Source organism: Borostomias antarcticus, assembly GCF_949987555.1.
Source record: "Borostomias antarcticus genome assembly, chromosome: 10".
NCBI lineage: Eukaryota > Metazoa > Chordata > Actinopteri > Stomiiformes > Stomiidae > Borostomias > Borostomias antarcticus.
Window position 1 is genome coordinate 5,761,312 of NC_140243.1, and position 72,089 is coordinate 5,833,400.

Genomic DNA, 72,089 nt, shown 5'->3' on the forward strand with positions numbered 1-72,089 from the left:
TGCCCACTGATGTCAGGACAGCAGAGTTGCTGCCCATCTTTCGTCGCAGGCTCAAAACTCATCTCTTCAAGAAGTACTACAACAATCCTCCCACCTAAGCACTTATTGTATTATATTATATTGCACTGTACTTTAGATTGCGATTCTTGCACTTTGCCTTCAGCACTAGATTATGCTCTTAGTCATAGTCTTAGAAAGAAGATGCACTTGTGAGTTCTGGCAAGTAGTAGTACATTGGCTCTTCCTACGTTAAATGCAATTATTGTTAGTCGCTTTGGATAAAAGCGTCTGCTAAATGACTGTAATGTACCATATCCTGCAAGATCTTCACATGTCACTTTACCATGTTCTACATTATCCTGAAGCTGTTTACCATGTCAGCTCACACTGTTGGGCCTGATAGCAAGCCTCTCCCTACCAGCAGGGCTGTGATTTAATATACCTCATACTCTTTACTACTGCTCTCTATGTGGATAGAGAACTCACAGTAGAGAGTTGTCTATCACACATACAGTACACTCACAAGATTCAAGATTCTTTTTATTTGTCACATGCAATGTACGGTGTACAGTCACAGTGAAATATTTCACACAGTCACACAAACACATACACAGGCTGACCTAGGTGTGACAGATGGGATCTGCTGGCTATGTGCTCTTTAGTGACATTCATTTGTTGACTAACCTGAAGCTTCGCAAAACCATCGCGGCAACACTCAGTTGGAAGCTGTTTGGAAAAGGGAAGGCACTTTCAAAAATACTTGGCAGGTGATTGGATGAACCATCTGTCTATCACACGCTAACTTCAACCGCTCCTTGCTGTCGTCGCACCTAAACCCTAGCCTGCCTCCTCCAGAGCGATTATGCCAAAATCCAGACCATACCGGACCAATCAGGGACTGCGTTTTAACTGCTGTCCCGCCCCACAGTGGAAAGCAGCCCCTGATTCGTTCGTATCCCTGCCGCTCGCTAAACAAACATGGCGGCTCCCGAAGCAACGAGTGGTAACGTTAAGGTTAGAAGAATAAACACAGCTATAAGTGCAGTTATTGCAGATGACTTAATCACAGAGTACGCACTAGCGGAGTTTCTCGGTGGAAAAGACGTTTTTGCCGTTCTTCCGATTGGATTTGACAAAAGTTTGCTGAATGCTGATTGGCTGAAGGTATTTGTCTGTCAAGGCAAGTCAGAAACGTGGTGGGTTAGGGTACAGAAGTGGCTGATTGGAGCCTTGCCTGTTGCCAGAGGTGTGGACTCGAGTCACATGACTTGGACTCGAGTCATGAATTTGATGACTTTAGACTTGACAACATATCAAAAGACTTGTAACTCGACTTGGACTTTAACACCGATGCCTGGTGACTTCACTTGGACTTGGTTCTTTTAACTTGAAATTACTTGATAGCCTACTTTCCCCCAAACCTAGGGCTGTCCCCGACTCTGAATTTTGTGAGTCGAATCTGAGAGATTTGACGATTCGTTCCTCCTTTTTTGTGATCCCAAAGAGCTGGAAAGATAAATCGTATAATAAATAGTTTTAAACTCTATGATAGTTTATCTTTAGGCACCCTGCTGAAAAAAACAGCTTAGGCTGTTCAAGCTGGTCAACCTCAGGCTGGTGTTAGCTGGTCAGTATGGTCTGATCAAGTTGGTCTTAGCTGGTTAGGATGGTATTAGCTGGTCAGACTGGTCTTAGCTGGTCTGATCCGCAGGTGCGCCTGGCTATTCTTACTGGTCCGTAACCCTAACCTTAACACCTAACCGTAATCGGCTCACTTATGATGCTAACTCACCGTAACATGATACGACCGGTCCTTCATGCTAGCCCTGAGACACCTAACAGCTCCCCCTGCGAATAGCGCCATTTTTCTACATGGCCAGATCTAAAATGATTGTCAGCATGTGGGATGCACTTCTTGTTATTGCTGAAGTATTCTGCCAGTCATGCAATGCATATCGGCATTTTCGTAGGTCTACTGATTTGTAATTTGTAATCTGGTTGTATTGTGTAAAATGTCAGCAAGCTCAAAATGACGTCATGTATGTAGTTCTTTACCACCTCGTTACATTTTTTTTTTTTTAACTATGATCACCAGAATCAATACAGTTTGTCTCCAAGTATATCATATTTAATGTATTCTACTAACTTTTCGATGTAGACCGAGATATAATTTTTCAGAAAATGTGCTATGAGAAATCCCATTCATTCTCTCAGGAACACTATCGCTAGGGGACGATGAGATTAGTTTCCCTCCCTATTGGTTTACTAGTCTGGAATAAAATGCTCAAATCCAGCATTTGAACATGATGTCATCGGGAGCGTATAGTCCTTATAGTACGATCTATTCAAATAGGGCCGGTAGTAGAATATCAATCCTTTTCGACATGTCTCCTTGAGATGACAGGTTGCCAATACATGCTGATATATAGATGTTGTAGAGGTTGTAGGTTAATTAGGCTGAACAAATATCTCAGTACATGTGGTGATGGATTGAGGAAAATCCATCACCACATCAAGCCGACCTGTTTCATTGATTCCTGGGGCGTTGAAATTTCAATCTTCTGTAGGCTATTTATAGCAAACTGTGGCGTACAGTGCAGCACTAAAGTGTAATAGAATTCAGAAACACAGACGCTGGTTCCTATTTTAGTGGAAGACATGTAAAAGTGCAGCAGATCGTTTTTCGATCCATGTTGGATCGAAAACTGTCTGCGGCTTCTATCTGGGTCATTAGGCATTCAACATGGATTCCCTGAGGATTAGGGCTCCTGTGGATTCATTTGAATTGATTGTGAGATATCAGTACTTATTCCGCGTGTCCTTAAACTACAAATGAAGTCTCATTGAAGCTGGCACTGAAGCGACCCTGATGTACTTTAGTTCATATTGGATGTTAAGTCTAGTCCTGTGGCTGACTGAAAGACCTGTGATGTGTGTTAACAGTTTATTTCATCTAACGCCGGGTGTGCTCATCTGAACAGTTCGGAGTTTCCTAGGAGGTCCTACAGCTCTGACTGCTCATTATGGACTGATGAGACGAACTGAAGCTGGTGATTCACAATCTTTCCACGGTCTGTCTCTCTCTTACACCCACTCACTCTCCTCATTCACTGTTCCCACCATCTTTCTCTCCTCTCCCTTCATCCTCCTCTCCCATGCCCTAAAGAGATACGTAGACTATCTGTGATAACATCTGATGCTTATCCACCAGGAGCTGTTCATTGAATTCTACAGCCCTGACTAACAACACGTTGCAGCTGTGGAACCCGGCTGTCTTGGTTTTTCACTGGTACTGTAGTCCAATTAAGCAGTCAACATTAGTCAGGCAAGTGTCTAATGTTAGATCATCCTGCTAATGAAAGCCTGTCCACTTGCAGACATTCTGCTGCATAATCAGGCTGTTTGTTTGCTTTCTGCCGCCGTAGGCGGTTTGAGCAGCTAAACACAGCAACCGAGGCTGCAGTTCTAGAATAATTGTTCTTTGTTTCTAATAGCCATGAGGAGGTTCTATATCAGTTATGGTTCTAATAGCTGACTGTGTTGTGTTGTGATCTCCAAGCTGCTGTAACAGACGTGTTAATTGGGTCGGCGAAAATGGAAAGAACATGCAAATTCCACACAGAAAAGGTCCAACCTTCTTGCTGTGAGGTAGCTGTGCCACCGTGCTGCATGGGAGAATCTGGGGGTTCAGTGTCTTGCTCAATGACACTTTGTCAGACAGCCGGGATCTGGGATCAAACCGGGGACCTTTCGATCCCCAGCTGGCCAGTCTACCTCCCAAGCTATTTTTAATCAGTGCCTTCTGTACGTGATGTGTGTCCGTTGTTATAGATTTATTCTAATAATTAAGAAAAAAGTAGTCGAGAATGCCAAGGTTCATCTTTGAAAGTCCAAGCTGGTTACCTTTATTCCAGATAAGTTACGAGTTTGCAAAGTCGGGCTCAAAGAGAAAGGAACATCCACCAAGAGCTGATTATGAGGAAAGAGATTATCAGGAAAACAGAGCATTATAAACAGTGTGGGTGTGACCATACCTGCATTATGCAAATACCTCACTAGCCAATTATCAATGAGTAGGCTAGGCCAGAGGGTCAACAGCTCAAGTGAACAAAGACAGGGATCAAAGATAGTTGGGAGGAGGGGACCCCTGGTGAGTTCTCCTGCCATAAAGTCAATTCAAAGGCCTGAAGATGAGGGGTCAGGGCAATAAACAGAGGGCAGCTTCTCACTTTACACAATGTCTTGAACAGAGAATATACTCATTTGAATTTATCTATTACACCATTCAAAGCATGAGATTTAGACCAATCAGGAGTCACCAATACCGTTGCACACCAGCACTAGAGGGCAGGCATGAGGAAAACCTGGCTGGCTGAGCTCCATCTCAAGACGTATAAATGTCACAGCTTAGAACCAGATGAACATTTTGAGATATAATATGTCCATGTAGCTCAAAAACTGTAGGAGCAGTGACAAGTTAGAAAACAGGTATGTTTGAAATTTGCAACTAAAAGCGAGAGTGGAGCACCATTTGTTTCAATGGTGAGCATACTGTAGTTGTCAAACAAATGGTCATAATTCGAAAACAAAAAATTGCACAGTTTAGATAATCCCATTGTACAAATCAGTGGAATCATGTGAACATTTAGATGTACATGTTCATGAGCTAAACTCCAGCATGGATGGAGATGAGAAACTGCCGTCAGTTTACAAAATGTGTGGATATTTGTCTGTCTGAAACCTGCCATGCTTTCCTCATATAGAATGAATGGTAGTACTTAGGAGAGAAGGAAATCCATGCTCTTCATTCACAAAAAATAGTGGAATGTTCAAAACACTAGCAACAGTTGGTAAATTCAAATGCATACACCAGCACTAAAGGAAGATTGCTCATAAACCTGCACCGCATACTTCACCACCTGTGTGTGATTTTGTTTGCCTGATAAAGACCTTGTTGGGTTGAAATGTTCACAACCGAATAATATTGGGAGCTTTTAGCCCAGTGTGTGGATATCAATTTCCTCCATCACTGTGAATATCAATTTCCTGCCATCCCGTGATTTCCTGTGATTAAATAAAGAAGATAATTTGATTATTTAAATAACACCGGTCACTGGAGTCCTCATATCCCCCTGTGCCCAAGCTATTGCTGTTGCCCACTTCTTAATAAACACCCTCGTCCCTACACTAGGCACCAGTAGAACGTCCTCTGACAAGGTTCAACTGTGGTTCAAATGTGGTTCAACTGAGGTTCAGCCAAAATCCAACTGTGAAGTTTTGTAGTGTTGGAGTTGAAGCCCAGTGGCCTCCTCTAATCAGGCCCAGGGTCTCGGCCCCCTGTTACCACGGGGAGAGAGGAGAGAGAGGAAAGAGAGAGGAGAGGGGAGGCGAGGACAAGAGAGAGGAGGGGAAAGGAGAGGGGAGGGGAGGAAAAGAGAGAGGGGAGGGGAAGAAGAGGGGAGAGAAGGAGAGAGGAGGGAACAGAAGGGAAGGAGAGGATAGGAGAGAGATGGTGGTGGGGGGTAGAATGGAAGCCAGTCTTTCTCACACAAAATAACCATTATTATTTTTTGGCCCATACATGATTGTGGAGAGAAACAGAATGTGAGCTCACGTGATCTGGATGGTGATGCCAGGCCAGACGGGAAGTGCTGGGGAGTAGAATAGATTGGAAGGGAGCGAACGGGAAAGAAAGAGAGACTCAGACCCCTAACAGGCACACAGCCCCAGACCGCCGCCCCCGTAAACAGAACAGTTGATGTATTGTGTTGATGTTGTAGCTGGGGCTGCAGCAGAACAGGGTCATCAGTCTGGGCTGAGATAGCATCCAAATTCAGTTAGCTATCCTGCTTTCTCTCTCTCTCTGTTTCTCTTGCTCTGTCTCTGCCTCTCTCTCTCTGTCTGTCTCTCTGCCCCCCCCCCCTCCCCCACTCTCTGTCTCTCACCTGGAAGAGACGTTTGAGGGTCACTGAGAACGAAGGCCATGTGACAAGTTGTTGTAGACCTGTAATCTGTCAGACCATAGCCGAGCCCAAAGGCACACGTGTGATCTTCATACTGATCCCTGCATGGGGCTGTAACAGTAGTCCAAGACGGCAGTGCGCGCGCACACACACACACACACACACACACACACACAAACACCCCCCCCCCCCACACACACACACACACACACACAGACACCTACCCCCCCACCCCACTCCACACACACACACACACACATACTGTACTGTATACAGTACTCTCTGTGTGTAGCCCTTCATCCAGATAATAGCCAGGCTGAAGTGAATTAGCCAGCTGAGCTGAAGGCTACTGAGATTTATCAGGTGCAGCGAACAGACAGCCTGCTCTCTGTGAGCGTTAAGTGGGCCTGACTGAACATACACACACGCACGCACACACACACACACACACACAGGAAATGAATTTTAGAGCACCTTGCCGGTGGGGAACATTCATATACACACCCTGTAGATCCATTATAGCTGATAATGAATTAAATTATGAAGGATGAATATTTTGTGTCACCGTGACCAGCTATAAGACTCAGAGCAGGTGCAGGAGAAAGTGAATCACGCCTTGAGGATGTGGAGAGTGTGGGGCAGGGCAGGCCCCGGTAGAGACGGACTGTATGGACTCAGGCCCCAGTAGAGAAGTGGACGGTGTGGACCCAGGCCCAGTCTGTCTGTCAGAGGAGGTTGTGTTGATGAGACACTGCTGCTCCAGCACCTGCTCTGGGGTGGTTCTGCTAGATTCTAGTTCAAATGGCAAAGATACCAGCACCACCTGCCAGTGTCATGTGAACGTTTTAAATTATCCAAAAAGTGGACATTCCCGTGAGAGCTGTTATCTTTTAGCCTGGACAAAAAGGTTTCGCAAAAACTTGTGTTTTTTTTGCGAGGAAGTCTGGCTTCCAGGCTAGGTATCATTGCCACATGAACACAACTTTTCTAGACCATGTACCCGGTAAGAGACTGTGTTTTTAGTTCTTGAGTCGTGCTCACATCCTCTTTGATCTGCTCTAACCTAGCCCTCACACTCACACACACATGCACACACAGGGCCGGACTGGGTGAATATTTCATGCCGAGAAATGTAGCCCCAGTCAGGCCACGAGGCGACGCGGTGAGATGGAATCTCTGCGGGGACGGGGGACGGGGACGGGGGGGGTGCTGCGCGATTTGTTGACGGGGGGGGGGGGGGGTGCGGGGGGGCAGGCCGTTCACCGCGGGCCAGGCCAGTTGGTGCGCCAGGACACCGGGAAAATTCCCGCACACATACACACACACACACACTCGCAGATGGAGAAACAGCCTCTAATAAGGCCACGCACGCTCACTGGCTCGTAGACTGCAGATTCCCCCAGGGATAAAGGCTGACCTACATGATGTACGTCATTACTGGATGATCTCTCTCCTCTCCCCATCTCTCTCGTCTCTCCCTTCACTCTCTGGATGATCTCTCTCCTCTCCCCATCTCTCTCGTCTCTCCCTTCACTCTCTGGATGATCTCTCTCCTCTCCCCATCTCTCTCATCTCTCCGTTCACTCTCTGGATGATCTCTCTCCTCTCCCCATCTCTCTCGTCTCTCCGTTCACTCTCTGGATGATCTCTCTCCTCTCCCCATCTCTCTCGTCTCTCCCTTCACTCTCTGGATGATCTCTCTCCTCTCCCCATCTCTCTCGTCTCTCCGTTCACTCTCTGGATGATCTCTCTCCTCTCCCCATCTCTCTCGTCTCTCCCTTCACTCTCTGGATGATCTCTCTCCTCTCCCCATCTCTCTCGTCTCTCCGTTCACTCTCTGGATGATCTCTCTCCTCTCCCCATCTCTCTCGTCTCTCCCTTCACTCTCTGGATGATCTCTCCCCATCTCTCTCGTCTCTCCCTTCACTCTCTGGATGATCTCTCTCTGTTCTGTCCTCTCTCTGTTCGTTCCTTTCTCTCTCTAAACATTTACAGCCCCGACCCCTGGCCTCCTCCTCTCTACTTCCTGTCCTCTGAGAAGAGTTAACTATTGTGTGTCCTTGAATGATCTGCACCTTGGACACACACACACACACACACACACATGGACGCCTCACACACACACACACACACACACACACACACACACACACACAGACAGACACACACACACACACACACACACACACACACACACACACATTCAATCAATCAATAGCCAGACACAATGATGCCATTGAGTGGATGGAGGGGAGATTCTGATGAGTGGATGTGGATGTCTTGTTGCTGATTTGTGATCTTGGAAGCTCTCTACAGAGCTCAGCAGAGGACGGAGGTCTCTAAGTGGTGCTTAGCAAGGAAATTCAATTGCCCCTCTAACACTCATCTCTACTTCTGACCAAGCCCTTCCAAGCAATGCCGCCTAATGAGATTAACCTAATGTTAATGACATAAAGGTTAAGTGTATGATTGGAGACATTGTCTCCTGCCTCGTTTTCTCTCTGAGTGCAGGTCACATGACTCTCAGTCTCCTCAGGACGGTGTTGGTGTTGAGCTGGCTCATGTGTTCAGCAGCTCTGCCAGGTTAGAAACCAGCAGAGAGACCGGATGAAATGAGAGGTCGGGTGAGTCATCTCCTACATCTTCACTCCAGGTCTGTCTTTCCCTCCATCACTCTCTCTCCCTCTCACCCTCTACAGTATGTTCTCTTATCAGTCAGAACAGAGAGAGAGGGAGAAAGAGAAGAGAGAGAATGGAGAAAGAACACAGACAGGAAAAGGAAAGGCGAGAACAGAGAGGTAGAAGATATAGAGGTATCTATCTGTCAGCTTTGCCTACTGTAGGTGAGGGTTCCTGCCTGATACCTGACTGGTCGAATGCATGTTGCCTTGTTTTGTTAAGTGGATAACAGGGAAATGGAGTGGAGGGGAACGGAGCCTTCAGAAAATCTCATTCTAATTCAGGGTGAGAGGCTGGCAGACAGAGACAAACAGACAAACAGTCAATCAATCAATCAATCAATCAATCAATCAATCAATCAATCAATCAATCAATCAATCAATCAATCAATCAATCAATCAATCAATCAATCAAAGCTTTATTTTTATAGCGCATTTCATACCCAGAGGCAACACAATGCGCTTTACAGAGAACAAGGGAGGCGGGCAGACATCCCACCCCTACATATTCCAGAGGGAAGCAAAAACCAGTATCACCCGGGGGCCAGAAAAGTTAGCTGTAAAAATTATTCCCTGACCCCTCTCAACAAGGCGATCGAGCAAGCTCCTGGAGTATGTTTGTCTAACGGCTAAGAACATTTATAAAGCAATAAATTACATTGAATTACATTGTCAGAGTAAGAGAGGCTAAAAACATCATAGGAGAGACATGGCAAACACTGGTGTATGTCAGTGTGTGCGTGAAAGTGCCTGGGCCCAGATAGAGGCAGGGGTTGGGGCAGGGAGGGGGTAGGAAAAGGATACGGACCCGGGTTAGGGTGAGGGGACAGACAGACAGACAGACAGGCAGGCCGGCAGGCAGACAGACAGACAGACAGAGGTACAGACAGAAAAACAGACACAGACAGAGACAGATAGACACAGACATACAAGCTGGTAGAGATACAGACAGACAGACAGACAAGCTGGTAGAGATACAGACAGACAGACAGGAACAGAAAAGCAGATACCATTATTAAGCCGTCTGTGTGCCCTTGAGAGAGGAGTCTGTGTAATTATCCTGCCAACTCTTTTTCCTGTCGGAGAAGATGGAGTTACCAGTTACCATGGTGACCCAGATTTAGATGTAGGGGCTGTTTAGGTAATGGTAGGCATAAGGCGGTAGAACTGCTTTTTGATTTTGTGCATGGCTGTAAGCCAGCACACCAAAGATAACAAATGTCCGGTTGTAACTTCCTCCCTCCTTCCCTCCCTCCCTTCCTCCGTCGAGTTGTTGACCTGCAGTTCTATGTTGCTACCACAAGAGGCAGTGTTTTTTTTTGCATGGCTGTAAGCCAGCACACCTAGAATAGCGTTTGTCCGGTTATCACTCCCTCCCTCTGGTCAATGTTGACCTGCATTTCTTGGTTGGCACCACAAGAGGCAGTAGTCCCAGCACACCAAAATAAAGAAGGACACCAAAATCAACCTGCTGATCTCCACTGCACAAGTAGAGTAGCGGTGAAAGCATAGGACACCCACCCGGGAGACAGGTGTTCAAGGCCCCAGTGAGGATGACTGTATGGGACTATACCCCAAACGTCCACATGTTCATCCTTTCACTCCAATCTTTTTATCCCTTACCTTTATCCAGAAACAGAAGTTGAACCAATTGCAGCAAAATAGCTAACGTTACAGGAATCATCAGTGTAACTGCTTTAGCCACTGACTGCTACCATTAATGTTATGGAAGCTGCTGCTAGTTGTTGTGAGCTCATGAGCTAACTGACTATCCCGCTCTTATTGTGCTGGATTAGAATTGGAAGCATTGGAACTGATGTGTCCAGGCGACAAGACCTATCTTAATCAGACATTATTTCATGTCATTTAAATTCACAGCTATTTCAGTGTTGGACTAGCTTCTGTTCGACCCGTCCTGAACAGAAACAAGCCAGCCTCGCACATAAGCCAGGCTGGATCTGGCCTGGTTAGAAAGAGTGCACCAGTCTGCTGCTGTTGGCTCTGAGACTCTCATCTCCATCCATGTAACTTTCATCTCCATAAAGAGATGAATAGGATGAAGGACCACCAAGTGTCCAGTTACTACACTGGAACCACTATTATTAGTCATTCAGTGGAGTGTGTTTTGGGTGGCTTCAGGCAAATAGTGTGTGTGTGTATGTGTGTATTATGGCCACACTTCTCTGTTGACTCTACCATAAACATGTGCCAGGTCAATAGAGGTTGCCACAAGGTCAGGCGCTCTGTGTTAGTGTGTGTGATGTGCTTGTATGTAGTGTTTGTTCAGTAGCTTTGTGCAATGAAGGAGTGCTGTTACAACATGCATTCGGAGCCTGCTTATGACTGTGTGTGTGTAGCACAGTAAGTGTGCGTTTGTGTGTCTGTGTGTATATGTGTGTGTGTCTGTATATGTGTGTGTGTGTCTGTGTGCGAGTGTGTGTATGTGTCTGTGCGTCTGTGTGTGTGTGTGTGTATGTATGTGTGTGTGCGTGTGTGTGTGTCCGTGCTCGTGCGCATGCATGTGTTTTACCAGCTCTCTTTGGGCCAGAGTCGTGGAGGTAAACAGGCTCATTAGGAGGTGTGTGATCACAGCTGAGCATGGTGGTGCAGTGGTGTGCAGGACGGCTGCCTGGCCCCATGAGGAGATGAACACCATCTCCCAGGAACCAGTTCTGGGACTCTTCAGCTTGTTACTGTCTCTGCTGCCACACCAGACGCCCATGCATATCCCCAGCCCCTCCTTCCCTCACACACACACACACACACACACACACACACACACACACACACACACACACACACACACACAAGGGTGCGCATGCATGCACACAAACTGTAGTGGCTGGGTGCTCGGTTTGATCTGGGATGTTTGGGCTCAAAACAGACTCTCGTCACACATCAGATTGAATTCACCGATAGCCTACCACAGGGTTCTCAAAGTAGGAGCCAGCACAACCACACAACCTTGTTAAAATGAGGACGAGTGATACAACAGAATAGAATAAAAGAACTTACATTTATTTCAATCGCAGCGAAAGGGACAGTTAAACAGACACGCACAAAGTGTATCTGGATAAGCGCACTCCCCTTTGTCGGGAGAGGATATTTATACTGGCTAAGAATGCTAGGCTTGTTCCACACCTCGTGACTACATATCTGAATACCTGATTGGTTGAAACTACTGTCTATCATGTTGGTCATATGCGCTCATTCCTGTCTAGCCGGGATAGATAAGGATGTTCGGTTAATACATTTTTGCTGCAACAGGGACAGGCTTTCCATTGTTAGTTGGCCTTGGCCGTCAACATTATCTGCTACTAACAGAGATAATAACACTTTTCCTGCATACTGCATTCTGGAAAACTACAGAAGTGCACAGCAGTATGAAGCTTAACTTTTAGGCCTACATACAATCAGGCCTGGCATTTCAACAACCATAATAACACTTTATCAAGAATAGCTTTCACATTCCCCCCTTTGATCCATACAATGGATCATTCTACTGTTAACATTACTGGTGAATGATGCTAAGCTAAGCTATCAGAATGGGGGACAACAGAGTACTTAAAAACATCTGAATAGCCCAGTGACTTTAAAACAGAGTATAAAACATAATAGAACATAGTTACTGTACTGTAACTAGTACAATCTTAAAAACAGTTCAAAATGTCAGTTATGGCATGAGCCTTTAATAGTGAAATTTACAACAGTATTATTGCTTTTTAGGTTGACCCTATTGGTCAGTTTTACTCAGCTTCTTGGTGATTTGGTCTTCAGGACTTCAAAAGTCCTCTCCGGTGCTCAACCTTTAAGTGACTGCCAGCTGGTCTGTCACGGTAGGGAGGTGGTTGTAGCTCTACTAAGCAAGGGCCACGGCTCTCGTGTCTACCCGAGTTAGGAGGTTCCCGTGTGGGGTGTGTTTGTTATCAGTGCCATACTGCATTGAAATTTAGAATTTGAAATTTGGAATTGAATTTTGAAATTTGAAATTTGAAATTTGAAATTGAAATTGAAATTTGAAATTTGAAATTTGAAATTTGAAATTTGAAATTTGAAATTTGAAATTTGAAATTTCGAATTGAAATTTGAAATTTGAAATTGAAATTTTGAATTTTGAAATTTTGAAAGAGGGGGTCTGAGAATGTGTGTAGGTGCTCTGTAGCTCGACTTTAGCTCGGGCCACGGCTCTCGTGTCTACCCGAGCTAGGAGGTTCCTGGGTATGTTTGTTATCAGTGTCTGAGAATGTGTGTAGTATGCTCAGATCTTGCCTGTTTGCTGGTGAATCACTCTGGGGTTAGCCTCATGATATCTCTGGATGTCCCACGCATTCTGCTGTGCTGGAGACAGCGAGGCTTCTTCGTCCTGCAGCAGTACCATTTCGGTGGCGTCTCCTCCCAGGGTGGCTCTGGTTGCTTTGGTGATGAAACACTTGCAGATAGGAATGCCACAGAACACTAGTATTCCAATTAGAAGCAGGAAACTCACGATCATGTAGACTGCTTTCCCCGCCCAGCCAGAGAAGAACTCGGTCAGCCAATGCAGATCTCCTCCGGTGGGGGCAACCTGGCTCAAAACTTGTTCAATCATGGTGGCACTGTGTTTGAGGTAGTTAGTGACATTGTCTTTGGCGTCTGGGATAAAGAAGCAACAACTTATGCCTAACATTTTGCATACTCCACCTTCCTTGGCGGTGATTAGATCGAGGGCTTCACGGTTCTCCAGGAGAGCTTCCCTCATGGCGGATACTTCAGCTGTCAGTTGGGACATGGCTGTATTGATATCTCGGGTGGCATTGGCTAGACACTCGTCATTCCAGGCGAGGCGGTTGATTTTCTCGAGGCTCCAAACGGCCGGGATGGCTGCAGTGAAACCAAATGACGCAGCGACCCCTAGACCCGCCTCTTCGGCTTGAGAGGTCCAGGGATTGCGAAAATTAAGATTGGGGTGTTGAGATTGTGGGCCTACCTCACGTTTGTCTCGGTGTCCGACGGCAGTGGTGGAGAGTTCTGGGCCAGTTGGATTGGCTGGATGGATATTACTTTCGGGCGTCAGGAGTCCTGGGTAGCAGCATCCCCTCCAGGTTCCTGCTGGTCCTAGGGTGTATCTGTGTCTTTCTCCACAAACCCACCCATACGCCAGCATGCTTTTAGGAGTGGATATAAGTCCCCAAGGACAGGTTACATTGTGTGTGACATTTCGATAGGTTACCGTGCAGTTGGGATTGTGGGCGTCCACATGGACGTTTGTGACGCACTGAGACCATCCCAACAGTGGTGCTTTGGGGTCATGTTGGCAGAGACATACTGGTGCGTTTTTCCGGATCACTCGGCGGCGTCTCCGGACGTCGGATGTTGGCTCGTTCTGGTGCTGACAGGTTACTGGGGGCGGGCTGGTTGCGTTGTTCCTGATCATTTGGTCAATTGAGAGAAAACTTAGAATGTCAAATGGTGTAGTGCAATTACCAGTGTTATTGAAGTCCACATCTTTGCTGCTGATGCCCTCGAAGGAGTCCGTCCTGACTCCCTCGTGGCACACCCAACAGGGTCCGTTGTGGACTTGACTGATGAGGACAGCTCGGGCGCAGGCCATGTTTCCTCCGCAGCGGCGAAGGGCGCTCCGGGCCTCTTGTGTGGGTCCGTGATGATCTGTACCTACTAGGGGGTCATGATTACTGGAGAGAAATTCGGCCTCCTCCTCTCCGTTTGTCACCTGTATGTTTATACTGTTTAACCCTGCTTGTGCGGCCTGATTGATTTTACCGATGGCAGTGGTGGGTCGAGGTTTTACTATGAGTTGGAATGGCTCCAAGGGATCTTCTCCCCATACATCCACCCCCGCCTGATAAGCCCCTCCATCGCCCAGTCTTGGGGTCAGGGTCCAGGTAACGCAATTATCCGTCTGGCTGATCTTTCCTCTCGTAGACCCGCTTCGGAATTTTATCTGTGGAGCATTTGCATAATGCATGCCTCTCCGGTAGGATTGGCTACATTGTCGGGTCCCTAATCCGTCGATCGTCCCTGTTGACCGGAACACATCACACTTAAAGTTGCATGGTTCCATACAGAGGTACACGGGGTACGCCTTCCCATAGTACGAGTACCAGTATCCGCAAATGTTCATTTCACACTCCCTCCCCTCCTCACAATGGAATGTTTGTCCGGCCTTAGCACCGGTGTTGCGGAATGACAGAGCGGTAAATAGTATGGCAGTGGCACTGGCCTTAGCACTGGTGTCGATGAATGACAGAGCAGTAAATAGTATGGCGGTGGCAACGATAAGCTTACTTTCGTTCATATTGGGCTAGGTGAGCGGGTGGCTTTCGCGCTCTCTGGGGTCTCCTAGGTGCTGGGGTCGGCTCCTCCTCCTCTTCTGGGATCTCCTGAGGGTCCGCGGGCTTTGCGACTGGTTGTTTTTCCTTGACAGGGGATAGACTGGGAACAGAAGGAATGTCAGTTTGTGGGGGGTCGGTTCCCCCCTGTGTGGGTGACTCTGGCTCACACGATGGGAAGTCTCTGGTGGTTTCCTCTGGGATGTCGTCCCCTCTCCAACGCTTCACATGTGCTGTGTGTACCCAGGTTGGTCTCTCCTTCACTCGGACGGCTGTCGGGGTGGCCAGGATGACCTCGTACGGACCTTTCCACCGTGGGTCGGTCCACTTAGTGCGGCCGAACGCTCGGATGAGCACAAAGGATCCTGGGCTGATGGGGTTGTTTGGTTCTGGTGCTGGGTCGTATGCCTGGGCTGTGAGAGTGGATCTGATGACAGAAAATTGTTTAGACAGACATACAGCGAATTCACATGCATTGGGTGGTGGTACCAGGTCTGCTGGTGGGTCCGCCCCTGTGTATGGGGGACGGCCAAACATGCATTCAAAAGGTGTCAGAGGTGTCCCTGACCTTGGCGTGGTTCTCATGGACAGCAGAGCGAGGGGCAGGCACTTGACCCAATTCTGACCGGTTTCAGACATGAGTTTGGCGAGTCTGCTCTTGAGGGTCCCATTGGATCTTTCTACCTGTCCTGCCGACTGTGGGTGATAGCTACAGTGTGTTTTGAGCTCTATTCCCAACAGTTCTGTGGCGTGTGCCAGTATCTCACTGACGAACGGGCTGCCGTTGTCTGAGGAGATTTTCTTGGGTAAGCCAAATGTGGGGAACCAACCTCTGCACAGTGCCTCAGCCACTCCTCGTGCTGTCTCCCGTTTCATTGGGTAAGCCTCCACCCACTTACTATACATGTCCACGACCACCAACGCCACGTTCTTGCCGGCTGCAGGAGTAAGGTGCACAAAATCAAGCATTAGATGAGCTCCTACACCCTGGGCTAAACCCCCATGGTGTCCTGGTGTGTTTTTGAGGCCCCTGGATACATTGTATCGGGCACATGTGATGCAACATTGACAAATTTTCTCTGCTGTTTGTGTGATGCTTGGGCAATACCATGCTCGGGTAAGGATCTGACTGATCCCCCCTTTGCTCACGTGACCGCGTCCGTGAGCAACGTGACAGTAATATGTGTAATGTTTTCTCGGCATGCATGGTCTACCGTCTGCTGCCCTCCAGATACCGTCTGTTTTGGTGCAGCCCTCCTCCTCCCATAGGGAGGCTTCCACAGGGCCCAGATCAGTCTTATACATTCTCCTAAGCACACTTGCTCCTGCAGCCCCCAAACAGTCCTGTCCCTCAACTGGATCCTCCTCCGTCAGCTCCTCTGGTTCCTGTGAGAGAAAGCAAGTGTCACAATTGGAGAGAGAGTTAGGATTAGCTGTCAGGTGGTAACCAGCCGCTCGCTTGGCCTCCTCATCGGCCCGCTGGTTGCCTTTTGATGCTGTGTCTGTTGCATTGGTGTGTGCTATGACCTTGACTACCGCCAGCTGTGAGGGTAGCAGCATAGCTGCGAGTAGGCCGTCAATCAGTTCCCTATTCTTGATGTTGGTGCCCGCTGATGTTTTGTAACCCCTTCTGGCCCATAGGGCGCCGAAACTGTGACCCACGCCCCACGCATACTTGCTATCAGTAAAAATGGTGACCTTGTTACCACGTGATGCCTCACACGCCTGGGTGAGGGCCCACAACTCTGCCTGTTGTGCCGACCACGTGTCCTGTAGCCTGCCACTGGTCACTACCTCTGTGTCGGAGACAACTGCAAAACCCACATGTTTGTGACCTGTATTGGGATCAATGGAAGCAGAACCATCACAGTAAAGTGCACGTGCGCCCTCCAGGGGCACGTCCTTCAAATCTGCCCTTGGTTTGCACTCCTCGTCGACTCGTTCCACGCAGTCGTGCTCCACCTCCGCCAAGTCGACATCTGGGAGAAGGGTTGCAGGGTTAAGTGTGGTACAGCGGACAACTGACACGTTGGACTGACTCAAGAGAGAACTTTCGTACCGCTGAACACGGGCAGTACTAAGACAGCCTTGCTCTGAAGAGTTGAGGATCGCCGCCACCGCGTGTGAGGCCTGAATGACAACTTTACAGTATCCTACAATCGGAGCACACTTTACCAGAGCGATGTCACACGCCACGACGGCCCGCGTGCACCCAGGGAGCCCCAGCTCGACAGCAGAGAACGCCTGTGAGAAGTAAGCGAGTGGTCGGTGTCTTCCCCCATACCTCTGGGTCAGCACACACCTCACATACTTACCGCTCCCATCAACGAACAGGTCGTACTGTTTCGTGGGGTCCTGGTACCCAAGACACGGTGCGGTGGTGAGCGCGGACCTTAGCTCCTCCCACGCCGACTCCATCTCCGGGCTCCAAATCACCTTTTCTCCTGGTTTAAGGGAGAGAAACGGGGTGCGCAGTGTTTTGTCTAACCTGCTGCATTCAGGAATGAAGGTACGACAATAACCAACCATTCCAAGAAAAGAGAGAATTTCCTTCTTGGTCCCTGGTCTTTTCATGGCCAGGATTGCTGTGACCCGGCTTGGTGTGATGCGTTTACCTTCTGCCGTGAGTGTGTGGCCTAAGAATGTGACCTGTTGTGTCACAAGCTGGGCTTTCTTCCTGGATGCCTTGTGGCCTCCTGCCGCCAGCAGGCGTAGGAGCCTCTCGGTCCCTTCCAGACAGCCTTCTCTGGTGGGACAAGCAAGAAGTATGTCATCAACATACTGAATGAGCACCCCACCAGCCGGTGGGACATACTCACGAAGGTCGTTGGATAGAGCAGCGTTGTAGATTGTAGGCGAATTCGTCCATCCCTGGGGACAGCGTGTCCAGGTGTAGCATCGACCGTCGAAAGTGAATGCGAACCAGTGCTGTGATTTGGGGTCGACGGGTACAGAAAAGAAGGCATTCGCCAGATCAATGACAGTGTACCACGTGCAGTCAGGTGTCAAAGGCTCAAATATTGTGTTAGGGTCTGGTACCAAAGGAGCGAGCTTCAAACATACCTCATTCACGGCCCTGAGATCCTGCACAAACCTCCACTCTGGTGGCTGACCTGCTTCCTGGTGCTTTTTTACTGGGAAGATGGGTGTGTTAACAGGGCTTCCTTGTGGTAGATCTCTAATCACCCCCGCTTTTAACAACTCTTCCAGCACCGGCCTTACCCCCTTTTCTGCCTCCTTTGAGATGGGGTATTGCTTTACCCGCACGTTGGGCGCCTGGGCCCCTCCGTCTCTGTTGGATACCACCACTGGGGTGGCTGACCTGACTTTCCCTACATCATATTTCCCTGATGCCCAGATACAGTGGGGTAACTTAGCTAACATGTCCCCTACATCGGCTGATTCTTCTTCGGTCTTCAGGTACTGTGGATCAAAAATTGCCATTACATCTCGGGTCATTATCAACATCATGGGGTCAAACAGTTTCAATCTATATACAAGTTCACTATACATCAAGAGGGAGGTTACCTCACCGAACTGAGTATAACCCTCCTTCTTGTGTTTACCCCCTCTCCACAGCCAATCACAGGCCCCAGTGAAACCTCCGAGGCTAACCCATGCATCCATCCGCCCTTTGGTGAGAGAAACATGGGGCACCCCCTCCTGGACGGCGGCCACAAAGTCGTGTGCCTCGGCGTCTCCTAGGGTGACTCCTGCTGTGGTGATAGAGTCGCTGAAATAGATGCTGTTAATCCTGCCTGTGCCTAGCTTGGGACCTGCTCCATCTACATCCCTTACCCATTCTTCAACTTCCTCCTTGCTTGCTGTAACCTGCATAGTGACATGTGGTGTTTGCACTGTGCAAATAGGTGTGTCTGTGGTCATGTCCTCCCTAAAATTATTAGCCATAAGTGCCAGTAGGTCCCCATCCTCCTCTGCTAACTCCAGGACAAGGGCAAACCGGTCCTGCTCATCTAACATTAGCCTGAACTCAGTGTCTGTGTCTGGATGTGGTATGTGTGCTTTGACTCCGGCATCTGTAACTACTAAATTTAGGTTGAGTTTGCACATGATGTCCCTGGCCAGCAAATTCATGGGACACCCTTTGCTAAAGATAAATGAATGCTCAAAATCAATTGATGCTGGATCAGTGTGAAACGTGCATTTTATTGGCAGAGTGAGTGGTTCAGTCATGGAGGCCCCAGACGCGTTTCTAGTGGTTCTGGTCTCTCCCGACAGTGTAGGTCTGAAATTACAGTGGTTAGCACATAACACAGACGTGGTAGCACCGGAATCAACAAGAAACATTATGTCCTGATCTTCGATTGTCAAAAGAACAGTGGGCAATCGTCTGTGTGCTCCCTCAATCATAGTGTATACTCCCTCGGTGTGCGTATCAGTGCTAAGTGTACCTTCAGCCTTGTCGGAAAAGGGAGGGACGGTCGAGTCGTGCCAATCATCAAAGACTCCCTCCCTGGCCTCCTCGCCCCGTCATGCGACGTCATTGCGGTTGGCTGGTTTCCAGGTGCCTCCGGATCCTCCGGTTCCTTGGTTCTGCCTTGGACGGTCCTGTTTGTATTGTGAAACATCGTTATGAACCTGGAAGGGCCCTCTCCCTGCTCTACCTGTGTCTCCTTCGCGGTTCTGGTGCCTCCTCCTCCACTCTCTCTGCTGCTCCGTCTCTGGATATGGACAGTCCCGAATCATGTGGCCCTCCTCCTTACAGTTGAAGCACCTCATTGGTCCGTACGGGCCTCTCGGTGGCCCGCTCCTGGTCCGCTCCTTCCCCTGCACCGTTGGCTGCTGGCGTGGCCCCCTGGGCGGGTCGTGGAGCCTGGCGTGAGCATCAGACATAACCATAGTTAGTGCAGTGTTCAGACTTGCCTTGCTTTTGGCCTCCTTCTTTTTCTCCTGCTCGACAGCCTCGGCATCCTTCACGTTCTGCTGCTTCTCGGCGTGTCTGGCGTGGATGATGAGGTCGTGTGCCGTGGGATTGTCATCATAGCCAATCCAGGTCTGGGTCACCCGCTGTGAGAGGGCGGGCTTCATCCCCTTTAGGGCCATGCCCACGAGCGTGGATCCATACCCCTCCATTTGGTCGTTCATACGGAAGTGATCAGCGATACTTTTCTTCAGCCGGTCTATGTAGGTCGTCACCGGCTCCTCTGCTCCCTGTACGCAGTTGGTTACTTTTGTGGGGTCTCGGCTGACGGGCCAGATGAGAACCAGGTTCCGGCGGAGGTCTCTCAGGAACTGCTGCATCTGGTGGTTTGCCAGACTGTCTCCTGGTGCTTCGACCCAATTCGTGCCTGGCGGTACGACCCGGAACACCCGGAGATTCAGCCGGTCCCACAGCGCCCCTGGTCCAGCGGTTTTGTAGATGATACGCACGAGGTCCTGGACAGTGAGGAGGCAATCACTAGAAAGTTTGGTTAATTGTCTAGCGTACCCTTCAGAATCTGTCTTTAGTGGGGGTAGTTGCAATATCATTTCATGAATGTCACTGGGAGACATAGCCCGATGGACTAAACTCATTGTTCCGTTTGCATTAGGGAGCTCAATCATCGGGTACTGCCCCTCCTCTGCCTCCTCCTCCTCCTCAGCTGACACGGATGCTCCGAACCCGGTGTCGGAGTCTTCAGGGCCGCCGCAGGCACCCCCTGAGTGGGGTGTGGACGCGGCCTGTGGAGTCCTTGGGGCGGTTGTCTGTGTTGCTGGAGAGAAGTTATGAGATGTCATTAATTTGTTAAAATTGTCCTCAGATAGTTTACTTTTTTGTATGTAGTTGGTGATGAGTTTTATGGCCGCCTCCGCGGTGGACATTGAGGGTGGCCCTGATTGTAGCGGTTCCCTGGCCTGGTACGACCCCTGCTGGTAGGCGGGTGGAGATGACTGTTGCTGAGCTGCTGGCTGCAGCGGGCCTTGTGCCTGGACAGAGAGAGAGAGATTGGGGTAGAGAGAGGGCACTGGTGCCGGTTGGGCGCTCGCTGGTGGAGGTCGAGGTCGAGCTGCTGGCTGCAGCGGGGCTGGGGTGGCGAACGGACTATATTCATCATCTCTGCGAGCCTGATCAGCTTGAAACGATCCGATCGTGTCTCCCCCCTGACTGGAAAACAATGTAATCTCACATCCCTCCTGACGGTTCTTAGCCTCTTTTTCCCAGAGACCGAGAACCGTACAAACATCACTCTCTAACTTAAACCTTCTCCTTTCCTTCTCTGTCATCTCTTCCACTTTCTCCTTCACACCTTGTATCACACTTATTGCAAACGTACCGTTAGCGGGCCAGCCTATTTTATCGAGGTTGCGGAGGCCGACCACGCTACGGACGCCTTGCGTCTCTTTCATATAATCGTAACATGTACTCTGAGAGCAGAGGTCAGCGAGTGTCTTGCCTGCTTGTGCGCCCATATTTCAAGCACCTCCGGTCTCTTAATGCACACAACACAACAATCGCTTCAATCACACGTCTTAACAAGTGCTAAGTAATAGTAGTCTAACAGTAGTAGTACAATAATGACAGAAGTAACAGAAGTAACAGAATGGTACCTTAGTCAGAACAGGAACGTACTCTATGTGGAACAAGCAACACTGTTTAATATCAGAGTCGTAATGGTTCTATTTCACACCGCTCCGATATTAAACCTTCACACAGTCAATGAAATCGAAAACCCAACCAAAAGAATAATTCTTCAACAACTAAGATGTTAAACACAGGCGCAGCACTTCTCTGTGAGCGTAACCGGTGTTTTGGGTGCGGGAATTCTTGGTCTATGGACGGACAGCACTTCTCTGTGAGCTATATGGTTATAATGTAGCGAGCATTATAACTTCACCGTTTGCAACCAATGTGTATGTGCGGACCTCTTTAATCTCTCTATATTCTATGCTTACGTCATTAAGCGCAGCCCTAGACATATACTCTCATTAAAAAGGAATTTTTAACTCTGTGGACAATAGATGTACGTTTCGGAACTTACTTGAATGACAGAAAAGCAAAAGTCCTCCAGTTATGTTAGTTGGCTCTCCCATCGATGGTTTCCGGGCTTTTCTGGCCGCCTGAGCCACCTGCGTTCGCCGTCAACCTCGTCCGACGACGGCTTGGCTATTAGAGTTGATGCGTGAAGGGTGATCAGTCCAACGAAGGTGCACTCAGACGGACAGATCAGCTGGAATCCACACTTCTGACACCAGTAATGTAGTGGCTGGGTGCTCGGTTTGATCTGGGATGTTTGGGCTCAAAACAGACTCTCGTCACACATCAGATTGAATTCACCGATAGCCTACCACAGGGTTCTCAAAGTAGGAGCCAGCACAACCACACAACCTTGTTAAAATGAGGACGAGTGATACAACAGAATAGAATAAAAGAACTTACATTTATTTCAATCGCAGCGAAAGGGACAGTTAAACAGACACGCACAAAGTGTATCTGGATAAGCGCACTCCCCTTTGTCGGGAGAGGATATTTATACTGGCTAAGAATGCTAGGCTTGTTCCACACCTCGTGACTACATATCTGAATACCTGATTGGTTGAAACTACTGTCTATCATGTTGGTCATATGCGCTCATTCCTGTCTAGCCGGGATAGATAAGGATGTTCGGTTAATACATTTTTGCTGCAACAGGGACAGGCTTTCCATTGTTAGTTGGCCTTGGCCGTCAACATTATCTGCTACTAACAGAGATAATAACACTTTTCCTGCATACTGCATTCTGGAAAACTACAGAAGTGCACAGCAGTATGAAGCTTAACTTTTAGGCCTACATACAATCAGGCCTGGCATTTCAACAACCATAATAACACTTTATCAAGAATAGCTTTCACAAAACGCAGCACACATGCACAGCACGGTGGCGTGATACTTAGGACTGATGCCTAACAGCCAGAAGGTCCAGGGTTGTGTGGTACCCGGGTGGGGTATCTCCTGGGCCTTGATATGTACGAAGTTTGCCTGTTGTTCGCAAGGGTTTCCTCCCAACAAGAACCAAATATGAAAAACAACAGATGTTCCTGATCAGGATGTGGACTGAGCACTTGGACTTAGTCCCTGGGTGCCACTGACAAGTCTTCCCACTGATCCTGGTTGCCCCTGGAGGACAGCTTCAGCTTGGATGGGAAAATCCAGTGGACAAATTCCACTGGCGAACCCTGTGTGTGTGTGTGTGTGTGTGTGTGTGTGTGTGTGTGTGTTTTGTGTCGCTGCTCACGTGTGTGTATTTGTGTGTCACAGAGTAAAATCACCCTTTTTCCAGGTTTCACAATAGGATAAAGGTTTTTTTTCAAATCAGAATCTGTGTTTTAATGAGTCTCTGGAGTCTGCAGTCGTGGTTTGATTGATCAAAATCCACGATTGTAAATCTACGACAGACCATTTCAGTCTATGATTCATTCTCATGTCAGGATTTTCAGTTAATGAATTAGCTAGAAAATTACCGAACAGCGCCATCTACAGTACAGGCGTAATGTCATTTTTAAGGTGGACTGGACAATTCCAATAAGAAACTGCGAGTCCACCTGATAGTATCAGCCGATTTGGCCAACTTTATCGTGCCATATAATCGGACCCTAAATTCAGCTTCGTGTTTGACTGTGGATGTCAACCAAATATCACGAATATATCAAACATCATGCTATTTTAACGCAGTGCCGCGCACTCTGCCAGGAGCACTACAGCCCCGTGCCGACCGCGTCCAGAACTGTGATTTTAATCAGATATGGCAGCTCTCTCTGTTTTAATATGCAACGCGGGTAAGCTGTTGTCTGTGAACAAACGCCGTAGTGGCAACAATGGTTAATTTCAGCTCACCGTCTCACTGTACAAAAGATAGACTAGACCTTTGGAGCAGAGGTTTGTTGGACTGAGGTGAACTTCATAAATCTTGTCACAGCGAAGAAAGAGGAAATCCCCCCATGAGAGCTCAGGGTAGCAGCAGGAACGCTGCTCTCATTCTGCCAATGTCTAAAGTTCTGTCAGTTCCCGGCTGGCTGGTTGGATCAAGGTCAAGGTCAAGGGCAACTTTATTTATAAAGCACGTTTAAAATCAACCGAAGTTGCACCAAAGTGCTGTACAATATATAAAATAAACTAAAACAATAAACAGAATAAAGTGCACATAATCACAGAACAATAAAAGGATAGGACACAAAACAGGACAAAGGATGTAGGCTATCAGGCCCCTGGATGGCTGGCCGAGTCTCTGGCTGGCTAGATGGGTGGCTGGCTGGATTTCCAGGGAGTGTACGGATGCATGTTTGTTTTCCTTCTGGGTTTGGAGAGATGTGCATAAAGGTTGCTGCATGCTGTAACTCCAGCTTTGTAGGCTACATATGAACCATGATCTGCTGAAAATAGACTCAAACGGTGTCAGTGATTCTGAAGGAGGTTTTTACGTCTGAAACGAGCTTCCATCTCGGGCCGAGTTGTCTGGAGCTGAGTATTCCCCGCTAACCCCCCATCAGTCAAGGAGTGTTTGTGAAGTCACAGCGGGGGGAGGAGGGTTACCCTGCTTGTGAGTCTTTATGTGACAGCCGTTATCTATCCATTAACATTAAAGCACATACTTATGAGCACGAAATATTGTTGCAATTCTACTGTAATATGGTTGTAGCTACAATAATCCATACACGATGGCCTTGGAATTACTGACTGTCAAGCTATATTGATGATCAATAATCTGTTAAACCATAACATTCTTTCCATTCCTCTATTAATTTAAGGGAAAGCTGTAGTACTACGATCCTCCACCAGATGTCCCCAGTGTAGTAGAAACGACCCTCTTTGGGTCTATCCAGGACAGCTCATTTGGAGGCCGGAGTATTTTTATACCTCGGTCGGGTTCTGGTCTAACCCCCCCCCCCACCCCACACACACACACACACACAATGTCGAGCTAAAAGCAACACCAGCAGAGACAACAGCCTCCAAAACAAGCTGCAGCTTTAGTCACACACTCACCCCCCTCAGGGAACGAGGAGCAGCCCTTGAAACAATGAGCCAGAAATACTACACATAGGCTACATAACTGCAGCAGGTCTGTAAACTGCATTCATTATAAATACACACACGCGCGCGCACATACACATACACGCGCGCCCACATGCATACACGCCCCTCCAGCAGTCTAGTTAAAGGATATGTACACTGAATTTCATGTTTAGCCCTATTTCTGGCTTCCCTGGCATGTATGACTAGTAGCCTACGGGTTAAAATATTTCTGTTTTGTGCAGTAGCCTACATTGTTCTGTGTCAGTAACGTCGGCGAGCGCACCCTGGCTCGTTGCTCGCTATGGGCACACTCGAAAAACTAATAAGTATGATAAATTCATGAATTACATGGTGCTTACCAAGCTTACCAATTTCATGCTTAGCAAGAAATTCATCCGAATTTCGCGGAGGTTTACAGCGTGAAGGGATGGCTGTTGTATGTTCGGTGAAATTAGTACTGTTTACAAATTACTGTTGTTTCGAAATGCAGAGGCGAAAGGACCTATACAGGACGACTTCAGAGCTTGGTAAGCATAAACCAACCAATTCCTGAACTTGAAATCCACATATATCATAATTTTTAGAGTTTATCGAGTGTGCCCATAGCGAGCAATGAGCCAGGGTGCGTGCGCCGACGTTATTGACACAGAACTCTGTACTGCACAAAACAGAAATATTTTAATCTGTACTAGTCAGATACATGCCAGGGAAGACAGGAATAAACATGAAATTCAGTGTACATATCCTTTAAGCGTCCGTAGCATTCAGGATTCAGCATTCAGCATCAGGCCTTGACACGGATCTGTTTCACATAAATACTGCTACAGGTCCGCACGGACATAGTCATCATAAAACCCTTCAAATGGTGTAGTGGGCACGAACAGGCCAACTTTAATGGCGTCTTAAATCATTTTGTGGCTGATTGATTGGTCATGTCAATACTGTTATGTATCCTTTCATAGCCTCGTAAATACCTGCTGTTTCAACTACCCAGGCACTGTCAGGTAAACCAGACAGTCTTCAGAACCCTGATCTGCTCTTTTGGACAGATGCACAGTATCTGTTTGCTGTGTTATTAAACTGTGACAAATACAGTATGTAGAAAGTGTTAACTGTCTTCTTATGGTCTGTCTTGTGTATCTCGTTTTATTATCACAATTGATGACGATAAGGAGGATGATGATGAAGGTGGTGATGATGATGGTGGTGGTGGTTATGATGATGATGATGATGGTGGTGGTGGTGGTGATGAAACTGAAAAGGGTTGTAGCTAAACAAAAGGAGGACAACATGGAGCTCATGGAGGAATGAGGAGATAAATTAACTTAAAAGAACAGAGTTGCATACACAGAGAAACATAACACTAAGCAGAAGTCTAGTATATCAATGGGACTTGTAATTGGTCACCCCAGTTTCTTCAATCAGTTTGACACAGTTAATTCATGTGCAAAACAGACTGTACATCTCCTTAAAAATAAAGAAATAAACTTGCAGACTTGTTTTACATCACAGTCAGCCCAGTGTCTGGGGCCATGGAACCAGGTGCTCCTAAGCAGTGGGGCTAGGGGTGATTCTGCTAGCCTCTTGCACTGCCTCCAGCCATCCTCCCTGTCTGACTCCCCCTTCAGGTACTTGGTAGCCTCCTGCTGCAGTGCCCCCTCAGTGGTTCCCCTCATGACTGGGTTTTTCCTCATAGCCCCTAAGAGGGATAAAGAAGATATTAGCTCAGAAACACATTTCTGCTTTATTGGCACAGCGACAGTAGAAAAGGACAGGAAAGTTGAGAGAGGAGGGGACTGACACCTTCATGCTCCATGCATTTGTATGAATGGTGCTATATAAATAAAATAACATGATGGTGGTGACGATGATGATGGTGGTGATGATGATGGTGATGATGGTGACGATGATGATGGTGATGGTGATGGTGATGGTGATGATGATGATGATGATAATGATGGTGACGGTGACGACCTAGGGTCTGATATTCTGATATGTGTGCTGTGTTACTTTGTACCCCAGTAAGGTGGAGGTGGCGGCCATCGAGACAGAGCTCCTGAGGGACTACAGGTTTGGCCAGCAGCAGCTCATCGAGATCTGGGGTCATGCCTGCGCCATCGCTATCACTAAGGTCTGTATCCCAGGCCTCTTCTCCTCCCTTAGAAATCCCTCCATCCTTCCATTCATCCCTCTATCCATCCCTCCAACCATCCATTCATCCCTCCATTCATCCCTCCCTCCCTCCATCCATCCATCTGTAAATGGTAAATGGACTGCACTTACTGTATATAGCGATTTTATAGTATAATACATATTATATAGGCCTCTCATTCACCCATTCACACACCAATGGCAGCAGCTGCCATGCAAGGTGCTAGCCTGCTCATCGTGAGCAATTTGGGGTTCAGTGTCTTGCCCAAGGACATTTCGAAATGTGGACAGGAGAAGCCAGGATTCAAACTGCCAACACTATGATCCATCCATCCATCCCTCCCTCCATTCATCCATCCATCCCTCCCTCCATCTATCCATCTATCCATCCATCCATCCATCCAGCCAGCCATCCACCCATCCTGTGCTCCTGTTTTTAGCAGCCTTAACACCACGCCCAGGGACAACATTTGAAAATTAGCTTTAAGCTAATACTGACATATTTATAGTAATGTTTTTAATGTGTGCTGCTGATTAATATGTACTGTCCCTGTACAAATAAAATCGTTAAAAAAACACACATACACAAAAAAAATCCATCCATCCATCCATCCATCCATCCATCCATCCATCCATCCATCCATCCATCCAGCCAGCCATCCATCCATCCATCCATCCATCCATTCAGTATTACACCACTCTATTACACCACTCTAACAGCCCCCTCCCCTCTCCCCCGAAATTTGGTCTATTTAGGTCTACTCATCCATCCACTCGTCTATCCATCTGTCCGTCCATCCATCCATTCGTCCATCCATTCCTCTCTTCTCTCTGATCCTGTTCTAGGGTATATCAAAGCCAGCGTACTGACGCACGGGTCTTAAGCAGAGCCTGATGGAGGCCTGTTCTCCGTGGTTGTGGGTTGTGTTTTGTGTCTGCTGGCTCTTTGTGTACCGTGGTGGGAGACCTGCCCCATGAACCCCCCTGAGACATCTAAACACCCCTCACTACTGAGAGCACTGCTCCACTGGAGGACGCCTAGCTGGCTGGACTAAAAAGCCCTATACATAGTATGTGTGTGTGTGTGCGTATGTGAGTGTAACTGAGTGAAATGTGAGAGTAGCTGGTGAAACTCACTCCTCAATGGAGCACTGACAGTCCCTCCAAGAGGGACATCCCTATTGGCGCAACTGTCAGCACGTCCCGAGACCCTGGTTCTAATCCCACTCTGGGCATGCCGAAACAGATGGGTTATGTGTGTGTGTGTGTGTGTGTGTGTGTGCGCGCGTTTTATTTACATGTATCTTAACGTGTGTTGTCTTAGGGTGGTATGTACTGTGTGTGTATGTATCTGCTCATTATCATTAATGTGTATGTTGGTGTTTGTGTGTGTGTGTGTGTGTGTGTGTGTGTGTGTGTGTGTGTGTGGTAAGCGTTATGCCTTCATCCCAGCCAGACTGCTCTGTGGTCAACTTCCCAGCAGCAGCAGCAGCATCTTCAGTGTCCGGTCTAGCCAGATGTTCTGGTCTGGTCTGGAACGCGTCAGGTCTGTGATGCCGTCGGGAGCAGAGCTGTTAGGAGCACACACTCTTGCTTTGACCGGTCTGTGAGTTGGTTTAACCCTGCGGCGGTTTCTTCATTAGGAACCATTGTGTACTGTAATGAATGTTCCCCGAGCTCCCAGACACGAGAGCATTTCCTGTCAGGAAAGGAGGGAATTAAGAGAGAGGGAGAGAGAGTTGGGGGGGGGGAGACAGAGACAGAAGCTGAAATACAGAGAGAGATGGAAGCTGAAACAGAGGGAGAGAAAGAGAGAGAGGGAAAGAGAGCAGACCGAATGAACAAGAGTGAAAGGGAGGGAGAAAGAGAGGGAAAGAGAGAGAGAGAAAGAGAGTGAGAGTGAGCGAGGGAGGGAGTCAGAGCTCCCCCTCAGCATACCTGGTGACTTCAACCACATCCAGCTAGCCTCTATTATCAGGCATCGCTGGGCCTTCCAGAACCGCAGCCCGCCTACCGCTACTAGACTAACCCCCCCCACCGGGCCGGCCGCCCCTTTGGCCGTGCTACCGCCACCGCCAAACGCCATGACATCACTGTTATTTGAGGAAATTACAGCGGCGGGAGATCATGATTTCACTGCAGCCTCTGTGGTTGGCCAGATCTAGGTTACAGTTTCTCACCAACATTATCTCTCCCCCCTGCCCCGCAAACACCAGCAGCCAAGGGCCACGCAGAGGGGCTCCTATGGTGTAGCTGGGCCCCGGTGTGTGTGTGTGTGTGTGTGTGTGTCCTTCCATAGTTTGGGCAAGCAGACAAAAGCCTCTCAGCTCCTGATGAGGTGATGGATGTTCCAGACGCCTGGATGGACCAGGGAGCTGCCAGGGATGAGCTCAACGTGTTCAGTGTGTGACAACGGGGACACACTAAATGCACTCATTATCCTCATTATGCTGCTCGGCTTTCATTGTGTGTGTGTGTGTGTGTGTGTGTGTGTATGTACGTGTTTGTGTTATATGGTTTGTCATAAAGTGTGTATTTGGATGCCCGCTACTGTGGAGTTTGCATGTTCTCCCCATGTTCGCAAGGGTTTCCTCCCAAAAAGAGCCCAATATGAAAAACATGCAGAAGGACAGATTCTCTTCAGTCCGGTCCCTGACCAAGACCTGGACTGAGCACTTGGACTTGGTCCCCGGGCGCCATGAACGATGGCTGCCCACTGCTCCTGGCTGCTCCTGGAGGAGGACGGCTCGGGATGGGAGAAATGCACAGAACAATTTCCACCGGTGGCCCAGGGAAGTTGCATGTGTGTGCCGATCACTGATCACTGTGTGGCAGAATAAAGACCCCCCGGATCCCCCCGGATCCCTTATTCTGTGCATTTATGTGCCTGTGTGTGTGCTTTTCTGTGTGTGCGCCTGTGTGTGTGTGTGTGTTTGTTTGTGTGTGTGCGCACATATGCCTGTGTTTGTGTACTGTATGTGTGTGTGTGTGTGTGCGCGTGTGCCTGTGTTTGTGTGTGTGTGTCATTACAAAGGCGTCACGGAGGCATCGGCTCAGAGACCTGACTAAATTAATTAAACCATAGCTGCTGGTTGTGTGTGTGTGTGTGTGTGTGAGAGAGAGAGAGAGAGAGAGAGAGAGAGAGAGAGAGAGAGAGAGAGAGAGAGAGACAGCGTGGTGCTAGTTAGCTTCAGCCTCCTGCTCAGGGGTGGTGTGAGTCAGAGCAGGAAGTCACGTCAGCTCAGAATCAGTATGACTCAGATATCACTGTATACTGTAGCTGCAGCCCTAATTACATGTATACCAGGAAGCTGTTCATGTCTCTCTCTCTCTCTGAATTCACTTCACTTTATTGGCATGACAAATTTGTACATCTGTGTTGCCAAAGCTTTTTAGATAGGTTAAAATGTATGTAAATTGGAAAAAAAAACACAATAGAAATAACAATAACAGTTAAGATTTCCACTATAAACTCTCTCTCCTCTCTCCTCTCTCATTACTGTTTTATGGGATCATGTATGTGTCTGGTATTGTGGGATGGGATGCTGTCATCACCACCTCAGCTCCATTCATTGCTCATAATAACCTTGCCTCCCCCCATCCCCCGATGAGTTCTATTTAGGTGGAGGTGAGGGAGATTAGCCACTTAGGTCCACACATTGTCCTCCATGACTTAACCACATGAATACCTGCCTGATGTTAAGAACATGCGAGGGGATTAAGCCAGGAATGCCAGCAGCTGTGAACCAGAGAAAGAGGAGCCGGCGGGGGGAGATATGCTTGTGTCCTGGCGAGGCGGAAAATGGTCCCTGACTGGCTGATGGAAACAGTGTTATTTAAAGGGGAAGCATCCAGTGGCGTGGGCGCTGGTATTTTTTCCGTTCCCGTCAGGGTTATTTTAATGAGTTTGGGTTTTTCTTATAGAGCGGCCTGGCTGCCATTCTCTCCTCAGACTCCCCTGGCACGCCGTCCATCGGGACGCAGGGGCTCCATGCTGGATAGAATGACCCGCCAGGCCTAAATACTGATGTCTCTCTCTCTCTCTCTCTCTCCTCCTCTCCCACTCCGTCTCCCCCTCTCCATTGTTCTCTCCCCTCATCCCCTTCTAAATCCTCCCTCCCTCCCTCTCTCCTTCCCTCCTCCCTCCCTCTCTCCCCCTCTCCTTTCCTCATCCCTCTCCTCCTCCCTCTCTCCTTCCCTCCCTCTCTCCCCCTCTCCTTTCCTCATCCCTCTCCTCTTCCCTCTCTCCTTCCCTCCTCCCTCTCACCCTCTCCTCCGTGCAGGCCTTCCCTCTAAGCTCCCTAGGGAAGAAGCAGCCCACGGTTCTGGTGGTCTGTGGACCGGATCAGAACGGCTCTATTGGACTGGTGTGTGCCCGGCATCTGCGCATATTCGTAAGTATGGAACAGTCGGCTATAGAAAAGCACATTACAAGACGCTACACTACACTTCGCTACGCTAAGCTACGTTACACACCTCACTGCAACTAAATTAAACGTAACTATGCTACACACTACACTATACAATACTATACTACACTCTACCATACCATATACCAAGGTTGAGGTTGCTTTGTAGCTGGTTCCACGTGGAGGGAGCAGCGTAACTGAAGGCCATACGACGCTATGCGTCATATTACTGCACCTATCATACAGACATGTGTTCCCTGTCAGACACTTACACCAGGAACTGTTCCCTGAACTTGACTTGGAACCCAGAATGACAGGGGGGGTTCCCTACACTGGCCGTCTGTGTTTAGGAGAACTCCCCTCCAACTCCTGGTGATTAAGAGATCCTTTAGACTGACATCATCCCATCGTTGCTCTCGTTAAGAGCTGTCTGGGCCTGTGCAGTTGGAAGCGGGGACATTTTCGTCAGGCGGATGATGTCATTACTTTGGCGACACGGCCTCACGCGTCTGGGTGAGCTGCGCAGCGATATCAGAGCGGTACCCTTCCGCCGGACCCCAGGCTTCCTTGAAAGGGTGTAGGGTCTGGATCAGACACATCATAAGGTATCGCTCAGTCAGGCAACCCTTGTAGCTTGATCCTGTCGGAGGGGAGAAGTGTTGACGTGTTTGGGATCTCTGCCTATGATTGGAATGCATCTATATAACTTCACCATATGTGCCCAAGATGCTTCGTGGCGCATGGATATCTTTGATTAAAAACATGTTGATGGCGTCTGGTAAAGATGTAGGATGGCCCATCTGGACGGCTCCTGGGGCAGCAGCTCTCTGGGCCTGAGGTTAGGAACACATATCATTTTACATCGTCATTCCCAGAATGTATAAAGCTGTTCCACGTAACTTTGATCCAGAGAAAACGGATCTCCATCAGATGAATTCCTGACCATGACATTATTCTTCCTGTGCGGGGAGGAGGAGTTAAGGGGCTCTTAAAGGGCCAGAGAGCACCACAGTTGGACAGTGGAATTATAGGCAGAAGTAGGTCTGTACAGGCGTTTTCCGGGCGGTAACTGCAAATGTGATCATTAGTATTACTACAGCCAGATATCCTGTACTCTTGTCATCATGCCAGGCAACATTTTTTGAACAAAACCAGTTCTGAGGTGTTGGTTTTTGCCTTATATGTTTTGACATTACTGTACAGTATATTCTAAAACAGCAGGTGACATCCCTAGCCATCATCCTTAATGTAATGTCATTTAGGTGATGGTTTTTGTTTCAATCCATGCTTTTCTACACTTGATTAAGTCTTTTAGCACAGAAATGGCGAGAGGCCATGTGGAGATTTACCAGAGCGTCTTTGGGCTATCAGACAGGCCTGATTAGCACATCAGTCCTAGCCGTGATCCACGTTAACAGACCTAGCATGTGTGGGAGTACAATATTTGGCATGCGTCTGTGCTTCTTTCCACAGCTAGGCAAATGGAAAAGCTAAACGCTGTGTTTTGGAGCAGACTCACTGTCCCCCTGTCAAAACGAATCGTCTTTGGTATTTGTCTGAATGATGATTCATGGTCCGCGTGTCTTACATGTTCGGGAAGAGGTAGAATGCACTCGCTGTTCTCTCTGATGTCGTTTTTTTTTTCCGCGAACCAAAACAACCCCAGTTACGACGTTCCATAGAATCATGCCGTTAATCACGCCGATTGCCTAGAACCTACTGCACTGAATGCGGCCTTTGAATGCAGAGCCCGTCCTCCCCGGGCCTGGCCCCAGAGGACCCTTTCCTAGAAACACAGGTAGTCCAGGCTGCAGGAAACCCTTGAACATCAGCTGGAAGAGATGTGTGACCGGTCTGTGACCTGCACTCACGGTGCCCAGGGCCACATCTCTTCTCCATCCATGCTGGCTGAGGTTAAAGGAGCTTATTGTTGCCAGCTCTCTCCCCCGAGATGCGTCTCATGTTGATGATGTAACGGGTCACGGGTCAAGGCCCCTCTCAGGGGCCCCAGAGGGACAGGCAGGCCGCTGTCTCTGTTCTGTGGCGGGTGCTATGGAGAAGATGTCCACCCCCCACCCACACACACACACATTCCCTGTTGCTCCCTGATTGGTTGAGAGTCCCTCCAGTAGCCAGTTATAATCAAATCATCAAATCAAACTTTATTTATACAGCACATTTCATACACAGAGGCGACACATTGCGCTTCACAGAAAAGGGGAAATAAAATGCACACTGACCCTGATATTTTCCAGAGGGGAAGCGGAAAAAACAGTGGATCCATTCGAGCCAATAAGGAAACCAATAGCTGGGGTGTCTGGGCGTGACAGGTCACTTCCTGCTGACCGGCGTTGAGGCGCAGGACATCACAGGCCCAAAACACAGCAGCAGCACGCGCCCGCTGGTCGACCGCCACCCGCCTGCCGCCGGCGCTGGAGATATTTATCGCCACGATCGCGCGTCAGCAGTCACAGATCACGGGTGGCCGCTGCTAACAGTTTCCACTCTTCTCCTCCGAGACGTGTAGCTCGGTCATCTCTGGCCCGGAGCTGCAGCGGGAGCCACAGGGGTGGTGTGTGTGTGTGTGTGTGTGTGTGTGTGTGTGCGTGTATGTGCTTGTGTGCACGTGTGTGTGCACGTGTGTGTGCACGTGTGTGTGTCACAGTAGCCACAAAACAAGCTCTCCATCATGACACAACCACTGTTGCTATCTGTCTGTCTTTCTTTTTCTCAGCCATTCCTTTCTCATTAACTGCTGCTTCTTCTGTCTCTCCCTGCCCCCCCCCCCCCCCTCCTCTCTGTCTCACTTCCTGCCCCCCCCCACCCCGTCTACCAGGAGTACGAGCCCACCATCTACTATCCGAAGCGTTCTCAGCACAGCCTGCACCAGGACTTCACCGTGCAGTGTGAGAAGATGGACATCCCTTTCCTCTCCTATCTCCCCACAGAGGTTGGCATCTCCAGCTGGACTCTGAACCCTCCCAGCACACACCGGTGGTCCTGAACCAAGCACACTGGCTCAAAATCATATTAGTCGGGCGAGGTGCAGTCTGGCTCAACGGATGTGGGGTTTTTGAGATGAGCCTCTCATTGGCGCTGCTCAATTCCATTGGAGCCAATCAGATTCAATCATCTGACATTATTTTGAAAGGGCACAATTGAAAAAAAACAAACAAGCTTTGTGCCACCCAAGATGATTGTGATTGGTTTAAGGAAATACTGTGTGTTTTCCCCCCGTATCTCAGAATGACAATCGGGTGTAGCCAGACCCAGATGAAGTGTGGAGAACGGGCTGGCTATGCAGGACTAGGGGAGGTGTTGTTGAAACATAAAGCCAGTACACCTTGGACCTTTAGATAAACCACTTTGTCACTGGTCAGAATTTTCTGTGTGGTTGTTGTGTTGCTGTGGTGTGTTCACACTAAGTCCATGGTATGCTTGTGTGTGTGCAGGTCCAGCTTATCAACGATGCCTACAAACTGGTGATCGATGCCATCCTGGGGCCAGAGACGGACCACGACAACGTCAAGGAGCCCTACGCTGGCATCCTGGTCACCCTCAAGCAGGTGAAGATCCCCATCGCCAGCGTGGACGTGCCCTCAGGTAAGCCTCCAGGCTGCAGAGCTGGCTAACCTTGACCTAAACTAGACCTAAGCTGGACCTAACCTGGACCTAACCTCAGACTGTGGTTCTGCTCAGAAACTCGCCTTGTAGACTCTAGATGCTTGTTCAAATTGGAAGTGATTAGGTTGGTGTCAGCGAAATGGTGGTACAGTAGCTCCTTGTTTCCTTTGAATGGGCTTAGTGGAATTGATCACACCTACTGTATCTACTACAGCAGCTACTGTATGTTTTACTCCATTTTCATTGAGATTTTCCCCATGGTAGGTATCACATCTGACTAATATGGGGAAGAGATTTATGTTTATGTTTTATTTTTTAGATTTATGTATTTGCACCATAAACACTAGACAATAATAAATAAATAAAAAGAACAAAAACAAAACAAAAAAAAGGAAGCGAAGAGAGATTTGAAACCCCAGGGGCTTATAAAAATACTTCACAGAATAGAATGAAGTGTACCACAGAAACTACAATAAACAAGATGTGGGTCCACTTGGCAGTTCGAATTGGGCCAACAAATCCGTAGACAGACCAGTCTTTATCTAGAGCAGTCGACCATGCAGTCGGTGTAATTTGGTGTCTGTGGTGGTCATTTGATCACACTCTCTCCCCATCTCTCTTGTCCCGGAATGCTGTTCCCCAAACAGCAACATTTCATCTGTTAGAGATACAATTATTATAAAAGTTGAAAGGAGAGATATCGAGAGAGTTATATAATACAATGCCCTCCAACACCCAGCAGTAGGTCACATTACAAATAGTTGCCAGACACCTTATCTTGAGATATGGGGGGAAAGAAATAAAAAAAGATTATCTCTCCCCAATTTGCCCCCCCCCCCTCTCTCTCTTTCTCTCTCTTTCCCTCAGGCTGGGATGTGGACCAGGTCACTACAGACGGGATCAACCCAGAAGTGCTCATCTCGCTCACAGCACCAAAGAAGTGTGCCGCCAGTTTCTCAGGGAAGCATTTCTTGGCGGGACGCTTCCTGCCCTATGATATCCAGAAGAAATATGAGCTCAACCTGCCAGAGTACCCAGGCACAGACTGTCTTATAGAATTGTAACCCCATAAGTCCTTGTTTTGCATAAGATATGGATCATATGTTCTAATGTTTTGTATTTTATAGATTATTACCGTGCTTTATTGTCAATGTGCTGTCAAAAGAGCATAAAGGAAGTTCAACCAGAAGTTGCTCTGTTTGCTAAATACAGTACATACTGTAAAAAACATTAGAGCCATTGAGCGGTCTGAGCTGTGTCCTTTTCTCAACGGTTTGAGCAGTTTTGGTGTGAGTCTTGTTGTAACCAGCAACATTATTCTTCCTGTGATTTTTTTTGCAAGTTCAGAAATGTGTCCCCAGTGATGAATGGTGAATGGCAGAAATGTTTTGCACAGTATCATTCAACAAATGTATTGTTGCGTTGACTGTTTTTTTTTTATTTCTTATCCAAGAGTTCTTGGTATTTGGATCAAAGTCGTATGTTCCATAGGCTGTTTGGATTTGTTTTATTTCATTGTTATTTTTCTATATCAATCTTCACTGCCACATTTTATTTACAGAAGTTGACGTATACGTCATGTAGCCGGCCTGTCTGTCTGCAGTAGAGTTAAAGTCTTTGTCCAATAAAAAATGTTTTATGATCTAACAGTTACTTTGATTGCTTGTGATTCTTGGCAGCTTTTTACCCATTCAGTAGAGGAGCAGAGCTGGATCTCCAGGGGTGCCAGGGCTGTTTGTGTATGAGCTAGTGTATTGATATAGAACATCCCCTCTCTGGACATCTCCACGTAGGAAGTCACTGTGTTGGAATGTTGATTCCCCAAACACACACGTGTTAAACCTGTCCGGAGCAAACTGGACAGAGATTTATTACAACACACAGCTGAACATTTACAGTAACCCATTATAACGTTACAACATACAGATGAACATTACAGTAACTCATTATAACGTATTACAACATACAGCTGAACATACAGTAACCCATCATATTCCTTCTCTATGTACACCCCCTTTCTTTCTGTGAAGCGCATTGCATTGCCTCTGTATGAAATGCACTATATAAATAAAGTTTCATTTGATCTTCCTCCCTTTCTTAGGCTATATGGTATTTTCAGTTATTTTATCATCCATCCATCCATTAATTTATTCAGGTATTATTACTATTATTATTATTATTATTATTATGATTATGATTATTATGATGATTTTACTTCTATAGCTAGCGTAAAATCTGATGTTCATCAGTAGTCTTTGGTGGCAGAGGAATACATGCAATAAGCAGATACAGTGAGAGGCCATATGGAGAGATGCCTCCGCCTCAGTCGTCTAAATGAGGCACCAAGCAGCACCGTGCGCGGCCGGGCTGGGACGCTTCAGGGACTTTTACACAACCCTCCTGAAAAGATCATTAGAATTTGCTAATGATGCACTTGCAGCTATATTTCTCTGTTAATTCAAGCCTCACCAGCAGTCCCTGTGTTTTGAAGTGTTTTGTTGAATGGCATGCTATATGAAGTCACTTCCCCTTTCTGGCAGAGCGGCCTTGTGCAATCAGCGGTTGTTAAAAGTTACAAAATCGAACCCGAAGTCTACCATCTGGCTTTGTCAGAGTCCGAGATTACACAAAACGATGCGCAGCTCTGTTCAAGGTCTGAAGCACTGAAAGAGAAAAGGACATGACAGCTTATGGGAGAGCATGCTTTAACTCTGGCATGCTTACAGCTGCCCAGCCAATTTATCAGAGACAAATAGCATACCTTTAGCTCTTATGATGAATGGCATGGCAAAAACATTACCCTTTTTTCAAAGGCCAATTTAACTTCTGTGGATCTGACCCATATAGCTGTTGATGTGTAAACAGGTCTGGGACTTGTTAGGCTGTAGTGTGACTATGTCATAATCACCGAAGTGAGCTAAGCTGTATATCCCTGTTTGACCTTCTGAGGGAGAAAATCTGACTAGGCCGCCTCTGTAATAGGTGTGGATTGAATCCACGATTTCTTTCCTGTTGAGCCAGAGAGTTTCTACCATTGGTCCAAGAAAACGTCATTTCAGATGGTGCCATTTGATGAATGCAACACCCCAAAGATTTCCGTTCCCAAACCACCTCTGCTACATTCTCTCTGATGGTTCCAGTGGCCAACACCTGTGGAGAGGGGATTCAACCTTCAGCACCAGCCAAGAAATATATAACAAAGCAGGAAAAAATTAGCACAGTAATGCAGACACAACAGATGAATCACACTCTGTGGAAAGTTAAAATCCTTTATTTCATAGGTAACCCCCCTCTCCTCCTCCTCCTCCCCCTCCTCCTCTTCTCTCTCCTCTGCCTTTTTTTGGGAGTGATATGGGGACACACATGTAGGAGACCACTAGCCAATGGCGAGCTGAGAGGGGCTGGCTCGGTCTGCTCTCTGGGTGTCTCTTGATTTAAAACTCCCGACCTCCTGTCTGTCTCTCTAACTCACTACCAGCCCTCAGAGACGGGACTGGGCGTCCTCATCCCAGCAACACCTGAGAACACTCAGCAGCCAGGGGCACTCCTGAAGAAGCTAATTACTTTTCCCTGCCTGACATCATCCTCACCTCACCGTGCTACACAGAGACAGACGGAGGAGCAGAGAGTTTGTGACCGGGCGAGAGCGAGAGAGTGGCACCATGTGGGACTTTACTAAGGCGGCGGTCCTGATGTCCTGCCTGACTGCAGTGGCCCTGGCTCAAGGTACAGTATGCTACATCACTGTGTGTGCTGTTTGACTTTATCCTACGCTGCCATGTGACTCACCACTCAGTTTTCAGATGGTTCCCTGTTCAAAATAACAAAAACCGTGCTTGGTTTTGTCAGTGAAATTTGATTTACGCTATGTTGACTTGTTGTACATATACATTTTACAGTATTTAATTTTCCAATATCAATATTGTCAATGATCTAAATGAATAACATATTGTATATGTAATATGACCAGTGTGATTGTGGGTTTGTACTACAAGTGTCATTATTTAAATTATAATTGATGAACTCCAGAGGACTTTAGGCTATTACTCAGCTCCAACTCAGCAGCACTTAAATGTAAAGGCTGTAGCATAATCTACCAGACCATACTGAATACCTCCACACATGCATGACATAACTAACCAGGTGAGAACGGACTGTGATGATATATCTAAACCAGGTGAGAACGGACTGTGATGATGTAACTAACCAGGTGAGAACGGACTGTGATGATGTAACTAAACCAGATGAGAACGGACTGTGATGATGTAACTAACAAGGTGAGAACGGACTGTGATGACGTACTGTAACTAACCAGGTGAGAATGGACTGTGATGATATAACAGTGAAAACAGACTGTGATACAGTAATATAACTTATGAGAACAGACTGTGATAATACTAACTAGGTGAGAACAGACTGATGATGTAGCTAACCAGGTGAGAACGGACTGTGATGATATAACTAACCAGGTGAGAACGGACTGTGATGATGTACCTAACCAGGTGAGGGACTGTGATCATGATAATAGAAGGTCAGATGGCTCAGGATGTAGAGTAGCCTCCTGGGGATCGGTGGGTTCGATTCCAGTGTAGTTGTGTAGGGTGTCTCATTCTCTAACCAGGTGAGAACGGACTGTAATGATATTATCATATCATGTACTGTACGTATGTGTGTGTGAGTGTGCGTGGGTGCGTGTGTGTGTATGCGCCGGACTCAGCACTCTTGAAAAAATGTGTTCCAGAAGGTTCCTTCGGTAGCCCCGGTTGGATCTAAACGGCTTCCTCAGAGGGTTATAGGGTTCTCCAAGTGAAAAACCCTTTTTTGTAGCACTTTTTTTCTCAGAGTGCAGACCACAGCTGGAGGTGTTAATCTCTGTTGTGAGGTCATCTGGCAGACTGAGGGGGAGCAGATGGATATTCGACCCCGAGCGGGAGGTTAAGTGTTTCTTGCTCCAGCTTCACGGCCCTCTTTACAGTAGTCTTCTCCCGTAAGGCGCGTCCTCGCAGAGGTCAGCGGCTTGTCGTCTGCGAGCTGCGCGAGTGCGACCATGGCTTTCACTTTTACGGCTAGTGTGAATAGCTGGATATGTTGCGAGGCTTGTGTATATTGTTTCTAATTGAAGTGTTTCTCTGTGCGTGTACTCGGCAGTCTGGGGTATATTCACCAGGTCGGCGGCGTTTAATAGACTGGGGGAGTGAGAAATAATTGGATCTCATGATGGTGCAGTTCTCTTGCTGGTTCTACTGTGCGGCAGAGGTGAGGGAGAATCTGTCCTCGATTCACCTCAGGACTGTGAGAACGCGTTTCCCCTGAGAGTCTGCAAGTCAGCCGCCAAGGAACCGAGCAGCAACAACAAGACGACTGTCCGAGGCCTCACCTGCTGAGAGAGCTGCGGCGGGCGGCTCTTTGAAAACACTCTCAGCTCTCTTCTTTCTTCAGAGCTGCCAATGTTCACTCTTTCATTTTTTTGTTGTTGTTGCTAATATCTCTCTGGCCCTCTCTACTTTTCCGTTCTTTCTCCCTCCATTTCTCTCTCCCTCACACACACGCACGCACACACACATACACATTTGCGCACGCACACACGCGCGCACACAGACCCTTTGCCTATTTTCTCTGTCTCTACCGCCTTACCTCTCTCTCCATCACTCTCTCCCTCACCTCTCACTCCTCATCCCTCACTCACTCCATCTCTCCATCTGTCACATTTATGATCTGTTTCCCGGTCTGAGGACAGCTGCTGCTGTATTCCCCCTGGGTCCTGAGGTGGAACATAGCTGACTGACGGAAGCAGCCCCTGATGACTCCATGTTTCTGACTGAGGGGTGTTTAAATAGACGCATGCCGGGCAGACAGCCTGTAATGAGCTCCCCTATGCCGAGTGTCTGCGGCCTCGCGGCGGGTGTGTGTGCCAACAAGGCCACATCAAGTCCCTCTGCCTCCCCACCCCTGGAGTCAGTGTTGTCACCTCAAAGGCAACCTGCTCACATCGCTCCCCAGTCAGAGTTAGGCTGAAGAGTGACTGGAGGCCTCGTTCAAAGGACTCGTTCCCCAGATGCTCATCTCACAGAGACAGGACATGATGTAAAGCCCACTGACTTTTCTAAGAGAAACAGGGAAATATGGGATCAAAGTTAAACCCATTCATCACAATGCCAGGGGGTCCTCAAATGAAGTGACCATTTTCTATTTCTGCAACCATCTCCTAATGTCGATGTGTGTTGTGTGTGTGTGTGTGTGTGTGTGTGTGTGTGTGTGTGTGTGTGTGTGTGTGTGTGTGTGCGTGCGTGTGTTTGAGAGAGAGAGTCACCTTTTGCTTCAGTGGTTGCTATTTCTAGAGCTCCTGGGTTATTTACTATTGTGGAATTGCAATTAGTCTCAGTCGTTCTTATGAGCTCGATTGAGGAAATGCAAAACTGTAGAAAGAGTCTATGAAGAACACAACGCCTCTGTTGTGCCTTCATAAATCCCCCCAGATATGTGGTTGTTTTTTCATCATTAGTTAATGTCAGAGGAAAAACTGTATTCTGGATAATGGACCACAGATGCTCTGAGAATAAAACTGTGGCTCTCCATTCAGACTCAAGCTAGAGAGAGGGGGGGGCAGAGAGAGGTGAGAGAGGGAGAGAAAGAGAGAGAGGGAGAGGGAAGGAGAGAAAGCAGGGGAGAGAATGCTGTCTGATTGCACACCTAGGCCAGGAATGGGCTAAACACACAAAACAGCTTCCACATGTCTGCAAGGCCATGTCTCTCTCACACACACACACGCACGCACGCACGCACACACACACACACACACACACACACACACACACACACACACACACACACACACACACACACACACACACACACACACAAACACACACACACAAACACACACACAGGGACATGAGGATTTTTTAACCATCAATTTACCCACTATTAGAGAGCAGAACCCAGTTTTCGGTCCATTGGCTTGCTAGGAATCCTTGTCTGAATAAAATTTCGAACAAATGCCTCCTTATAACCTATAAGCCTTAATAAGGTCAGAGCCTGTGACAGGTTCCAGCTCTTCTCACGCTTAACTGCACACTGCTGTCATTACGCTTAGCTGAGTATGAGGCTGAGCCTGACAGAAATGCTACAATGACGCTCACTCAGTGAATCTAATTTCATCCAACCTGGTACATAGTAATAGTAGTACATAACATAGTAGTACATAACACAGGGGGACAGAGATGTTTTTTTTTTTTACATTCTTTTCTTGTAAGGCTCTGGAATATTTCAAACAGCATCCAGGCCTGCAGAGACCCTCAGTATCTCTGCCAACTCAACTCTGGCACGCCTACCTGTCTAATCTGACTGAAGCCTTTACCCAGCCAAACTTCATAAACTATTGATTTTAATCAACTTTGTATTAGCATCTGGCATGTGCATGCGTGAAGCGCCTTGAAGATGGCGCAAGAGAGAGAGAGAATGCCCCCTGGAAACGCCTTTGCTACATTTGTCCTTGTGTCGCCTGTAACTGAAACACAGCGATGCTTCATTTTAAAATGAGCCCGGTGACGTGAATGATGTGCCAACACCCGAAATAGCCTCTCCGAGAGGTGACGCAGGCTTTGATTCCCCCCTATCAATAACACCAACCTGGCATCCAACCTGGCTTTGTTTGTCTGTATTAAGGATGTGTGAAATAGGCATTCAGGCCTTGTTTTTGATATGCTGATGTGTTGTTTCCCTTGCAGGGTCTATATTTGGCCTCTCTGTAGTTATTGTGTTTTATGAGCACTGGGGGGGGGGGGGGGGGGGGGGACATAAGTTTAAACCCGTTTCCTCTGACTAGGAAAAGCTGTTTTTAAAACACTTAATGAGGTAGAGTCTGTTCAAGTTACTGTTCAAGGCCACTGGTGTGAAGCTAGCAGTTATAAAATCACTGGATTTTTTTAAATGCACATATAAGGTGTTAACAAGACACTTAAAATTAAGGTTTACAGCTTAGGGCAGTGCTGTAGACACCTGCAATCTGAAGTCATTCCTCTGACGCGTCCCACATATTAGATATCATGAAACCCCTATTGTCATTAGTCACTTTGTAAATGATCCTTATTTCATATTTTATATTTTTGGTTTCATTATCATGCATCTTGAAGTGAAAACCACCAGCAAGCTTGCTAGATCAGGATGGTCTCACAAGGCTACCGGCAACCAGCCCCCGCTGAATATCCAAGTGATGTACTGTAGCTCACATAAGATTGTTGTATAACAGAAAAGTACAGAAAACCTTGATGTAGAATAGGCTGACAGCACACAATTAATTATTTTATTTAACAATGCCACTTACAGTGCCCTCCTTGTAGCAAAGGAAACATCCAGTCAGTTTCCTTAGTAATTGCAATCTGCTTGTCATTAAACATTAATCAAATCAGTGTTCATTACACGGCTCTTTCCAAGGTCATATGTAAGTGTGTCCAAACGCAGCATCAAAGTAATTACTCCCCAGTCCTGCTCATCAAAGATTTCTGCTGTGCAGCTGACTGAAGCCCCCGAAACAGAAACTGGCAGGGTGGCTGTTCATCCCATGTTCTCATCATAACAGCTCAGGAAAGATGATACAGAATATGAAAATCTGCAGTACACTGTTTCATTTATGATACCGAGCCATTCTGACTCGCTGACCATGGCTTTAAACAACCACAGATTTACTTAAATTTACATAATGAGAAAGATAATTTACATAAGAAGGGATGATATTGTAGCAAAACCATGTGGAATGTTAGTAAGCTGGAGGAGAAACCTGCTGGCATGAAAGCCAACAGTAGAATATAAAAGCAGAGGTGCCAGGCCAACTGGGTGTCTCTGTCCTGGGTGTCTCTGTCCTGGGTGTCTCTGTGTTGAGTGTCTCTGTGTTGAGTGTCTCTGTGCTGGGTGTCTCTGTCCTGGCTGTCTCTGTGCTGGGTGTCTCTGTGTTGAGTGTCTCTGTGCTGGCTGTCTCTGTGTTGGGTGTCTGTGTTGGGTGTCTGTGTTGAGTGTCTCTGTGCTGGGTGTCTCTGTGTTGAGTGTCTCTGTGCTGGGTGTCTCTGTCCTGGGTGTCTCTGTGCTGGGTGTCTCTGTGCTGGGTGTCTCTGTCCTTGGTGTCTCTGTGTTGAGTGTCTCTGTCCTGGGTGTCTCTGTCCTGGCTGTCTCTGTGCTGGGTGTCTCTGTGCTGGGTGTCTGTGCTGGGTGTCTGTGTTGAGTGTCTCTGTGCTGGGTGTCTCTGTGCTGGGTGTCTCTGTGCTGGGTGTCTCTGTGCTGGGTGTCTCTGTGTTGGGTGTCTGTGTTGGGTGTCTTGTGCTGGGTGTCTCTGTGCTGGGTGTCTCTGTCCTGGGTGTCTCTGTGTTGAGTGTCTCTGTGCTGGGTGTCTCTGTCCTGGGTGTCTCTGTCCTGGGTGTCTCTGTGCTGGGTGTCTCTGTGCTGGGTGTCTGTGTTGGGTGTCTTGTGCTGGGTGTCTCTGTGCTGGGTGTCTCTGTCCTGGGTGTCTCTGTGTTGAGTGTCTCTGTGCTGGGTGTCTCTGTGCTGGGTGTCTCTGTGCTGGGTGTCTCTGTGTTGAGTGTCTCTGTGCTGGGTGTCTCTGTCCTGGGTGTCTCTGTCCTGGGTGTCTCTGTGCTGGGTGTCTCTTTGCTGGGTGTCTGTGTTGGGTGTCTGTGTGGGTGTCTGTGTTGAGTGTCTCTGTGCTGGGTGTCTCTGTGTTGAGTGTCTCTGTGCTGGGTGTCTCTGTGCTGGGTGTCTCTGTGTTGGGTGTCTGTGTTGAGTGTCTCTGTACTGGGTGTCTCTGTGGCTCTGTGCTTTAACACAGCAGTGTCCCTCTTAAAGGATATGCACTATCCCAGACACATAGTGTTACATTTCGTATAATGCAGTGTTTGTGCTCTGCATATGTGCTCTGTAATATGTTCCTATGATATGGCAAATACAGTACAAAGTTTTCCAGGAGACTCTTGTTGAGAGAGGTCAGAGAGGATTTTTGTCCTCTCGGTATATTGGCTCAGATGAGTGAATATTTTTTTGCTTCCCTCTGGAAAATTAGGGGTAGGATCAGTATACCCCCCCCCCCCTTTCTTTCCGTGAAGCTCACTGTATTGCCTTTGTGTTAGTTTGGAGTCAAGCACCACAAAGCATGGGCAGAGGGGCAGAGCCAGAGCATTAGCTTACCTTTCAAATCCATCTGATTTTGAACATAATTTCATCAGGGGCGCCTGTCATGACTAAATGAGAAAACGAATGTAGGTCGGTATAATAAAAACCTGTGTGAAGTGAAAGTTAAAGTGGAAAGAAGTCCAAGTAAATCACACCTTGTGTGCCAGGATATGCTACGGACAGCTCGCTAGAGTTCAGGACTCATTAGAAATACTTGAAAAGTGGAAATTTGCGGTCAGTGACCAATCAGAAGCCAGATCAGCCTTGACGCACAGCCCACCATCTGCACAGGCCAATCAACGTCCTATTGAAAACCCAATAGGATTCTCATTGGTGTCCACAAATATCGCTTGTTCCCAGAAGTTCTTGTCGCAGTGAGAACCTCTGGGTACTCAGATTATCTTTGTGTAATATATGCGCTATATAAATCCTGTACTTTGATTTGACACACACATAAGCACACACGCACACATGTACAAACACACACACTGGGACAGGCTTTTTCATACATTAATTGAAAGATTTTCAGATCAGAGCCGCCATTACTGCTTCTCAAAAGTGATTGGGAATGAGGCAACATCTGATCGTGATAAGGTCTAAAAAAAACAAACAACCACCTCTTTTAGTCCCAGAGCCGTCAGAGTACGCTCAAGCCCTGTCTGTGTGCGGAGTAGCAGGCCGCTTCCAGGAGAAAGGTACCGTTCATTCCGTGAGCTGGAGAAGGTGGAGGAGGAGGAGGTGGAGGAGGAGAGGGAAGAGGAGGAGGTGAAGAAGGAGGACAGGCACAGATGAACGTCTTGGCTGTGTTTGTTGGACGAGTGTCTTGTAATGGCTGGCTTTACATGGCTTAACTTCTCTCAGCTGTGTCTCAACTGATTGCCCCCCCATCGCTGGCAGCTTATTGATGACATGTTCATCTGAGGAGGAGGGAGGAGGTGTTTCTGGCGCTGAACAGTAAAAACGTGTTTCAAAGGACTGCCAGCAATCACACACTTGTTCGACAAACACTAGTCTAGTCCTTCAGGTGATGGAGGGACGTCTGGTAAACTGTCTCATGTCCTTCTAGCATCCCTCCTTCTCTCTTTTTCTGTACAGGTATGCCTAATTTTTTCTCTCTATTTCTCTCTCTCTTTCTCTGTCTGTACAGGTATTCCTCCTCTCTCTCCCTCTCTTTCTCTTTCCCCCTGTCTGTCCAGGTATGCCTCCTCTATTTATCTATCTCCCTCTCTCTGTCCATCCAGGTATGCCTCCTCTCTCTTTCTCTCTCCCTCTCTCTGTCAGAACAGGTATGCCTCCTCTATCTTTCTATCTATCTATCTATCTATCTATCTATCTATCTCCCTCTCTCTCGGCAGTCCCTAGCTCAATATTTTATTTGATTATTATATCAGAGTTGATGGAGAGTAATATATATATATAAGGGGAGGGTTGCGGTCGAGAGGAATGGGGTTGTGGTTGTGAAAAAGACAGAGCATCACAAGTGTATTGGAAAAGGAGGTTGTGCTTCAACAATGGGATTCTCAGTGGAGTGCTAAACCTAAAATCCCCAAATCCAAAGCATGTTTAAAAAAATATATGAAAAGGTAGCACAGCAAAAGTCAAGGAGGATAAAATACTACAAATTAACATTTATTTGGCTTGCGTCATTCACTAGAAAAACACTGGCGCGTTGCAGGCTTCTTCAGAAGGCTGCTTCAGAAGGCTCTGCCGAAACACATAAGCGTTTTTATTGTGATGTGAGCCAAATAAATAAGTTACATTTTAGCATCAGAAGTGTTTTTCCATATGGAACCCAGTTTCTTCTTAATGGGACTGGACATCCAGAGGTTCGCTGAAGGCAGAGAAAGACTTCTCTGTGTGAGTTGAGCTGCCAGTGAGAATGTGTGTGCGCGTGTGTGTGCATGGACGCGTGTACGTGTACTGGCACTAGGGAAGAGATATAATCAGTTGTTCTCTCTTTCTCTCACTCTCTCTCTCTCACGCACACACACGCACGCACGCACGCATGCACGCACACGCACACACGCACACACTGACAGCTCAACTCACATGCTTATTGTCCCACAGTCTCCTGCTCCAGACACACAGTGTGCTCCTCCGCCTATGGGGTTCAGACAGGGGGCTCCGGACACACAGACACCCCAGAGACTGAGCAGTCAGATCAGGTATCCCAACCCGAGCGTTCCCCTCCTGCCCTCCATCCCCCAGCCTGGCGTGAGACATTCCCCCTGCATTCACAGACACTCAGACAACCTGGGGAACGTGCCTTGAAGCGGGTTCCTTTCAGACACAGGCACTGTCACGCATAGTACGCCTCCATAAACCTTGGGTTCTTCCTAGAACATGCTACTGTAGATCCATTGAGCAGAGCAGAACTGATATCAGCGTTACGGCGGTAGCAGACAGGGCCGTCCTGACCAAACCAGGCCAGCCCAGACCAGGAGTGTTCATGGTGTCTTTTCTCTCTGTCTCCCACAGGCGATATCTGGAACAGCTCATTACTCAGGAACTGGAGAACCATGGACAGGAACAGAAAATTCTCCTACAACACATTGATAGATCCCCAAACTACAGGTGACTCATTACTCTTCCTCTCATCAAGCTCATTACTCTCACCTGGCCACATGCTGACCCAGCATCTCATTACTCTCACCTGTCTACACAGGCTGCAGGTGATTATTCAATTTATTTAGTTTTTCAGGATCCAGAAGAAATAAATCCCCTTCAGGTGTTGATGTTTACAGTATGTGTGAGATTGGGTTGCAAGCGTAAGTTTTATAAATTATACGCGAGGCAATGGCCAACATAGTTGTTGACGTTTGAAAATGACACAAAAATATTTAATAAAAAATATAGCATAAGCTGGGTGGAAGTGTGTCCAATGACAATCAACAAGCACGTCATCGAGAGGCCTATGAAGATATGAGATGAAAAATAATATATAAGATTATGTGAAAAATATTATATAAAAATATTCTATAAGATGGAAGATCATTGTTAATCATAACTCTCATGTACATCATTAATTGTTAAATAAATCCACCGAAGCTGAACGATTTACTTATTATTATTATTATCCATAGTGTACGCTACTGTACTCCCCATTGCTAAACTGGCCTGTACTTATTTTTCACTGTATTTAAACTGCCTTAGGAGTTGTGTCTGCTGTTCTGGCCACAGTTGTGATGACTGGGGCTGTGTTTTATTATCATAAGGCCAAACTCAGCACACGGAGATGGTTGCTAGGAAGGGGGAGCGGTTGCATTCAAAGTCACATTTTCTGAAATGGGGGCTCTCGGTAGGCTCATACATTTTATTGAAGCATACAATTAATCTGCTCAACCCGCAGTGCCAATTCTATTTATAACATATCTCTAAGTCAAATAGACACTTGGCTAAATCAAAACACTATTATTACTGTACAATATCACTCACAACACTACACCTATAATGTCACAGTACTTACACTAATCAAAATCCCAGTTATGACTAGATTCCCCTAATTTACACTCGTCAACGTCCCAGTTACAGTATCACTTAGATTTCACTAATCAGTGTACTACAGTGTTATGACACACACTAGTCAAAATCCCAGGTAAAAGTGGATTTCCCCAAGCTACATGCCAGGGACCAAGGGTACATGTACCTGTATGATGCACCTATATGATTAGACCATATAATATGATTAAATTTTCTAAACGTGAAAGCATTGGTCTCCTAGATTCGATTCACGCCAAGGAGACTGTCGGCTCAGGTTGAGGCTAATTGATAGCTACATGGTCGGTGTCTACTCCTAGTTTAATACAGCCATGGTCTGCTTAGCTAGCATCTATTTAGGCTACTTGGCCGTGGTTGTGTATGCAGTGCGCTCTGTGAAAAACAATGTGTAAGGGTGAGCAAATCATTGGCACTAGTGCGCTGCTGTCACCGATCTGTACAGGTCAGCAGTAAGTTGCCGTCCTGCGGCTGAAAGTATTAGACTACTATCACAAATCTATTGGGATTATTCAAGAAATGTGTTTATAAGTCTCTCAGACATTAACATGACCTCAATGTCCTCGATGCTAGTTCCGATCGTGGGTAGATCTAATCCTCAGAGAGGCAGAGCATTGAAATACGAAGGTATATTCAGTCAGCTTCCTTTATACTAGCAAAAACAAGCTGTGAGCTCAAGCGTTGCTTATCTTGGTGAATAAGTCATTCTGGACATTCTGACAACTTTTACCTCTCTACGTATCCTACAGTATCTGCTTCTGGACCCACCTAGATGCTTCCGAGACTTGCACCTGGACATGCACACACACACACACACACACACACACACACACACACACACACACACACACACACACACACACCGCACTCTTATAACCCTTGCCTCTGTCAATTCTATACAGCAAAAACACAATTATTACAAATCAATTTTTTAGCCCCAATCTTCTTCATGCACGCATCCCCGGGTATGGGCTAGTGCTCATATTACAAAACATTAAACTGAAAAATCAGCTCCATAAGTCGCTGCCTGTGGCAATGATCAATGACCATGTGCAGTTTCGGATGGACTGGCCAACCCGTCGAGGAGAAAAATGAATGCAGACAGAGCAGACAGATCAAGCAGACAGACAGAGCATTCTCCATTTAATAGTAGGATAATCTAAGGATTTCATTGTACTTGGCACCCATATTATGCAAAATGTGAACAATCAATATAAGATGAATAATATATGGCGTAAGTTGGAAAGGATCTGAGAGGTGCAGAGAACTAATAGCAGCGAAACAATTAAATATTTCAAAACCACAGGAGTGCAGTTTGATCTATGTGACTGTTCATAACATCCCTATCTAAGTGAAGACATACCATTATATCCGCAGGCGAAGGGAATGTAAATTAAGTGAATATGTCACCCCAGTGTTGAAAAGCAAGTTATGATGACTCAGCAGGCATTCAGGGAGATTGTCAGATTGTCTTAGCTTCTTTGTGTGAAAGCAGTAAACTCCCCTTACAATACATCACTGTGACGTTTTCTCTAGATTGACCCTGAGGGTGTCATTTAAATAAAGACGTAATGATTTAAAATAATAATAAATAAAGCAATGACTTATTCAGTGAGAGGTTTGTGGCACACTGTTAATGCAATGCAGGGAGTTATTTCTCCACATCTTTGGGAAGCTGTGAAACTTGAACATGTGGCAGACAAAAGCTTGACAATGTGCCTTCTCCTCCTCCTCCAACTCCTTCTTGGAAAGACTTTGGACCACACTGTCTCCCATGGGCGTCTGAACTCACTACAAATGGCAGTAGCAGACTCCTCTCTTCAAACTTTCTAACCCCCGGTCCTCTCAACCCCCCCCCACCTCCTGTTCTGGTCCTGACCCGTGTCTGCAGGCGTGACGGAGTGGACTTCCTGGTTCAATATCGACCATCCGGGGGGGAACGGAGACTACGAGCGCCTGGAGGCCATCAGGTTCTACTACAGAGAGAGGGTGTGTGTCCGGCCCATGGCTATGGAGGTGCGCACCACCGACTGGGTGGCTGCGGAGGAGACGGGGGAGGTGGTCCACTCCAGCCTGGACAAAGGCTTCTGGTGCGTCAACAAAGAGCAGCCGTACGGACGCACCTGCTCCAACTACCACGTCCGCTTCCAGTGCCCACCAGGTACAGTATTGTACTATCATGTCATTCATCACACAAGGAAGGAATGTTATGTGTTATGAATGTGTTATGAGAAGGGTCCACGGTGGTGTAGGGTAGTCTAAGCATCGGGATCCGGTGCAGGTGTCCTGGTCTCGCCAGATCCCACAGGGGGAGGGGCATATTGGGCTGCCACTCCCAAGGGTGGTCAGTTTAAATTCAGCGCGAGGGTCCACTGCTCTACAGGGACCCCGTCTGGTGTTGGAGTCACAGTCACAGGCTTGAGAGAGAAACGTGTCAATGAATACACACATACACACACACACACACACACACACACACACACACACACACACAGCCTAACTCTACTGTTTACTGTGTGTTCAGTCAATGCCTACTGGACAGACTGGGGTGAGTGGGAGCCTTGCTCGACCTCCGCCTGCAACGATGTGGGGATCCAGGTTCGCCAGAGGAAGTGTGTGAGCACCAAGCCCCAGCCCGTGCTGCTGTCACCCCCCTGCCTGGGACCCCACTCGGAGAGGAGGGAGTGTTCCACCCCTCCGTGCCAAGGTACCCCCCTCACCACACAACGCCCTGTACAGTATGGGACAGTGGCGGACACAGCAGGCCCGTGTCCTGCTTCATCGTTCATTTTAACCAGGAGAGATTTTGGATGAATTTTGTGAAGCGTTATTATTGAAACATGTAAATTGAGCGTGTGAGCGCAAGGAGCAGATTAAACGAAACCCAAAGTGCACCTGCCGGCGAACGCAGGCCTATGCGAATGAAGACAAGAGTGTCAGAGTCAGAGAGAGAGTCAGATAACACAGGTAGCCTAGTCTGAATGCTTCATGTGAGCCACCATTGGTTGTCATTGATTGCATGAACTGTGTGCATCTGTACAGTCGTCCTGGTTGAACTTATGCCATGCTTAATTCATGTCTTCTTGTTCTCTTTATTTTATCTTTTGAAATGATGACTCTTCTTTTTGAGTATGAATAAACAGAATTATAACTCACGATGACACCCTACGACTGGATACTGAGGGCAGATCATTTTGAAGGCTTTCAGTGCTTTCAGCATGATAAATCCAACCTCCTCTCTCGATCCAACATCAAACTGCTAGTCTGTGACAATCATCTCCGCTGTAAGGATGCCTTATGAATCTTAATATCAGTGTCACTAATCTGCTGCCGTAACATCTGAGGTATAGCAGCAGGAGCATATTAACAAGCTGTTTAAAAAATGCCAATATGCTACTGAAAATTCAGCTGCAGCCGCATAGTTTTGACACATAAAACCCTGGAGAAGGTGTCACCATCACTTTGAGCTTCTTCTGAATATCCGTCACTCCTCTCGACGTACCTTTGATGTCCATAGAACACCAGAAGCTCTGATCAAGGGAGTGCTGTCACTGTGGGACTCTCTCTCTCTCTCTCTCTCCCAGAGAGCAGTCATGTCTCTCCCTCAGCCTCCCACAGACGGTGGAACACACTACCCAGCACACTCCGACCATCGCCAGGACACATTACTTAAATCAAAGAGGGTGCACGACTCAACAATTAAAAAACAATATCTTACTGTAGTGCACGGTCTAGGAAAAGTTCTGTTCAAATAGCAGATACACAACACTCATGGGTATGTCCGAATTTAGGATCATTTAATAATTTGTCACAGCATGGGTAGACAGACAACAGAAGTTTCAGTCACAAGGCCTTTCACAGCGTCATCACGGAGGAGACAGGGCCTACCTACCTTCTCCCCATAAAGGAGAACACACCCACTGCAGTTTGAACGATCAAACTATCTACAAAATGTTCAATCAAATATCTCTACTCTTACCCTAATCAGTTGTTGGATGTCATAATAATATAAATCAGCATAGAGTCAGCATCTGCACATCATCTACAGTATAAGGCTCCATCCAACTAATATGCTGTACATTCATACAGCTCCATCGGATGCAGCTCATTCAAACTAGCCTGACACTCATTTAGTTTCACTTCATTATTCAGTCTGAACAGGCTCCCATTGCAGCCGTTTTCTGAGATGGGCGTTGCCAAAGAGGGAGTCCATTAGTTCATCCCCTAACCATTCGCAGCATTTGTAACCGCATTTAAAGGAAGCTGATTGGCCCGGTTGGAATTCCAACAAGAGATATTGCTCTGGACGAGAGCCTTTCCAGACCCTGAATCCCCAGCGATACACTAATCTCACAATACGATACGATACACAATATTGGATTGACGGTAACAATACGATACAATACACTAAGGGCAGGTGTGAAGCGTTGCAGTAGTGCTGCTGTTCACACCAAAAGTGCATTTCTCCACATTTCTACTCCAACACACTTTGTGAATTTAGAGCTTAACTGTTGTAATATCATGGATAGGCCTAGAGAAAAAAGACGTGTTTGTTACCAGCGTTGTGTAGCCAGCATTCACTGATATACAATAAACATATCACGATATTGTTTTCACCTTGACGATACGTATTGTGACGTTTCTGTATCGCGATATATTGTGGCACGATATATTGTTACACCCTTACTGATTTCCATCCATTTTTCGTCCATGTCCGTGTTGTTGTTGAGCAGCCAAATGGAGTCCGTGGGGGCCGTGGGGAGCGTGCTCTGTGACCTGCGGCATGGGTCGCAGGGTCCGGAGGAGGACCTGTTTGAGGACCTCAGAGACGGTGCAGTGCGAGGGACGACCTGGCGAGATACAGAAATGTGGGAAGAAAGCATGTCCAGGTAAAGTGCTTTCAGAGGGACTAACGCAATTGAAAACAACTTTAGAGGGACTAATTATCTTAATTAGTTAATTATTTCAATATTAAGAAGAGACACTTTGTGTGTACCATCTTATTCAGAACACTAATAGTGTACCATCTATGCCTAATGTACCATCTATGTCTAATGTACCATCTATGCCTAATCTGTGTGTGTGTGTGTGTGTGTGTGTGTGTGTGTGTGTGTGTGTGTGTGTGTGTGTGTGTGTGTGTGTGTACACGCAGCCAAGTGCAAGCGCGTGTGCAGCGAAGGCCGGCCCAGCGAGGACTGCAGTCGGTGTGTGTGTGAGGGACACACCCTCCAGGGGGAGGTCTTCAGCCTGACGGGTGTTCCCGTGGCGGGGGCCCGCGTAGCGTTGGCCAGCCAGCCCAAGGTCAACCGAGCCCGGACCGACGCCAAGGGCCTGTTCAGGCTCCACGGGGTGTGCTCCTCCTCACCAACCCTCCTCTCCATCAGGAAGGAGAAGTTTGCGTCCGTCACCGTCTCCACCTCCAGCAACTCTACCGGGAGATCCTGGGTACGGGCTGTCCTCAGGTCTGCCGGTGAGCTCACCGTCTTAATATCAATTTGAATCAAGGAATTTGAACGTGTATAGACTCGTCTTTGACAAATGGCCGTAAGAGAAGGAGCGGCCACAGCGGAGTTCTTCATGGAGCCCCAAACCAATCAGTTGTATACAGTACAGTACATTATACACACCTGAGTGAAAAGGAGGGATGTTAATGTACTTTCTTCACGCCGGGCCAGTCAGACTGCGTGACCATCCATATAGAGGAGCCAGACTATGAGAACCACATATTAAACAACAATGTGAACCACTGGAGGCAAGTCTGAAGTAACCGAAACAGTAAGACTCTCATCTGCATGGAAACTAGGTAAACACAGGAGGAGTTCACACGGAGCAGTAATCCCCACGCCAATAATTTTTCATAAGTATGGAGACCAACAAGGGCTTAAACTGTAAGGCCTGATTTAGTTTTATGGGACGTGAGGCCTCGGCGGTGCTGTTTACAACTGTCGGAGCGTCTTGGCCTGACGATCCTGTTTCCTGTTTCCCTCTCACAGAGAAGCCATACATCGTGAAACACCCCGAGGACAAAGTCCGTTACGAGGGACAGCGTGTGCTGCTGTGCTGCAAGGCCACCGGAATGCCCGCCCCAGACAAATACTACTGGTGAGATAACGCATGTTTGTATGACTGGGGCGTGGGTTTTGAACCCAGGTCTCAAGTGTGAAGGAAATGCAACCTATACTGAATCTCGCTAACCTAAAGCCTAGTTTGAGCCAGTTTCATGTATTCAGCTCTCAGACAGGGCTATCCATCACACAGTTGTTACCCTTGCAATCCCAGTTTATGCCCCCGCAACAACCTAGCCTCGTGAGACCATCGTGTGAGCTCACATTCTGTTTCTCTCGCAAATTAGGATGGACACTCTCCATAGAGATCATTTGTGCCAGATCAGAAAACGATCTAGCCAATCAGCGTTCTACAAACCGCTTCGCTGGTCGGGTATGACATTGAAGTTTGCGCCTGATAGACAGTGATAGCCAGATGGCTCATCCAATCACCTGCCAAGTATTTTTGAAAGTGCCTGCCCTTTTCTAACGGATAGTTCCCAGATGGTTATACGAAGCAAACCATCTGGTGCATCACGTTAGCAAACCCCATCCCGCCACAAATCCCAAATATTCATACCAAGAAACTTGGCTGCATTTTCAATTGTTTTGTAACCCTCCATTCCTTTCACTCTCCAGGTATCACAACGGGACTCTGCTGGACAGGAAGGAGTATAAATACGAGGAGGATTTGGTGCTGAGGGCCCTGAAGCTGGAGCAGTCAGGACATTACCACTGCAAGGCCAGCAGCCTGACAGGCAGCATCAAGTCCTCACAGGCCTTCCTTACTGTGATCGGTATGTATGCTGTAGTAGGCTCCAACATCAGAAAATGTTATGTTACAGTGAACTCGCATTCTACATTTATAGTTCAGTCGGAATTGAAGCTGTCAAACCCACGAACATAGTACTGAAAGGAGGAGTTTTAATCAACTGTGCTGTGGCAGAGTCATTTTTATACTTGTAGTATTGGTCGGTTGACTACGCCAAGGATAGCTACTACAGAATACTGAAATTAATGAAAAAGAAAAAGACTAAAACAAATACTGTACACTGTATCTGTTACTTCGAGGAAGAAAAAAAAAGACACACTCCAGGAAAATAAGATCATAAAATATTAAAACCTGCAGAATCTGGCAGCGCATGGAGCAGTAGGGGTTTATTATATTTGGTTGAAAGCAATCCTTTCTAAACAAAGACTCTTTATCGAGAGATCACCTTGGATACAGAAACTCCCAAACTCCCTGTTATTGAAGTGAAATCCAAGATTGTCAATAAATCTTACTACTCCCCCCCTCCTCGTAAGTATGCATTCCGACATCCTTGCGGGATAGATACACACAGTGTATATTCCCCAGTTGCTTGTTAGCCACGGTATAAAAAGGGTCGTTGGGGAAGTGTGCTAAAGCAATCAACCCGGGCTGCTTCTGAAGGAAGTCTTGGCCTGCAGTCATTACAGTATGAGCTATTCACCCCTGTGAATAACAACAACACGTGCGTTTGAGCACAGTCCTGACTCCTTGAGCACAGTGTGGTTTCCTTCATAGTATTACATTTCTCTAAGGCCGTTGGCATGCGCTGGATTTATTCAGAAAATGAACACAACCTTCATTCAGAAGTGAAGGTCGTTATTTCAGAGAATTTAGTCAGTTCTCAGTAAAGATAACCAGACGCTTCCATCCTTCCATTATTCTTCACTTAATAGTCAATTCAGATCAGATTCATTCAAAGAGAAAAGAGATGTTTAATTTTCACAGAATATTCAGTGTTCTTAGCAAAGAATCGGAGTTACAGTAATAACACATCAAACTAATCAAAGGGTTTCATCTGTCTGCAAAAATCTGCCACTTATTTGATTTGATGAGGGGAATTTAACAGGAAAACTGAAGCACGAACCTAGGCATGATATCATGCACAGCCAAGGTTTGGGCAAACAATCATTCTTTTTTTCAGTCCCCATCTGGATGATGAGTGAACAAATGTACTTGTCAAGTCAAGTTCAACTCTAATTATACATGTTTTGATGCACAACTTCTAATCAAGGCTTTTCTAAGTCCATGTGGACCATGAGTGATGTGTTTGTTTGTGTGTATGAGAGAAAAGAGAGAGAGAGAGAGAGGGAGTTCCCAAAATACTGGCATGTCAACCGAAATGACTGCCATATAAAGTACCAAAAGGCCCTTCGCTTTGAAAACTACATTTGGTCTATATAAGTCTGGCGACACTACTGTACCTTATTAGGGGCTCCAAACCACTTCTGCTACATTCACCCACTTTTGATCTCTTCCCATGTGGAGAGATCCATCTGGGTCACGGCACCAGTGTGTGCTATGCGGGGTTTGAACTCACAATACTATTCGATTTTGATTAATCTGAGAGAGCTACTGTACTACATGTCTTCAGGACTCAGGACAGGGTCGCTCATGATATAATTTTCACCAAACCACCCCTGTTACAGTACGTGCTCATGTATGTATAGCCTACTGAAGATGTCTTGAATAAGGCCCATCCTTTGCTAACTCTATATGAACCGTGTCATCCACAGCTAAAGGCGCAGCAGCATGCAAGGCCACGCCTGAGAACAACCTGGTCAGACTGCCTGTGGACTGTGTCCAGCCTGGGACCGACTCAAAGCTCTACAACGCCGGCCGCTGCCCGCAGAACAAGTGTGCAGGCTCACTGGACTTTGACCTGCGCTGCAGGGATGGGGGTGGCTACTGCTGTGGGGTCCAGAGCATGGAGACCCGGACCATAGACTGCGGGACCTACACCCTGCCCATTCAGGCTGTGACGGAGTGTGGCTGCAAGAGATGCGTGGAGCCCAAGGTGCTGGTGAGAGGCAGGGTGGTCACAGCTGATAACGATGAGCCTCTGCGCTTTGGACACATCTTAATTGGCAAGGAGAGAGTGGGCACCACTGGCTACCAAGGAGGCTTCACCCTCCACATCGTCCCTGAGACAGAGAGACTGGTGGTGAACTTTGTCGACCCCAATCAGAGGTTCATTGATACTTTGAAGATATTCATCTTTGACAAGAGGGGAGGCTCTGTCTACCATGATGTGAAGGTGATGAGAAAACAGGAGCCCGTGGACATCAATGCCGGAGAGACCAACACCATCGACCTGGGAGATATTGAAGGGGAGGACCCCATCGGACAGATAGTCATTCCTCCCAACTCATTCCATAAAGAGAGTGGAGAGGTGTACGAAGGTATGGTGAAGGCCAGCGTCACATTCATCGACCCCAGGAATATCACCATGGCTGCAGCCGCCCCCGGCGACCTCAACTTCGTGGATGACGAGGGCGACATGCTTCCCCTGAGGACTTATGGGATGTTCTCCGTCGACTTCAGGGATGACACGAACCAGGAAGTCCTTGGCACCGGGGTGGTCCAGGTCCTCCTGGACACGCAGCACGTTAAAATGCAAGAGCACATCCCCAAGATGAAGCTGTGGTCCCTCAACCCAAACACGGGCATCTGGGAGGAGGAGAGCGACTTCCACTACACCCAGAGAATGTCAGGCGGACATGGGAGGAGCAAGCGAGAGGAGCGCACCTTCCTCATTGGCAACATGGAAATCAGGGAGCGTCGCCTGTTCAACCTGGACGTGCCTGAGAACCGCCGCTGCTACGTCAAAGTCAGGGCGTACATGAGTGAGAAGTTCCTGCCCTCGGAGCAGCTGGAAGGGGTGGTCATCACCCTGATAAACCTTGAGCCAAAGCCTGGCTACTCCTCCAACCCTAGAGCATGGGGCCGCTTCGACAGTGTGATAACTGGACCCAATGGAGCCTGCCTACCGGCCTTCTGCGATGCCCAGAGACCCGATGCCTACACAGCTTACATCACAGCGATAATGGGAGGTGAAGAACTGGAGGCAGCTCCTTCATCGCCCAAGATGAACCCAAACATCATTGGAGTGTCTCAGCCGTACTTAGACAAGATAAATTACCGGCGCTCAGATCACGAGGATCTAAGTCTGAAGAAAACAGCTATCAAAATCAACCTGGCAAAGCCAAACCCCAACAATGTTGAGGAGATCAATGGGCCAATCTACCCCTATCGGAGTATGATCGCCTGTGAAAATGCCCCTGTCTATGCCAACCATTTCAGATTCTACCGAGAGGAGAAGGATAAATATGAATACAACGTGGTGCCCTTCCAGGAGAATGACCTGACCTCTTGGATGGGAGATTACCTCTCCTGGTGGCCCAACCCTCAGGAGTTCAGAGCCTGTTACATCAAGGTCACCATTCTTGGACAGAAGGAAGTGATGGTGCGGTCGAAGAACATGGGAGGAACGCACAGAGAGACCAGAGGCAAGCTCTACGGCATCAGAGACATACGAAGCACCCGCGACATGCACCACGCCAACACCTCGGCGGCCTGCCTGGAGTTCAAGTGCAGTGGTATGCTGTTTGACCAGGCAGCTGTGGACCGATCACTCATATCTGTCCTTCCTCAAGGGAACTGTCGCAGAGTCAGCATCAACAATCTCCTTGAGGAGTACCTGAGAAAACATCCCCCTGTCGTGCAGAACAACGAATCCTACGCTTTCAATATGTTGGCCCCTGTGGACCCCCTGGGCCACAACTATGGCATCTACACAGTCACTGACCAGAACCCCAGGGTGGCCAAGGAAATCGCCATCGGACGCTGCTTTGACGGCACCTCCGACGGATTCTCCAGGGAGATGAAGTCAAACACGGGGGTGGCCTTGACCTACAGCTGCCCAGAGAGGACCCTGAGCAGGGAGAGCCTGTTCCAGCGTCTGCAGACCAACCCAAGCCAGACCCTGTCTCAGATGGCCAGGGACATGAGAGAGTCGGAGGGGCTACAGGTGAGGAGAGAGTCCACCCAGGTGGTGGCCTACTCCTCCGGCCAGCAGGGCAGACTCTCCCAGAGCAGGAGAGCCAGCTTCAACACAGCCAGGAGAAGAGCCAACTTGCGGACACTGCAACGGCAGTAGAGCTTCCCCCACAGAGAAGATGAGTCGGTTGACAGAGAGGTAATCAATCCTGAATCCTTTTCACTTCAATCATCCTTAATTTATTTATAAATTGAAATGAACCAATTGTGTTTTGTTTTTTAGGCATTTGGGGGTAAAAGGAAATGAATAAGGTGGCGTCCTCACACAAGACAAAGAAGGAAATGTTCAGTTGGATCAGTCTGGTGATGCTGGAAGTGAACCAATCAACAACGGCACAGTACTCTATTGAAGCGGACATCAATCCTACAGTGACAAATGAGGACATGCATTTCCTCTGAGACATACTTGAAGGGTTTGGCAATTAAAATCTCAGTATTCATTTCTTTTTTGGAGAAAACATGAACTTCTTTAGGTCCAGCGGTGGACAATAATTGGCGTTAATAGAATATTCTGATTTCCGGAATGGCACATTTATATTCCGACTTAATAGCATTCAACAGATGTCTTTTCTGACGTCTCTGAACGGATCGTCTGAAACGCAAACTGTAAAAACCACTCCAAACCACACTTCACAATTAGCCAACGCTTTCCATTGAACTCATGGTTCCTCTCAAGATCATAGAAGGGAGAACATGAGGTCCTTGTTGATCATTTGTAACAGACACTGAGCCCTTTTCAAGAAATTGGGAAGTCCTCTCTGCCAAGGGGCATTTTTATGAGGACACAGTACAGTGCACGGAATTACAGTACGATGTCTACGAAACAGAGACCAGTTCTTAGACGCTTGTTTCTGGCTTCTTTTCTTAAATTAGCATGTCACCATGCCAACTGCGTTGCAGCCAACATTTTTTCTAACCTAACTACAACTTACATCAGGGCCTCTGCCAAGACAAGCATCCCTTTGCAAAACGGATTTGACCAGTAGACTAAACAGACCCTGTGGTAGCGGCCAGGGGAAGAGAGGAGATTGGGAGGGATGACACAATTCCCTCGCAGCATTCACATTCTACATTAGCCCTCCATGTCCTCATCGAAATACACCCCTCTGTCCCTCCACGTTCCTCCAGCAGCCCAACTGCCAGAAATGTATCATGAATCAACAGACTTTGAAACCCTATTTGTGACTGCAGCTGGTGTTTTGGTTCCGAAGTAGGACAAGGTCAGTTTTACAGATTATGAAAGCTCAGAGTGTAACCTTTCAAATGATGTGTCATACATTGAAATCTGAAAATAGTTGGAGAAGATATGCTTATTTGAATGTTGGCACACCTAAAATCAACAAGCAGAGCATATCCCTGTCAAAGTTCTAAAGCCCCCTCAACACATTAAAAAAAAAAGATTTCTGACAAATTATCCGTATTTAGTCATCCAAAAACGGTTGTTTGTTATATTGAGGGGGTTCTTCAACATTTAAACTTGCATAATATGTAATATGCAAAAAAAAACAAAAAAACTACCTTTTTGTTGATTTGCACGATTTCACGGTTGCCTACTTGGTCCACCTTTCACCGGCTATGGTCACATTTATGATACTACATCACAGAGAACTAAGGCTAAATTTACTGTGTTTTCAGATTCTGTCTTTTAAAGTGCAATAACTATGTTCCGTTTTGACTTGACAACCCTTGCAAATTATGTGACAAGCCAATAGACTGAACAAAGGGTTCTGATGGTAAATCGGTCATGATTCCCAGTTGATTTGGCTGTGATACAGCATATATACTGTATTGGCTGCAGTACTGCATAGCATATTTGTAAGGGTGTTTGTACTGTACATGAATAATTTGCATTTTGAATTACAGTGATGAGCAACATGCTCAGATAGTTTTAACATGTTCATATCTCTCTGCATGAATCATTACCTTTTACAATAAGTATACTCATTCTACGTAGTCTTATGTCAGTCTTGTTTTGACTCCACAGTCCTAATTCGAAGGGTAATTCTGTAGTACAATTTCCTTCTAACAGCATATCTTTAAGTCTCAGACACCTGTACCCATCACCCAACCAACCCGGTTATGTCAACACGACCCACCTCTCACATTTACTGTTGCACTTGCTTTCCATGACCGTTTCCTAGTTGCAGAATCTATTCTGGTTGACTGAACTTAATTCAAACAAATCCCTTTTTAAGAGCAAAGCATTGTTCCCCTCAAAGCCGAAGACACTCTCCAGTACACAGCTTTTGTGAAACAGTGGAGGGTGGGAGGTTTTCAAATAGGACTGTTTAATTGGTGGTGTGAATTGGAGGAAAGTTCTCAATTGATATTAGGTCCTAATTTGTTTATCTTCACAGTGGGTGGCTGTGCATCCCTGTAGACCCATGGAGCTGAACTAATCCCAACCCCAATTGGGGATTGTTGTCTGTGGAGGAAACAAACAGGCAAACAGGCTTGACAAGTAATTATCAGCATGCTATTAATTAGGAAATAAATTGCATGTACACTTAAGGGCACTTTGAAGCATTTGTTCATGACTTCCATAAACGATGTTCATTTCCAGAATGATAGTAGAGGATAATTAAAACCTTATTTTGTCTTTATCGCCCAACTGTAAACTTAATTTCAAAGGCATTTTCAATGAAACCTCAAGGTACTTGATGAATTATATCCATCTAACCCCTTACAAGCAGTTATCAACTTTGTTGATATAGCACCAGACAAAACTGTGTGCTGTAAAAAAACGTACCGTAAATGGTGACATTTGGAGATGATGGTTCCTGGGCCTCTAGTCATTATCAATGACCTACAGTATCCAATCACAGAGCTGTTAGGCCCTCCTTGAGAAAGGCTAGATACTAGTGCAGGCCAGATGACAAGCTTCATCTTGTGGTGCAGATCTCGCCTTCCAGCTGAGAGAAAGATTACTATAATTGAGCCCATGTGTATTCGAAGAGAAGATCCATTAGAGGGCAGTATCATGTGAGGTGAAAGAGTGTTGGAAAGGGTAGCACCAAATCATCCAGAGGAGCTCCTGGTTCGCCAGTGATGGAGGGGTGAGATTATGCTGTGATGGATCCTGACCATTAGAAGACTCTCTGAGGAGGAACGAAAGGAGGAACATAGTAGTGCCCTTTGTTCCTACCGCCCATCACTAGTTATCTCAGGGCTTTGGTCTTCGCATGTGGAGGGCATGCACTGCTGAAGGACGGGAGTCTCCTGGGGAGACGGCCGATAGGAAAGAATGACAAGCTGAATCTAATAGTCAATGTTATATAAGCCATCGCGTGAGAAAAATAGAGAGCTATCCAGTTTCCATGTCTTCTTGGAAATGTCAAAGAAGATGGGAGATTATTGTGAATGCTTTGTTTACTGTAATGGGGTTCAAGATAATAATGGATGTTTCTCAACTCATTAGAGTTATGAGAGTCAGAAGAGCCAAGACGAGTTTTTCTAATTCAAAAGAAGGAAATAAGGAACACGTTGATGAAATTTCTTTTTCATATGGAAGGAGAAACAAAATGGATGATCTCTTCCTTCAGTGCTAAAAGGGGTATATAACTGAGATTTCAGTTATCTAGCAAATCTAGTAACTCCATGGATAAAGTAAGGTTAATACAAAAGTCTCCTCTGTGTATTTTTTACGTCGTCAAAGAAATAAACTAAAACTAAATTAAACCAGTGGTTGTAATACAAAACTACCAAAGACACATAATCTTCAAACGTACATATGTAAATTCTTCAGATTGCAGACTGACTGACAGACAGACACAACACAGGACATGCCTTGGTCTCAAGTTGTTTGTGAAGTGTGTCAACGTGCCTTTGCAGGGGCTCACAAATCTTTCATCTCCTACATTATCTGGCTGGTCTCAGGGAGACTATAACTTATTCAGGAATATCCTCTGACAAGGCCGTTGTTTGATCTATCCACCATTGTCTGGACTATTAAGAGAGAATTGTATAGTTGCCACTGTGCTCTGAAAGATGCCCTGGGCATGTATAAACACATTAAATGAATGCAGTCCTGACAATTCCCTGTAAATCAGTATGTAACATTGTATATTGCATGGCGTGGTCCATCTTTTTCCCCCAACCCTTTTTATTTGTAAATGGTGTATTGTATGGAATTTACTACCAAATCTATTATGAACTGTAAATAAACTTTTGCTGATGTAAAGTTTTCAGTGGCTGTAATGTCCTGATTTGTTATGCGTTTATTAACAAACACTCTGGAAACTTAGCAATGTATAAATCGTTTTATTTTGACAAATTGTTGATAAAATAAACATATTCACATTGTACTGAAGTACTGAATGTACCATGAAATGGAAGGTAAATAATACACACAGTCAGACAGATGGGTTTTGCGCCATCCATAACCTTTGGACATCACTCACACCAATGTGGCAGGAATGAAGAGTGTTAAGAAAATGCCCAAAAGCTACTTGGATGCAGGAGGCAAGTAGCTTTCATAAATAAACAGTTCATTAACATAAATTAACATTACAAGAATATGAGAAACTGAACAGAGATAAATACACTGCAACGGTCTGATTTTGAGGACGGGTCTCTGGAAGGCTGAAGAAGGACAAGTTGTGGAGGGAACTCGGAAACTGCCGATCATGTGGAAATATCCAGATCCTCAAGATGTGAAAACCAGACCTGGGCAATGCATGCCGGACCTCATAAAAAGTAATTGTTCTACCAACACAAAATGGCTTTGTCTGAATTGTCTGTGTCCATCACCTCTCAGGTTATGTATCATAAGCTAAAGGGAGCAAAAAGCCCTGTCGACACCCGGCCAATGGAAATAATAGGGTAATAAAGTTGCACCACGGGGGAGACTGTGAAGGAGAGGAACTAGCAAGACAATCCACACTTCCACTGACACCTCTCTGGCTTGCACCACATGTCAGACGGAGAAAACTTAGTGGTTGAGAATGTAGGGAATGTTTTTGCCAGTGATGAGGAATATTAAAAAGACGGATATGCATGTACACTCACATACTGTATAAGTAGCAATAACACATGAACAAGAGTACAATTTTCCTTGAGTGAGTAGTGCATTACAGGTTTGAAATCTCCACTCACGCCTTGTTGACCAGTCTTCCTCTCTAACATTACGTCAGTACAGGAAGAGCTTGTCTTTGCATGGACCAAAGGGAAACGCTGACAGGGCCTTCTAAATGCACACCACAGGACCCTCACCACTCATAATTAGAGCACTCTTCTTGTGTGTTCTTTTGGATCTCATCCAGGTACTAAAACCACTATGGCTTCAATTGAAGTTCAGGACCAGTGGCTATAGGCTTTCTATTCAGTGAAGAGACTGCTGTAGAGAAATAAAAATGTGGAATAAAAGCTTTGGTGAGATTAGATAATGGCCATTTGAGGTAAAATAATCATGAAAAGGGCTGAGGTAAAATAACGAATAGGTTTCAGGTAAAATAATGAAAAGCCAAACAGATTGTGGAATTGGCTTGAGAGGAGAAGTCAGGACACAGAAGGCAAAAGTTCAGACCATTTATGTGGGGCTTTTCTTGGATCTGAATTTAGAACACAATATCACCCACATCAGTTTTAGTAATAATACTTTCCACCTCTCAGTAATGTATAGTTTAAAGGGTGTGAATGTTATTTATCTTAACGTTATGATTTGAAATCTAAATGTATATTTCCATGAGACATATAAAAAATATTGGAAATATAATTAAAGGAACACAATATACCCATCCACCAATTCCCTAAGAGCTAGTTATTCTGTCGGCAATACATCAGGGGGAGGAGAAATACGATGTAAGTGAAGCTGAACAGAGGATAACATACAGCACTGTTGAATGTCTTGATGGGTTATCAAGATCAGCAGCCACAACCCTTCTCTCCATTTCACTGCCCCTGATGGCTGCCTTCCCTCTCAGTCTCTCCGTCTCTTGCACCAAAAATCCATGAAAAAAAAAAAACCCACACAAAAACAATTTGATGATGTCAAATCCCCCTGAGACGATCCTCTTTATAATGACTTGAGTACCTCAGTGCCAGATCTGAGTGGAAAAAGGTCTGCAAAGGCCATAGATAAGGCTTGGAATGTCTCAGATCATAGCGTAAATCATAAAAATAGCCAGGCTTGCTACAGGTGCTTCCTTCTGCTCGGGCCGAGGCAGCGGCGCAGGTTTGAGGCACAGAGGCTCAGCTCTTCTGCTTGGAGGGAAACGGCTGTAAGGAGAGAGGGCTCGCATGCTTCACATACACACTGCCCTCCTCCAGTTTGACTTCGTACACTCGTTGCTACAATAGACAAACACACAAAACAAAGAAGATGTGACAGCGGGAGAAATAGAATCGAAAAAACAAACTCCTTGTTTTTGCCAGAAGCCGAGAGCAGACACGAGGCACAATGTGTCAAGACAGCAGCTGTCTGAGCAGCTTAAATGGACCAGTGCCTTGATATTTCACATACTGCACTAATTATAAGTACATATTCAAAATGTGTGTGTGTGTGTGTGCGCGTGTGTGTGTCTGTGTGTGCGCATGTGTGTATGTGCATCCGCGCACACACTTGTGTGTGTACGTGTACTGTAGGTGTGTATGTATGTGTCAATGTCATTTTTTATGTCAATGTCATTTTATTTCTATAGCACAATTCATACAAATCAGTGTAGCACATAAAGCTTTACATAAAAGGAGAAGGATAAAAACATAAAATCATATAAACACAGTGAGAACAGATTTAATAGAAACAATACAAGTAAAATAATATAAAAGATAGTATAAAATAGAACAAAAACTATAAAACAGAATACAAATTAAGAACACTAGGATATTAAAATAAGTAAAGCTATGTGGTAAAAGCAATATTAGAAAGGCATGTTTTAATATCTCGCTTAAAAATGACCACGGTCTCAAACATTCTCAGGTCATCTGGCAGGGTGTTCCAAAGGCTGGGGGCATACGAACTAAAGGCTGCCTCCCAATGCCTCTTAGTCCTGGCTCTAGGAACCAAGCTCTTAGTCCTGGCTCTAGGAACCAAGCTCTAAGTCCTGGCTCTAGGAACCAAGCTCTTAGTCCTGGTTCAAGGAAGCTCAGTGCCAGAGGGACCTACTGGGTTTATATTTTAAAAGCCTATCTGATATGTATTTAGGTGCTTGATGATGTACTGTAAGTACTTGAAGACTAAAAATGTTCTTAAAATCTATTCTAAAACTGACAGGTAACCAGTGCAGTGATTTTAAAACTAGTGTGATGTGAGCCTTCCGTCTGGTCTTTTTAAGAACACCTGCTGCAGCATTTTGAATCAATTGGAGTTGACTTATCACTTTTGTCGTTAGGCCAGACAGGAGAGCGTTACAATAGTCCAACCTGCTAGTAATAAAAGCATGTATTAGTCTTTCAGTATCAGTTTGGGAAAGGAAATTGGAGGACATATTGGCAATGTTTCTTAAATAAAAAAAAGATAAAATGCGGTCCTTGTCACATTCATTATGTGGGCCTCAAAGCTAAGATCAGAGTCCAGTATGACACCTAAGTTTCTTGCCTGGCATTTCATATTCAGTGACATTGTTTTTAAGTGCACCGATAGTCTCTCTCTTTCACCTTTTTCACTAATGATCAATATTTCAGTTTTGTCCTGGTTTAACTGGAGAAAATTCTGTGACATCCACATATTTATATCAGCAATACACTCTGTCAAATGGTCAATTGAGCTGTAGTCGAGGGGTGTCACAGAAATGTAGAGTTGGGTGTCAACAGCATAGCTATGGTAACTAATGTTGTTCCTTATCATGACATCATGTAGGGTTAACATGTACAGACTGAAAAGGGCCCAAGGACTGACCTTTTTTTGGATCTCGTCATCTCAGTGTTCTTTGCGCTGTGGTCACCAAGGACGACAAAAAACTCTTGGCCAGTCAAATACGTCCTGAACCAATCAAGGACTGGCCCAGAGAGGCTGAACCAGTTCTCCAGTTTTCGAACAAGAATACCATGGTCTACAGTGTCATATGCTGCACTCAGGTCCAGGAGGACAGGAACAGAGAGCTTTTTCGCATCAGCATTGATTCTAAGATCGTTTACAACCTTGATCAGCGCTGTCTCTGTGTTATGATGCTGGCGAAAACATGACTGAAAAGAGATTGGTCTTAAATTACTGAGGACTGAGGAGTCTAAGGGTGTGTTCACATCTACACATTTGATCCGTTTGGAATCGGACTATGGCTCAAGGACAAAAAAGTTTGCTCCGCTTCGTTTGGAGAGGTGTGAACGCGTATTCGAACTCGGCCCCCGGATCAAACAACCGAACCATGGTCAGCAAGGACTCGGTCCGCTTCGAAAGGGACCATGCTTTGGTTCGCTTTTGGTGTGAACGCACATCGGACTATCCGTAGGACCAACTGCTGGGACGTGGATTGACCCATAGGCTCCTGCCAAGAAAACGTTCATATAATTTCTGATTAATTATTTGATTAATGGTATCTGTATTGTAAATCACTTTCATGTGATAATAATTTTATAACAAGTTCAAGATTGAAGAGATTCAATAACAATATGTAGACATTCACAATATTTTGACTGACAAGGATAACTAGAGTAGCCTACAACTATGGTTACCCTAAAGCTCTGGTCGATTAGGCCTACGTGATGACATCTGACAGGTGATGGGAATGACGGGATAGTCATGACAAGTGATAAACCGTCCCAATGTTAAAATGTCAATGGGAATTCCAATGTAAGCACTTCAAGAACTGGCTTACCCTACGCCCACTTTTAAGCATTTTGACGAATTACAGATTAGGTTACATTCGACCTTCTTTTACCTGGCCTATAATGTTAAGTGAATGACGAGCTAAGACAGCTGCCAACGGACCGTAATGTGGACTGTATTTTCATGAGGACTGTAGGGGGCGATGGAGCACTACCAACACGCTAAACACGGATGAAAATGAAGCGATATGGCAGAATACAAGACGCATTTATGTCAAAAACAGTCTGAAAGTCGTTGACCGGGCAATTTATCAGATATTATTTCATGTCATTTCAATTCACAGCTATTTCAGCGGCATGATTAGCTTCTGTCCTACCAGTCCTGAACAGAACCAAGCCAGCCACGCACATAAGCCAGGCTGGACCTGGCCTGGTTAGAGACAGACAAAATCCTTTGGCTTTCCCTGACGAACATATATGAAATATATAGATTGTCAGCGGAGGGAATGGCTTATCTTTGTCAGATGCTTGAGCCATTGTTTCCAATGAGACATGTCAAAGTTGTTTGCTTTACAGTCCCACAGACTGTATGCATGTTTTTTTTGCTACACTTTTTATTCCATTTTCAAGTCTTCATTGTGGATTTATTACTTGTTCTCCCGTTCCTAGGAACAAAGATTAATACAATTTAGTTGAATTATTACCCATGACTGGGAATTAATGGTGTTACTGAAATACCTTCTTTTCACAGGCTACTCTAGTTTCTCTGCCTCAACACTCACTTTTAACCTCCGCCTCAGTGACAGCGTAGGGTGAGAGGTAATCTTTTCGGTGGTGTGTATGTGTGTGCATGCGTTTCTGTGTTTGTCTATTAGCAGGATTAAGCAAAAACTACTGGATCGATTTTCCCAAACTCGGTGGAAGGTTGTAGCATGGCCCCCTTAGAACCCATTACATTTTGGAGCAGATCCAAAGCATGGGGAGGGCCGCCCAAACACGGCGAGCCATTCACCTCCATTCATTTTATGAACTAGGATTACGCAAAAACTACCTGACTGATTTTCATGAAACTCAGGGTTATGAAGGTATATTTGGTGCAAAATAGCTGAGCACCTGTAACAGTGAATTTGTAGTTGTAGAAAATAGCCACACATGTGTAACAGTAAATTCGTAGTCACAGAGGAAAAGTTGCACACCTGTAGAATACTTTCTCACAAATACAAATACTGCGCAAACACAAGTCATTAACTACAACCGCTTGAATCTGCCGCTACAAGTCACAAATCCAAGTTCCGCACGGCTGTGATTTTTTAAATTAGTTAAATAATTAAACAATACAAAAACTTATATTCTATTCCACAGCAGGTATTTTATTATGTGGTATTTATCATATAATGGTTTATACCTATTAGCTAAGTAAAACATTTTCCAGGAGATTGCTTGATCATCTGGTTGAGAGAGGTCAGGTAAGGGTTTCTGCTGTTCTCCTATATTGGCACAAATGGGTGAACTGTTTTTTTGCTTCCTTCTGGAAAACGAGGGATCTGATCAGTATGGCCTATATGGAAGCTACATTCTCCTCCCCTTTGCTTTTTGTGAAACACATTGTGTTGCCTTTGTGTATGAAAGTTTGATTTGATCAGCCTATAATAAACGTTGTCAACCAACAAAGGGAAACAGTAATACCCTGTTACTGTGTACTGTATAAGTCTGTAGGCTACTGATTCATCTATGTTGGTTGGCGTAGGGGGGCTTACCTGCAGACCAGTCTGGGACTTCCCAGTACAGAGGTTGAAGTCATAGTCATGCCAGGGGCAGAAGACCTGCCGCACTCCGTCAGCATCCTCAATGTCTCCGTCACATAGCGGACCCCCTAACACACACATACACACACACACACAAAACATGATGAACTAGAAATGGTGCAAACCCTGCGCCTCTGTGATCTTCCCATGTCAAGATATGACCATTTCAATTCCCCCTATTGACAATGAATGGTTCAAAAAATGAATGGAGGTGAATGGCCGGCCCGGCCGTGTTTGGGCAGCTCATCCGTAATTCGGATCCACTCCTCAATTTAATGGGTTGTTACTTGACCCATACTGTACTACACCCCTCCATCGAGTTTCATGAAAAACTGTCTGGTAGTTTTTGCGTATTCCTGCTAACAAACAAACAAACAAACCAAGAAAAGGTTCGTGAACCTGCCCTGTGAGTCTGATCTGCTCCAACATTTAATAGGTTCTCAGTTGGCCCATGCTACACCCCTCCACTGAGTTTCATGAAAATCAGTCTGGTAGATTTTGTGTAATCCTAGTCCAAAAAAATTAATGGAGGTGGGCAGGACAAAGTGTGAGTTGCACATCGATGTTCTCCACAACCAAAGGTAAAGGAAAAAGGTGCTTTATTCATCATACAGCACACACACACGCACGAATGGAGCGCTGACACACAGGAACATATCACACACACACACACATACTGTATATATAACCAGTACAGGTACAGTACATTGGAATTCTTGTCATTGCTTGCCGTTACAGTAACTTATCAGCACTAATCAGTTCCTCATTCCAGTTTTACGTATGAAGCTAGGCATTTTAAGGTTCCCAAACTGGCAATTTACTATCCGTAGCCAAGCAGTCTGTTAATTCTATCAATTTGAACCTCATCTCCATATCCCATCCAATCATGGGTGACTGTGTCCTTAATATATGCAGTGCAATTAAATAACATTCAAGTATACAGTTGTACAGAGTCAGTTGTTGTCGTTGCCTATCATATAGGTACAGTAAGGAGTTCAATTGTTCAAGTGTTGTCAGCTGTTGGCTCAAGTGATCGGGTGTACAGTAGTACAGAATCCGAAGTTGTGCTTCCTCCCAAGGCAGCCTGGAGCAGCGGCCAGCCGACATCAGCTGCAGCCGGGGACCAAGTCCAAGTGCTCATGCCCTGTCCTGGCAGGAGAGCGATCTGATGGAGTGATTGACTGGAGTGACTGATGAAGGTTTTAAAGCTTGTAAGATGAACGCAGCGATTCGCCATTCGTGTGTGACGTCATGTCATTGTGTAGAGTTGGGTAAGGCTCCGTAGCAGCATGGAATTGACCCCTGAACCACAATCTGTTACCTGTCCCCCCGGCCCTCAGATAAAACAAACATCAAACTGGAGTTAAACCCCGCCCCCAGGGCATTCAAGACTACTGAATTTTAGTAGTCATCCACTACTCCCTCAAAATAGTCGACTAGTTGATTAATCGCAGGTTTACCACGATTCTTTTTTTAATCCAATAACAATGGTCTATAAACGAATGTTTAAAAATAAAAAATAAATATAACTGAAAAACAATGAAACAACAAAGATGAATGGGGGGAATAATAATTTTAAAACGGCTAGTCGACCAGCAATGCACAGGGTCGACTAGTAATTCTAGGTACCATGTGTCAAACACAGGTCAAAACCAGACCGAGGAACTGTTAGGACAGACACAAGTCAAAACCAAAGTATTATACGGTAGGCTTAACCTGTCCAAAGGCAAGCCAAGCCATGTAGCCTAAAACCTACACTGGACAATGGCTTTGACCCGCTCTCTCTCTCTCCCTCAACCTCCAGGTCCTAGAACTTGAAGTCATGCTTTGTGGCCAGAGGTTGGTTTTGGAAAGTTTGGCAGGTTTACCCTCCCTCCG

General features: G+C 46.5%; 3 protein-coding genes across 3 annotated transcripts in view; 2 read left to right on the forward strand and 1 right to left on the reverse strand.

Annotated features, from left to right (window-relative positions):
• Positions 1–26,493: 26,493 nt before the first annotated feature.
• yjefn3 (YjeF N-terminal domain containing 3) lies at positions 26,494–36,590 on the forward strand (the record flags this gene model as incomplete). Its single annotated transcript, XM_084443905.1, has 6 exons — positions 26,494–26,516; positions 26,984–27,092; positions 31,396–31,506; positions 34,358–34,471; positions 34,974–35,124; positions 36,013–36,590. 6 exons carry the CDS (start codon positions 26,494–26,496, stop codon positions 36,207–36,209), a joined length of 705 nt encoding a protein of 234 aa, XP_084300031.1. The 3' UTR covers positions 36,210–36,590.
• Positions 36,591–38,807: 2,217 nt separating this feature from the next.
• On the forward strand, positions 38,808–59,806 carry cilp2 (cartilage intermediate layer protein 2; the record flags this gene model as incomplete). Its single annotated transcript, XM_084443906.1, has 9 exons — positions 38,808–38,871; positions 47,779–47,874; positions 50,687–50,956; positions 51,320–51,502; positions 53,529–53,684; positions 53,948–54,265; positions 54,789–54,897; positions 55,479–55,636; positions 57,384–59,806. 9 exons carry the CDS (start codon positions 38,808–38,810, stop codon positions 59,804–59,806), a joined length of 3,777 nt encoding a protein of 1,258 aa, XP_084300032.1.
• A 6,089-nt stretch (positions 59,807–65,895) lies between these two features.
• The window catches only part of LOC311313730 (Rieske domain-containing protein), a gene marked incomplete at its 3' end in the record, with an annotated part of 7,051 nt that continues 857 nt past the window's right edge, over positions 65,896–72,089 (reverse strand). The window contains exons 2-3 of the mRNA XM_084443907.1: positions 70,164–70,279; positions 65,896–65,994 (exon numbers count right to left, since the gene is read on the reverse strand). Of these exons, the coding sequence (XP_084300033.1) occupies positions 65,896–65,994; positions 70,164–70,279 (215 nt within the window). The remainder of the gene's footprint in view (positions 65,995–70,163; positions 70,280–72,089) is intronic.